This window comes from Corvus hawaiiensis, chromosome 7, assembly GCF_020740725.1.
Source record: "Corvus hawaiiensis isolate bCorHaw1 chromosome 7, bCorHaw1.pri.cur, whole genome shotgun sequence".
Taxonomy (NCBI): Eukaryota; Metazoa; Chordata; class Aves; order Passeriformes; family Corvidae; genus Corvus; species Corvus hawaiiensis.
The window spans coordinates 1395913-1465859 of NC_063219.1; the positions used below are offsets into that span (position 1 = coordinate 1395913).

The following is a 69947-nucleotide window of genomic DNA, read 5'->3' on the forward strand; positions in this document are numbered from 1 at the left end:
CCGAGTGGCTGCTGTTTTCTGTCTCGCTGCGTCTTTGCTCTCTCCTTCGGTCGCTCCCGTGTTGGAATTGTCGGGGCTGCTGGTGCCTGCGCGCTCTTCCCGGGGTCGCGTTCGGGGCTGCGCGGGCCGGGCCGGGCCACGCCGCTCAGTTCTCCGTGCGTCGCCTCCTCTGGTCGCAGCTTCGCTGCCGCTGCCGGGCGCTGTACCCACGTCTCGGCCGGGCCCCCGAGCGAGGACTCCCCCGCGCCCTGCTCCAGCGCGCGTCTCGGCCGGGCGCGGCTCCGTTCCACCGCCATCGCCGCCAGCCGCCGCCCGCGTGCCGCCCCTCTCGGTCGGGCGTTCCCGGGGCTCGCTCCACCACGCGCTGCACAGGACCGGGCAGGCACCGCCGGGTCCCGCCGCGCCTCGCTCCGCCACCGACACTGCGGCTCGCGTGGCTCCGCCCGCGCGCGGGAACTGCCTCGCTGCTGCTCGCAGAGCGCTCGGTGCACGTGGCCTGGGCCGCACGGTCCCTGCGCCACGCTTCCCTTCACCAGGACACAGCTGACATTGCTCAACAGTCTCAGTAACTAAATAATATTCACGAAAATATTCTTCCATCGGCATATATTTTGACTCCAATATTAACTGTGTCCAAACGGTTTTCCAAAAGCCCTTGGTAAGAATTAAATCCCAAGAAACATAGAAAAAGTTCTTAAACAACCATGCCAGGAAGTGTTTCAGTTCTTTTTGAGCTTGAATCAAGCTAAAATTTACAAATCGTTGTTCAAGAATCATTTTAAGTTTAAGATAAATGTCCATATGCGGCTCTGAGAGCCAAGAGTCTTCCCAAGGTTCCTCCATAGTTTAGATATGGAATAGCAAAGCAAAACCAAGAAGAGGAATCCAAAGTTTCCAGGGTTTACTCACACAAATCAGTCGCTTAGGGATCGGGGATCGTTCTGCTCTCAAATCTCCACCATTTGTTGCAGTGGGGATCCTGCAACACGCATATATCAAACCAGGAGTCCCGTGGAAAGGAAATATATACGGACAGACAGATTCTTGCTAGCTGTTTCAGAGAGATGTTTATTTCTCCAGCCGCATGGCCGGAGCTCTGCCCAGGAACTGTTCCAGTCACGGGACCAAGGGTCCTTCTCCCGCGCAGGGAACACAAACCAACCAATGGGAACGAGGCTGAGCAGGGACAGGGAACCCCGTGTCTGTGCCCTCAGGGCCCCTCTCCCAGGGCTACACGGCAGGGGAGGGACCCCAACAGTTTTCCACCAGCTTGAGGTGGTGGAAGAGGTGAGACTGATGGGGGCATCTCAGGAAGAGGGAGCTGCCCCAAATCCTGCCGTGGCTCCACGCCCCAGACCCAGCCAACCCTTTCCCGTGTTATCCCATAAATCCTGTGCAATCCCAATCTGCCCAGCAGGCAGGGAGTCCCTAAGATCACCGACTCCTTTGATGGGTGGCACATGAAAAGCTCTGAGAGGGTCCCAGGCGGGGCTTTGGTCACAAAACCTGAGGCAGATCCGTGTCTCCTTCAGAGGGAGGGCAGGGAAAGCAGCAGGGAGTGCAGGACGTCTCCGTATTATTTTCCTCCCCAGCCCAGGCTCGGTGCCAGCAGTGCTGCCGGTATAAATAACGGAGCGTGATGACAGGGACATTTTTAAAGGAGAACAAATCACCAGACTCCCTTTTCCCAGCTTCTTCGCTCCAGTCTCAAGCGATGTTAACGAGGGAGGTCAAGCCGTTTCCATCTCTCCCTGCTGCACGAGCTGCGACATTTATCTCTTCTGACAAACTAAAAAGAAAACCAAGCCCAAACTCCTGGAGCAGGCTTTGCATTTTTCAGTTTGCACGGCTGGCGTGTCCCTTTCCAGGGAGGAAAACTCCTCCAGGAGCCGGATTGACCCGGGGGGATGCCCCAATCTTCCCCCAGCCTGCAGGGGTCAGCTGGAATGTTGGATCCCGTGAGGTGCTGCCTCCGAGGTCACCTCGGGGGATGCTGGGGACATCCCCGAGCTGGTGACAGGCTTGGAGCTCAGCAGGACACGGAGGGGGAATGCTGGCAGTGCCTTCCTGTAGGGAAGGCTTGGAGTGACAGCACCTTTCCAGCCCTGACCTCACATCCCAAACATTCGTGATTTTCCCGTGATCCACACGGGAAGCGCTCCCGTTTCCAGAGCAGCAGATGCCAGACCACACACGCGCTGGGCTCTGCTGAGTGTTTGGGTAAAAAAAAAAAAAAATGTATATTCACGTCCCTGAAATTTGGGAGACAACCCAAATTCCTGGGAGAGCGCAGCCTTTCCTGCCTGCTGTGGTAGCTGGAGGTGGCTCAGGAGAGTTCCCAGCTTCACGGGAGCAGCCCTGGGCTCCCAGCTCCTGCTCTCCAGGCAATCGGGATGTGTCCAAAGGGCTGGGATTTGGGGTCTGTTCCTCAGGGGAAGGTGCTGCCTCCTCCAGACAGACTGGATGTTCTCAGGGAGGATTCCAGCAGAGCTGGCAGGGGCAAAGCATGGCTCAGGCAAGAGGAGGTGACTCCTCCAGGGTGCAGCTCCTCAGGGAAGGAGTTGGTGGATGTTGAGATGTTCCCTGGGCTCCAGGGGAGCTGAAAATGGTTGGAGAAGCAATTCTGGGGAGATCATAAGTCCCAGAATGGTTTGGGTGGGAAGGGACCTGAAAGAACATCTGGTTCCACCCCTGCCATGGGCAGGGACACCTTCCCATGGTTACAGCCATGACCCACACTGGAATTTTTGCCTTATTTAACAGGAGAGTGGTGATTTCGTTCCAGTCTAACAAAAAAAAAAATCCCCGTGGACTGGTTTATATTCTCCTCCAGCACAAATTCCTCACGAAACCACCCTGAAAATGCCATCCTCCACCCTCCTACAGGGCCAGCAACCTCAAATAACCCCAGACCCCAGCTCAGTTCCTTAAAAATCATGGAGGATTATTCCCTGTTCGTGCTTCTTACCTCTCAAATCTGCGAGTAGCTCTACCACCTTAATTTTTTTTTTTTTTTTTTACGAGGAAAGACAAAATGAACAATATAACCACCTCCCCCAGGGCTTCAACAGAATAATTTAAAATATCCCAAGGAACTCAGACAGAAATAGTGGTGGCACTGCCTGTCTCTCAGAAGACCTGGCTGCTCGCTTTATTCCTGCAGATTTCTGGCTGATAACAAACCTCTCAGAAATATTCATCTTTTCAAAGAGAGAGGCAGGAAAAAAAGCCTGAGACAAGTCTAAATTCCCCCGAGCCTTCCCATTTGGTGAATGGGCTCTGTGTGCTTGACACTAATTAATTAATTTCCTCAATTTAAATCGCTTCTGCTGCATCCCCAGTCTGCAGGAAAACTTCCACCAGAGCTGAATGCATAAGAGGGGAAGCAGAGTTTATTTAAGGTATCCTTTAATAGCAGGGATTTTTTTTTTTTCCCCATCTTTGGGGTTTTTTTCTGTGTTTTGTCTCCCAGGTTGGGTTTGGTGTCTGGGGATGCAGCAGCCTGGGGAATGGTTCAGCTATTTTTGACTCACCTGGAGTCAGGGATGTGCTGGGGAATGGGTCTGGAGCTGTGGGAAGAGCCTGGGACACGGGGGTGCTGCTCCCTCTGCTGAACCCACACTTGGGAATCCCCGAATTCCAGCCCGGCTGAGGTGGGAAAGCACCTTAAAATCCATCCAGTTCACGGGCAGGGACACCTTCCGCTATCCCAGGGTGTTCCAAACCCTGTCCAACCTGGCCTTGGACGCTTCCAGGGATCCAGGGACAGACAAATTCTGATATTTATACAGGTTTCGAAAGGGATCTGATCCAGCACTGACCCCTAAAACGAGCCTGGAAAGTGCATTTAGGGACTTTAGGGGCTGGCCATGCCCTGCGTGTCCCGGCCAGCCGGGGATGCCACCACCCGGGCGGGGACAGCGGGGACACTGCGGGCTCAGCTCCGTCCAACAGTGCAACGCTTCCCTCTAGCGACCACAGAACACGAGCCCGCCGAGGCCGAATTCCAGCAGATGTAGGGAATTCTGTGCTTGCACACGGCACGGGATTTTTTGCCCTCATCCTTTAAGGACCGGGCTCTGTAGATGGAAACACCCCCCCGCACCTTGTGTCTCCCACAGCTGTGGGACACCCCGGTGCACCCCTGCTCCACTTCCGAGGAGGATAATGTTGGGATTTCATGCCTTCCCCTTGCTGGGTTGATGTCTGCTCCCAGAGGGACAGCCAGCCCAAGGGACAGTGTCCTGCACATGGCACAGACCGCACGGAACGGGCTCAAAACCAGATTGCCCAGAGGAGCTGTGGCTGCTCCATCCCTGGAAGTGTCCAAGGCCAGGTTGGATGGGGCTCAGAGCAGCCTGGGACAGTGGAAGATGTCCCTCCCTGCCCGTGGAGTGGAACGGGATGGGCTTTAAGGTCCTTTCCATCCCAAACCATTCTGATTCCAGGAAATCCTTCCTGATTTACACCCTGGTTGTGGCTACCAGGGAGCCCCACTGGCTATCAGGGTGAGCAAGCTGCTGCCTTTCTCAGCAACCCAAAAAAAACTCCCCGTGGGTCGCCTCACCTCGCTCTCTGTTATTCATTCTATTTTTTCTGCACACCAGCTTTTTACTGACTAAAAATAGGAATAAAGGCATCCAGAACCCAAACTCCACATTAAATGGGAAGAGCACGGAAACACCCGGGAGTCCCATGCCATGATGTAAACTCGGATCAGGCTCAAATTCCAACAGGAAGAGAAGGGAACAGCGGGCAGTGCTCTGCCAGAGCTCAGAGCTGCCAGGTGTGAGGGGCTTCTCCGGGTGCCCGAAATCCCAAAGCAAGGCTTGTCCCTGGGCCATCACCAGGTGGCCCTAGAAAACAGCTTTTGCCTGCCTTGCTGAGCCTGCTGTAGCTGACTAAACCTGATTGCTCTCAGGTTTTTTGGCTCTGGTGTCCTGAAAAGCAGGAGCGAGTCCATCGTCGTCCGCCAACACCTCTGCGAGCAAATTTCAGCCCTGACCCTCCCCCCCTTTAGGCTGCCAAGCACAGGGGGAGGTTTCTGTGCCACGGGGAATTGGTTTGGTATCGAAGTTCCCGATTTGTGGGCACAGGAGACACCCCTGGATGGGACAGCAGAATGCCAGCACTGCGACTGTCACACACGTGGCCACCGCTGCTGTCTGCCTGGCACGTGGGGAGCATCCCAAGGGAGAATTCCTTCGGGGGAGACACGGATTGCAAGGAGGGCAGGGGTGTGTTTCAAGCCTTTCCCTTGCTGGGAAGCACAAGCAGGGCCTGTCCCCTCCTCGGGAACATCCCAAGGGATAAACAACCTGCAGCTGAGCCGCTGGAGGAGTTTGCCCCCTTCTGGGGTGGGTTATCCATGGATTTCAGCTGACCTCAGGAAGGGACGGGCAGATAACCAGTGCCAGCCCGGGGACAGCGGGGGTTTGGGGTGATCCTGGTTAATCCCTGCCCCAAACACCTCCTGGGTGATGCATTGCACCCGTGGAGCTCAGGGAGGGGCAGAGGGTTTCCTTGCCCACCCGAGGGCAGCTCCCGTGCCTGTCCCTCGCCTGGCACGCCGGGTGGTGCAAGGTGCTTTAAGGAATTCCCGCCCCTGCTCTTCATCCGCTTCTCCAGCCTGCCAGAGAAACTTCCTGAGAACACAAAAGGCCGAAAGAGGGCAGCTTGTAGCTCCGATTCCTTCCCCTAGGCATCTTTTAGCTCCGATTCCTTCCCCTGGCCAGCAGACAGGGATGTGCAGCCAGGAGCAGCACCGGGACAAGGACATCCACACTCCTGCCTTCCTCCCCTTTGGGAGCATCCCCTTTGGGATCGATAAGCATCCTTCGGGCTGTAATTCCAACCTGCTGAGGTGAACACGCGGCTCCAGCCCCGTTTCTGCACGTAATCCCGTCACCTGGACCCCACTTGACTGAGTTACAGCTTCCCTGCATCCAGCTCCCTCTGGGATTGGCAGGCAGGATGCCATCCCATGGGTGGGGTGTCGGTGTCCCCACGCTGCTGTGCCTGGAAGATGCAAAGCAGAGCAGTGATTCCACAGATCCCAGAGGCTTGGGCACATTTGCACAGAATAAAAACAATCCCAGAATGGTTTGGGGTGGAAGGGACCTTAAGACTCATCCCATCCCACCCCCTGCCACGGGCAGGGACACCTTCCACTGTCCCAGGCTGCTCCCAGCCCCAGTGTCCAGCCTGGCCTTGGGCACTGCCAGGGATCCAGGGGCAGCCCCAGCTGCTCTGGGCACCCTGTGCCAGGGCCTCACCTCCCTCACAGGGGAGAATTTCTTCCATTCCCCCTTACCCTCGCACTCCAGGCCCTTCTCACAAACCCAAGGTCCCTCTCCAGGTCTCCTGGAGCCTCTTTAGGCACTGGAATGTGCTCCAAGGTCTCTCCGTGCTGGAGCCAAAATTCGATGCTGCAGTCACAGCTCTGCCTCTCCGAGGAAAGCAGGGATCAAGCAGCGCTTCTCTCCCACCTGGATGAGCCAGGATACCACATTCCCTCCGCCTGGACGGGAATAACCCTTCCCGTCTCCAGCTGGGTAAATAACTGCTCTGAAGAGCTTGAAACCAGGCTGTCCCCTCCCCCTCACTGCCCACAGCCCCCGGGGGACAGCAGGGATTCTCCCTGTCCCCAGGCAGCCCTGGACCAGCCTCATCCTTCCAGCTTCGAGGCTGTTGCTGCAGAGAGAATTTGGGCATGCCTCGGGGGTCAGGTGTGGGTTAGGAGCTGAGATCCGACCTTCTCCTTGATCCTGGGGCTCTTTTTTTCCCTAAATCAGGCCCCAGCTGAGTAGGTGCAAACAGCCCTGCACCTGCTGAAGAGCACAGAGCCGGATTTCCCCCTCCTGGCCATGGAGCAGCTCCTTTAAGGCAGAAAAGAAAAAACCCCAACCCAGCAGCCAGGAAATAAAACAAAAAGGCCAGGCAGCAAATAAAGTGCTCTGACATTTTTGGGGGGCTAAGCAGAAATTTGTGATGCAAATCACCTGAGGAGGCAATTTGAGATGCTGGCGAGCCCCGGGTGATTCATGAGCCCTAAATCTCCCCCAGCCTCGCGCTTTCCCTCTCTCCACGGCGCTTGCAGCTCGCAAGGCTCCAAGATTTACTGCCCTGGGAATCGGTGCTGGGAAATGGAGGGTTTTTCTAAGCCTCCTCTGCTTATCACTGGCAGCAGGGCTAATCCACTTTTCTTTTTTCTTTGTTATTCTTTTTCCTTTTTTTTTTGGCTCGGGACAGAGTGTCACCGAAAAATTATAGGGTGAAATCTGCGTGGCTGACTCCTTCCCCAGGCAAGGCCACTTCTGTCAGGAATTTTGCCACAGGGGGAAGGGGCGATTATTATCCAGGATTATTCAGGACAGGAATGAAGGAAGTGAGATTGGACAGGACTTGGGAGCAACCTGGGACAGTGGAAGGTGTCCCTGCCCAGGGCAGGGGGTGGAACGAGATGATTTTAACAGGGACAGCTTCCACTGTCCCAGGTTGCTCCAAGACCCATCCAGCCTCAGCTTGGACACTTCCAGGGATGGAGCACCCCCAGCTTCTCTGGGCACCCTGTGCCAGGGCCTCCCCACCCTCCCAGGGAAGGATTTCAGCCTGCCGTGGTTGAACTCAATGATTTTACAAACCTTTTCCAGCCTAAATGACTCTGTGATTCCTTGGCACCCTGCTGAGGGCAGCAGGGAATTTGGGGCCGTGGAGTCCCAGATGCAGCAGATAAACCCTAAAAGCTGCTGAAACCTCAACTCCTAAACCGATCACAGGAGGAAATCCTCCTTCCCTCGCTCTCCACACGACAGGATTTCGTTCCAAGCATCCAAGAAGCCACTTAGGACATCCAGACCTGAGCACGGATGTTTAGGGGAGAAAGAGAAAAACAGAACTAGAAATGCTGTTCGGCTGGACCCGGAGCGTGAGGCAGCCCCGTGTCCCCTCCCGGTGCTCTCATCTCGGCAAATCCCGGGAACAAAGGCAGGGAGCTCGCCGCTTTTGTCCCTGCCTGCTCCAGTCACGCACATGGTTTGTTCCTCCTGCCCAATTCCATGGCTTGGCAGGGAAGAAGCGAGCAGAGTTCGGGCTGCAGTGAAAGCAAAGCACAAGAGGAGAGATTTTTGCTGAAAATCCTGGTGACAGTTTAACCGCGAGGCTGTGCTTGGGCTGCGGGAGTTTGCAGAGGACATTTCCAGGCAGTTTTCACACCTCTTTATCCAGCAAAAAAACCCAGTGAGCCACGGCATTCTGCCCCAGGATGCCGAGAAGGATAAAAGCTTGTGAAGCTTCATCATGGGTGTGAATTCATGGAGTTAAAAAAAAAAAAACAAAACAAATCCACAACACCAAAAATTCTAATACACACCTGCCCTGGTCCTGTGCTCCTCCAGCTGCCTCCGCTCCTGGAGGATTTGGGGCTGCCTTGGAAGGGCTTTTTTGGCACCAATTCTTTTGGAGGAAGAGTTTGTTCCTCCCCGGTGTGTGGCTGTTTCGGTGCTTCCTGGGGCCGGGGCTGTAAAAGTCAGCTTTAAGCTGGTCCTTGGAGGACTTTGCTTGGCCTGAGGAGGCATCTGAGGTCATGAAAAGGAGCTGAGCCGCTGCTGTGCTGCAGATGAACGGATTATTCCTCACTCCTGCATTAGGAGCTCTGTGGATTTAGTCATTTCTCCTCTATGCTGCCGCTTTTATCACCCCTCCAGCCCTGCCTCCGCACATCCTTCCACCCTCCTTTCACCCCTGGAGACACCTCTGAGCCACCAGAGCTTGGTGGTTGTCCCGGGAGCTCTGGGAAGGAGCGGGCAGGGATGGAGGGACCTGCTCCCAGAGCAGGGTTGAGGGCTGGAGGGTGAGACAAAGCCCAGGAAAACACCCACAGGAGGCCGGCTCCAGAAACCACTGGAGAAACTGCTGTGAATGGAGCATTCGGAGGGATAATCTGGTGTTAAATATGCCGTGTCCGTCTGTCGGTCTCTCCTGAGTCACCCCGTGCCCGGCTGCCAGCCAGCCCCGCGCAGCGCAGCGCTGCCTTTCCCGGCAGGAAGGAGTCCCGTTAAACCCGCGGTGCTCTCTTCCCTCGGAGTTACCATCCCAAAGGGACCCGCGGGCTCCTCGGCCCTTCATGATCCTGCAGCACCCGGCCTGGTTATCCAGCGAGTGGGCCGGGAAGCCCTTGGAAAGCAAGAGAGTGCATGAAGGGAAGAAGGAGAGGAAGCTGACCACGACAGGCGCTGACCCCCAAAAGCCTCCCCAAGGTCTTTCCCTCTCCGTCAGGGCTCACAAACTGGGATGAGAGTTCCCAGCGAGGTGTTAGACATTGCTGCCTATCCCGGGAAAGAGCTGCTTGGACAGAGCCCATCCCCAAAACGCTGGGAGAAGAGGGGAGCAGCCCCCCTAAACCAGCTGGAGCCCCCATTCCCGTGCCTTGTCCCACCACCGGCTGCTCCAGAGGTGCCGCCGCAGCTCAGCGCTGCTCACGGGCATGCCATGAATTATCCCCGCGATCTCCAGGAATGGGGAGAGCCCTAATTACAGCCCCGGCCCGTTCGCTTTGTTCGGGCTGCTGTCTGTGCCCTGAACGCAGAAACAAAAGGCGGCAGGTTGGGACATGAGCGATGCGACAAAGAAGGAAGGAGCAAGGCAGGGAGAGAGGATCCTGCGTGCTCCAACAGTTGGGATGCTCCCTGCAGACCGATTTCCCCCCCTCTGCGGGTCACGAGATTTGGCAGAGCTGCTGCTCCAAGGTTTCGTTTTGCCCGGGTGATGAAGGGCTAATTGGATGCGGATTAAAAGTCGCTATCAGGGATAATCCCTGCGCGGCCGCCGAAGCTCTGGATGTGTGTGGACTCCAGGGCCCTTTGTATTTGCCCCCCTAAAAAAAAAAAAAAAAACCGATAAAGAATGAAAAAAAAAACCAAAACCAAAACAGATAGTTGGAAGCGCAAGACGAGCTGGGGGAAGGGAGGTGGGATGGGGGAAAGCTGGGAAGAAATAATTGCCATGTCTGAAAACAGTTACTATGGCAGCAACAGTCTTGGCGCTGCCTGAGCGAAGTGTTGGGGACCAGCCGCGGTCCCTTTGTCACATCCTCAGACGCACATTTAGATGCTAATGCTGCCTTTAACCTTGGCTGCTTAACCTTGATGGGAGGGGAAGGGCGGGGATGGGGGAGGAAAAGCAGGGAGAGGCGGGGGGTTTGTGGAAAAGGTGGGTTTCCTCTCCCTAAATTTGCCACCGAATGGGCTTGGCAGACTCCTCTCGGCTGCGATTAACGCTGTTATTCCTGCGCTTAATATTCCGCGGAGCTCTTAGCAGCTTATTTATGGATAGCTGGCATTAGCTGCAGCAGAATTCACCGCTGCGACGCTCCCGTTTGTCTCCATCCCCTTGGGATTGTCTCACCTCAGGCCGGCTTGGAGAACATCCCCAGGTTTGATCAGCCCGGCTATCTAATCTCGCCTTTATTTAGAGCCGGCGTGAAAAAACGAGGGGTGCGCAGGAGGGAAGTCTCCCCTTTAGACTTTGGCTGGCGGGGAAAAGAATTTTGGTGGCCCGCGTGGCTTTTCTTGAGGCTCAAAGGTGTTTCCAGCAGCGGGATGAAGGAGGAGGGAGGGAAGGAGAGCGGCAATTCCCCGGGGAGCGCTACCTGGCACAACAGCGAGAGCTGAAACAGCGTCTCCTGCGCTCCCGGCCCCGAGCATGGGCTCCCAGCCCGAAGGTAAATTCCTAAATCCCAGCGCTACTGCACACAGATCAGCCACTAATTCTGGGAGCAGCCCGGGATGCCCTTGCTTTGGGATTATCCCCCGCAGCAGCCTTTAAGGAAGCTTTGGCTGGAGCGATTCAGGCAGAGGAGATGAGAGCGGTGCCAGTGGCGGATCTGCCGCTCACAGATATGACCCTATTCTTCTATTTCTGGCAATTTTTTTTATTCTCCTTTAATACTCCAAGTCCTGGAGTCAGGTGATCACTTACAGCTTTCTCCACGTGCTCTCGGAACCTCATTTCTTTGGCGTGGTGGCAGAGTAAAGCCTGAGCTCACCCCAGCTCAAGGATCAGCCTGGTGCACAAAATATTTCCATTTTCCAGCCCATCCAGTGCCTGTGCCTCGATTTTTGGATTGGCAATGCCGCCTCACACGTGCCAAGGAGTATTTAAGGAGTATTTAAGGAGCATTTAAGGAGTATTTAAGGAGTGTTTCTCCCACCTGCATGATGCCGGGCACGGAGTTCCCTGCGCTTTTCCCGCTGTCACCACATGGCGATTCCCACAAAACTGTGCCCGGCGTCACCTCGGAGGGCTGCAAAAGCAAGCTGCCTGTATTTTTAATGGTGGCACGTGTTAATAGGTAGCCTTTTCTCCACGCGAAGCCTCCACACGCATCCTCGGGATGAAATATGAATGTGAGAAGTGATCCCACTCCAGCCCAACAAATCCTCAGCGCACGCTGAGGGGTGAAAGCATCTTAAATTAAAAGCAGTATCTGTCTTCTGCAGTGCACTTCTTTCTCTGGGGCTTTCTGGCTCAGCTGTCACATAGAGTCGATATTTATTTTACAGACGCTGTGAAAGAGGGAATGGGTGATATTGTAGCAACCACCCTGGTTCGGGAGCAAGAGCAGAAATACAAGCAACAGCTCTGGCACAGGGTGCCCAGAGAAGCTGTGGCTGCCTGGAAGAGCCCAAGGTCAGGTTGGACGGGGCTTGCAGCAGAGCCTGGGACAGTGGAAGGTGTCCCTGCCCATGGCAGCAGGGTGAAATGGGATCTTTGGTTGGAAATGGGTCTTTAAGGTCCTTTCTATGAGTAACTGGGACAGAAGTTCCATGGCTCGGGGCCGTGGAGACCTCAGGAGCTTTAACAGGGGTCGAGGGCACTCCCAACCTTTACAAAACACGAGATGCAAAAGGCATTCAGAGCAGTGATGAACACCAGTGCCAGCCCAGCCCGGGATCCAGCACAGGGTGAGGTTTTCCCCTGGTGCCGTCTCTCCGCTTTGGGACACTGTGACAGCTGCAGGGGACGCAGATGCTCCGCATTGCTCCCTGCTTGCCGGCTCGAATCGTCGCTGGTGCCAGGTGTCCCTGGAGAGCTGTGCCTGAGCAGCTTCTGGTGCAGTGGGAAGTCCCTCCTGGTGTCTCACGTGCAATGAATAATCCCAGAATGGTTTGGGTTGGAAAGGGCTTTAAAGCTCATCTCATTCCACCCCCTCCATGGGCAGGGACACCTTCCACTAGCCCAGGCTGCTCCAAGCCCCGTCCAGTATGGCCTTGGGCGCTTCCAGGCACGGGCCAGCCACACCTTGGCTTGGTTACTATTTTTAAGGGGTTTTTTACTGCTTTCTTTGGTCGGTCACGATGACAAACGTGAGGATAACCAAGCTTCCAGCACGGGGGGACGGCGCTCCCGGGGGTCCCCGAGGAGCAGCAGCGCAGGCAGGGGCAGGTGAAGCTCAGAGCTCAGGCAGGGGCGGTGCAGGCACGGCCGATGCGGGCAGGACGCGGGGCGGAGCGGGAGGAAGGCGGCGGCGCGGCCCCTCCTCCTCCGCCGCCTCTCCTCCTCTTTCTCTTCCTCCTCCTCCTTTCCCTCCTCCTCCTCCTGCCGGGCGGGGCGGGGGTCGGCAGTCCCGCCGCGTGGAGCCGAGCTGCGTGTTCCCGATCCCTTATCCCCGCTCCCCGACCCCTGTTCCCGGCTCCCTCCGCCGCCCCGAGCCGTGCCCCCGCTGCGGGCCGGCGGCGCGGGGATGGGCGCGGGGCTGTGAGCGCGGCCGTGAGCCGTGGCCATGGGGAACATCTCGTCCAACATCTCCGCCTTCCAGTCCCTGCACATCGTCATGCTGGGCCTGGATTCGGCGGGCAAGACCACGGTGCTCTACCGCCTCAAGTTCAACGAGTTCGTCAACACCGTGCCCACCATCGGCTTCAACACGGAGAAGATCCGGCTCAGCAACGGGACGGCCAAGGGCATCAGCTGCCACTTCTGGGACGTGGGCGGCCAGGAGAAGCTGCGCCCGCTCTGGAAGTCCTACAGCCGCTGCACCGATGGCATCATCTACGTGGTGGACTCAGTGGACGTGGACCGACTGGAGGAAGCCAAAACGGAGCTGCACAAGGTGACCAAGTTCGCGGAGAACCAGGGCACCCCGCTGCTGGTCATCGCCAACAAGCAGGACCTGCCCAAATCGCTGCCGGTGGCCGAGATCGAGAAGCAGCTGGCCCTCCACGAGCTGACCCCTTCCACCACCTACCACATCCAGCCGGCCTGCGCCATCATCGGCGAGGGGCTGACGGAGGGCATGGACAAGCTCTACGAGATGATCCTCAAGCGCAGGAAGTCCCTCAAGCAGAAGAAGAAGCGGTAGAAGCCCCGCCGAGGCGGGGAGGGATGGGGGAGCAGACAAAGGAACCGAGGGGGAGACGGAACCAAAGCGATTCTTTTGGGTTTCATCGTTCTTTTTCTGTTTTGTTTTGTTTTGTTTTTCCCTCTTCATTTTTTCCCCCCTCCTTCCCCAAAGGACAGACAATAGTGGTGATAACAAAGCGGCTCCCGCCAGCCGAGCCCGGATCCCGGAGCTCCCCTCTCCCACCGCTCCTGAGGGTCTGATGCGGACTCCCTTGGGCTGGAAACATGGAAAAACGGGGTGAATCCCCCCCTCTGCATCCTCCGGGACCACCGAGCCTTTGTGTGCCGGGGAACCAACAGGGCAGGACCCTGTTGAAGCGCGTTCGAGCGGAGCCCAGCGTGCTTTTGGATCTCTAACGTGGGCATTTTGGGGCGGGGGGGTGTCGATGCCAGCCCCCCCCATGCATTTTGGGGCGGGGGGTTGATGCTGCCGGGGGGGTGCGGGTGCACCGTGGCTCGGCAAGGTCAGCGGGGAGGGGGCTCGCAGCCCGCATCCCTGGATCCCTCCCCCGCGGGTGGCGGTGGGAAGGGGCGTCGAAAGCTTGGAGGGGGGGTTGGACCAGCAGGAAACGTCTTTGGGGGGGCTGGGTGTGATGGGTAAGGGGACACCCACCCACCCTGGCTGGTGTTTTAGGGTGCGGAGCAAGGACGGGCAGCCTTTGGGGTGGGAGTGGGTGGGGGGGGATGCGACACCGGGGTGCTGAGCGGCTGCTGAATGGTGCAGAGATCGGAGCTCTTTGCTTCAAAAAAAGGGTGGAAAAAGGGAGAAAAAAACCCAACCACCCAAGGGTTTGGGGTGAACGCTGCTGGAAGCGCTGGGGGGGTTGTGCAGGACCCCCATCTCTCAAAGGAAGGCTCGCTGGTGTCACCTCCTGCAGCAAAGCCCCCCGCAGGTGAGCGTTGTCCCCGCGCACAGGCTGCTCCCAGGTGCGGCTTTGGAGGCCATCCAAACCAGGGCTTACTCAGTAAAAAAAACCCCCAAAAAAGCAGAGTTTGGGGTTCTGGCCACTGCGCTGCTCTGCAGTGGGGCAGGAGGCCAAGTCGGGGGGGGAGGGTCACGGCAGGGCAGGACGGACGGATGGATGGACGGACAGACAGAGATGGTGAGAGCCTGCAAAAAATCTCTGCTGGAAAGGGAAGCTGGCGGGGGTGAAGAGACAAGGGGGGGGGGGGGGGGCTGTGGTAGGTTTTTAATAAAGATTTAAACCCGATTAAAAGCCCCTCGCTTCGCCCAGTAGCCACATGGGCAAGCTCTGCCTGCAGAGCAGCCCGGGCAGGGTCAGGCCTGGCCGCCTCCTCCTGCGGGTGAACATTTTGGGACCTGCATGGGGCTGGGCGCCAAAATCCACTTGCTGTCTGTGCTTCAGCCTGGGATCCAGCTCTCCGGGGTCCTGGCTTCCCACAGGGCTGAAGCAGGCAGCCCTCAGGGGCCAAATATGTTGAATTTGGAGCCAGGCAGGATTTTCTGGTGATTTCACACCAGCAAACCCCTTCCCGGAGCAGCCAAGGGGAAAGCACCGAGCAAACAAAAGCAAAATGCCCTTGGGGTTTCGGGGAGTTGATCCTCCCCTTGCAGCGACGAGCACCTTCCAAACAGCGGGGTTTGGGGTTTTTTTTGGGGGGGGCGGGGGGTGGGGAGGGGTTTGTTAGGAAACAAACGCTGCAGCCGAGTTGTGTTTCTTCTCCTCCTCTTGCGGGGTTTGAGCTCCCGGCGCGAGTCCCGACTTGTGTGGGCTGGTCCCACCCGTTCAGGTGGCTCTCTTCCCGCCTCCTCGGGTTTCCCTGCTTTGTCTTCACCTCCAACACTTTGGTACTTGCTGTCAAGTGAGAGAGAGAGAGAGAGAGAGAGAAAAGAATTATTTATTTTTGATGCCACAGAAGCCACATGTATGAACCCTGTTTTGGGAGGGCGCTGTGTTGAGCTCCAGAGGGGCCAGCTTTTAGGAATGACACGTGCAGGCTGTTCCTGGTGGGTTTTACCTCCTGGCTGGCCTTGGTTTAGCGAATGCTGGCATGGAAAGGCTGCTTTGATGGAGCTGGGTCCTTCCTGGGAGTCTGTCCCATCCCCTTGGAGAGATGGCCGAGCCCTGGAAGGTTCGGCTGAGCCGGGTGGGACGCGCTGCCCGCGCCCTCGCCGGCCACTCTGCTTTCTGCAATAATTAAAGAGACTTTTCCAACGAGTAGCTCCCGGCTCCCGTGGTATTTCCGTGACGTTCCAGCACCCGCTTTCCCCCCGCCTCCCCCGTGTGAAGACGAGCGTCGCCCTCGGTGGGCTGCAAGAAGAGGGGCCTCAGCAGAGCAGCTCCTGCCTGGGCTCTTTGCAAGGTTGAGCATCTTCCCAAGTGATGAACGGCCTGGGGGTTTTTTGGCAGGTCTCATTCCCTCAGGTCCCTTTGCCGTGTCCCCATCCGCGATATCCCGCTGCCCGTGTCCTGCCCTCGCCGTTGTCCGTCGGTCTCTGTTCCTCCTGTCTTTCCTTTTTTCCTTTTCTTTTTCTTTCTTTCTTTCTTTTTTTTTTTAAGATGCAGACATAATGCTGTGAACTGAAATAAATTATTTATACAATGAAAGGGCCTGATAAAAAAAAAAAAAAGAAAAAAAAAAACCCAAACGAAAAACCAAACAAAAACCAAAACCCCAGTGTTCTGCTTATTTCTCAACATCAGTGCTGCGTTTTGGGTGGTTGGAAGGAGGTTCCTGCTGGAAGAGAGGAGCCAAGGGGACAGAGGAGTGACCTGCCGAGGATCCAGTGTCACGGCTCTGTCACGTAGCAGCCCGCTAGGACATGGGGGACATCCATAATTTGCTGCTTCATGAAATCGGAGCCCTTTTGCAGGTCACTTGACGTCTCAGCATCTCTGCTGCTGTCTGTGAGAGAGGAAGACGCTTTTTGGGGGGAGAGGGGGTTTGTTCCACCACCTCCTCTGATTTCCAATCCACGTTCCGGGAGCGATCACGCAGAGAGAAAGTTCCCATTTTTGCTCAGCGTGGCTTTTTTTTTTTTTTTAAACGGGCGGCCTCGGGCAAGCGGCAGCGGCGGCAGAGAGCCAGGTCTGCAGGGGTTAAAGCACCACCGCGGAACGGGATGCTGCAGACAGAGCTCGAGGCTGCCTCTGCTCCTGGGTGGCTGCTGACACAGGAAACCCAGGGTGACATTTCGCAGGGGAGCGGTGGAGCTGGGTGGTAAATGACTTTTTCTTTCTGGTTTGTTTTGTTTTTTTAATGATGACAAGGCAGCCAGAGGGGAAATGATGGGCCCGACTTGTGAAAGTGAGACTTGGAAGGGCTCGGGGAGTTCTCACCCTGCCCGAGGTTTGTGGGGTGTGCAGTGTCTGGGTGAGGGGATGTGGTGTGGGATCTGCCGTGTGGGATCAGGGTTTGGGGGCTCTGAAGGGTGACAGGACCCAGGGAACAGCTGGAGCTGTGCCAGGGCAGGGTTAGGTTGGATCTCAGGGAAAGGTTCTGCCCCCAGAGGCTGCTGGGCACTGCCCAGGCTCCCCAGGGAATGGGCACGGCCCCGAGGCTGCCAGAGCTCCAGGAGCGTTTGGGCAGCGCTGCCAGGGACGCCCAGGCTGGGAGTGGTGGGGGGGTCTGTGCAGGGCCAGGGGCTGGACTGGATCCTTGTGGATCCTTCCAGCTCAGGAGATTCCATGATTCTCTGAACCTCAAGGCTTACCCAGCGCTGCAGCTGCTGCGCTGCTGTCAAGGCTCACAACTCCCTGGACCGCGGCATTCCGGGATGGAGTTGTGGGTTGCTCAGCTGTCCCCTGGCCCTGCGGGGAGCCTCTGGAAGGTGCAGCTCCTTCCTCACACAGAGCATCACCGACGGGCTCCTGTCCCTCTGCCACACGCTCCGGTGCTCCTGAAGATGCTCCTGACCATGCTCTGGCCCCATTTTCCATGGGACACCGTGTGCTCCTCCTGCTTCCATGGATCTGAAAGCCCAGCAGTGGATGCTGCAGTGCCCGCACCTTCCTCAGCCCGAAGGGACTTGTCCTCACCGACCCCACCGGGCAGCAGCTGATTTTTGGGGATTTTCCAGCTGGCATGGAGGTGTGCACGCTGACATCGTGTCCCTGGGCTTATCTGGGCGCCAGGGCAGCTGGACTTTGGGCACCACATGGAGCTGGGGGGGGTTTCCTCCTGGTTGAAAGGGGGAACCATCCCTTTCCCCGCGGTGGGGGAACAGAAGCAGCTGCCAGGGTTTGGGCTGCGCGTTTGAGAGGCTGCGAGCAGGTGTGTGTGACCCTGCAGCTGGATCTACCCGCTCCCACAGAGCCGTGGAGCTGGGATTTCTCCCGAAGTGCGGGGGAAGGGGCGGGAAGGGCCGTGCCCTGTGGCCAGCGAAGCTCCCAGCGGCAAGGACGGGCATCCTCCTGGGAGCAGCCTGTGCTGCTGGCCGGAGAGCGCTTCTGTCAGCGGGGAGGAGGCGGCGTTTGGGCCGGTTGTCATGAGAACGTAGCGCAAGGGGCTGCTGCTGACCTTGCGGCGCCCCGAGGCAGCGCTGGCCCTGATGGATGGGGCTGTGCCACCTCCCCGGGCGGGCAGAGAGGCCAAACAGTCCCCAGCAAGAGGTTTGGGGACCACGGTGGCACCTGGGGCCGCCGGGCAGTGCCCAGGGATGCTGCCCCTGCACGGGAGGAAGAGCAGTGAGGGAGCAGCTGGGGGGCTGCATCGGCTGAGAAGGAGCTGGAACATTCCAAAGGGCAGGAGAGGATGGATCAGGGCTGGGAGCAGCGGGAGACGGGGTCAGGACAGGAATAAGCAGAGATGAGCCACCAGTGTGTGTGTGTGTGCCCTGCTGCTCCTCTGCTGGTCCCTGGCAGACCCCCCCTCTCCGAAGGCCACCAAGGAGGGCTGCTGAGTGATCTCCCAGTGATCCCATGGACAAGGCAGCCTCGCCAGCTTGGTGTACCCCACTTTTCCATGCACGCAGCTTCCCGACGTCTCCTCCAGGCCGGGAGCCGCTCAGCTGCAGGTTCTGCCTCGCCTCGTGCTGCGTCAGCCGCACAGCTCCTTCTCCCTCTCTTCCCTGGCTTTGCCTCGTTAAGCTAAATCCCTCTGCTTTATTTCAAACGGGATTTGCTTCCCGAGCAAGGACCTTTAAAAGGATCATCCTGGTTAATGCAATCCGCGGGGTGCTGCTTCCTTGGAGCGTGGCGGCTCCTGCACGGCGCCAGGTGCTTCTGGCCCAATTTTGGGTGGCCTGAGGATGACCATCACCAAGAAACAGCCTAGAAACCACTGCCAGAAGAAGGAAAAAAACCACCTCCACAGTGGTTCAAACATTGTTTGCTTTGCTTCAGGCAGCTCCATCCTGGAGCTTCTTCTTGGGGGGAATTACCCCAAGTCATTTGTGTGAGCAGCACAAGACCACTGCTGCGAGGCACTTTTGGCACTTTGCACACACTCCGTGCCAAAAAAAACCAAAAAAGGCTTGTGCTGGACTGGCAGAGCAAAATTGAGACATTTCAGCACGAGGATGGTGGGATATGGAGAGCTCAGCCTGGGAATATTTGCTCGAATAAACCATACTGTTTATTTCAGCTTAGCCTGTGTTTGCTTCCCTCAGACACTGGTGTGAGATTCCAGGGAGGAAAGCTCACCAAGCCCATCAGACTCTCCAGCAGTGACATTAAACCACTGCTGGAAGGCGAGCTCTGGAGCCTGGACACCCCCTGGGTGACCAGAATGACCCCCTGTCCTCCCTCCCTGACTGATGGCATCCCACAGCTTCCCGAAATGCTGGAAGCATGGCAGGAATTTGTGAGGAGGGCAGAGAGTGTCTCAGCCAGCTCTTCATCGGCCCTCAGATTAGATTCCTCTCATTTATTATTAGTCATCCTTATTTATTATTGGGAATAATACAATAGATGGGAATTTGGATTAGTATTCATATTAACAATCTTATAATACGTGTCTTTATTAATAAATAGTGATAAAATCTGTAAATAAATAATAAAAGCATGGGGAGGCACAGGGTGCCCAGAGAAGCTGTGGCTGCCCCCGGATCCCTGGAAATGTTCCTGGCCAGGTTGGATGGGGCTTGGAGCAACCTGGGACAGTGGGAGGTGTCCCTGCCCATGGCAGGGGTGGGATGGGATGGGCTTTAAGGTCTTTTCCAACCCAAACCTTTCTGGGATTCTGGGATTATTTTTATTGCTCAGCCCATCGGTACCCAGATTTTGCAGCTGCTCGCAGCTGACAGAGGTTCTCATGATCCCATGGTGCTGGAGCATTCCCAAAAGATGGGGACTGGGGAAACAGGCACTCCCAAAGCTCCTGATCCCACCTGGCCTTGCATCCAAATCTGTATTCTGCTGCCAGGAAGAGAGCAGGATGCAAAGCTGGGCCTAAATGCAGGATTTTTAGACTCCTGCCTAACCTTGGTCACATCACCCAACTTGCCCCAGACTTCTTTTCCACAGGGATATCAGGAAATTGCCAGCATTCTTCTTACTCCCTCAGCTTCAAAAATCCCTTGGGACTGGTGTGATTCTCAGATCCCCTTGGTAAAGATGCTAAACCTGCAGGATTGTCCCTGAAAAAAAAAAAGGGGGTTGGGGAAAGGTGGGGAAAAGGGGTTGAAGGTTGAGGGTTGAGGGGGAGATTCCTGCAGATCCAGGTCCTCCTGCTGTGCCATGGCTGCATCAGGGCTGCCTGAGCGCCTCGCTTCAGCTCCCAGCAGCTCCAGGCTTCATTTCTGAGCTCTCTGAACCCCTCCATCCATGTCCTCCGAGTTATGGCTGCAAGAGGGAAGTTAACAACCCGTCCCAACGCCCTGACCCCACACCTGCGGGCTGCCTGCGGGCAGAGGGGCGGCACAGAGGCTCCTGTCGCCACCAGAACGCTGTGCCAGGCCACGTCTCCAGGGCTGGGAGCAGCTCAGGACTCTGCAATGCCCACACACACAGAGGTGGGGGCCCAGCGTGGCAGTGGGAACTGGGAACACAGGGCGAGTGTTGTGCTGGTTAATGGTTAAATAGCCCCTAACAAAGGCCCTCCCTAACAAAGGGGGCCCTCTCAGCTCCTTGGCAGCTTCCCCACCCTTCTGCTGCCCGCTGGAAATGTCCAGAGGCTGGGGAGGGAATGGCAGTGCTGCAGGTTTCCATCCTCTTCCCAGTAATCCTTGGAAAACACCTGGTCGCTTAGGAAGAGGACAATGGGTGCTGGGGAGAAATAATCCCCAAAAGTAACAACCCACGACCCACACACCATTCCTCACAGAATTCCAAAATAGTTTGGGTTAGAAGGGCCTTAAAGCTCATCCCATTCCACCCCCTGCCATGGGCAGGGACACCTCCCACTATCCCAGGCTGCTCCAACCTGGCCTTGGGCACTGCCAGGGATCCAGGGGCAGCCCCAGCTGCTCTGGGCACCCTGTGCCGGGGCCTGCCCACCCTCACAGCCAAGAGTTTCTTCCTAAATTCCTCCTTGGAGCCTGTGCTTGGCTGTTCCCCATCCACAGCCACATTTCCAGAAGAAATGGCCTTCGTCCTTCCTTGTGTGTCTGGACAGGCCCTTCTCTCCCAGGAATGGCCTCTCTGGCAGTCCCAGAGAGGTGGGGAGACTTCTGCTGCCTCTGCCCAGCCCTGGGACCTGCTGTGGTCCTTCTGGCACTTCCAGCAGCTCCAGAGTGGCTCAGACTGGGAATGAGGTGGCAAGCACGGCTTAAAATCATCCCCTGCCAGTTTTCCCTGCAGATCCTGGCACCAAACATCTTCCCAGCCAGCCCAGCCTCTCGGGAGGTGCTGCCCGTTCTTCATCACGGGGCTGTGATGCAAAGAGTCCAAAGAGCTGAGAATTTGTCCCTCATCAGCCGCAGAACCTCCTGCAGGAACAAATAACCCCGTCCTTCTTCCCCCTGTGAGAGCAGAGCAGGTGTGGAGGCCTCAAACTATTTCTTACACCTGAGCATCAGCATTTTCCATGTCCCAGGGAGCTGCTGGGGGGCAGTGGGGGAAATCCAAGCATTACTGCTGGCGAGGAAGTCCTGCTGTGAGCATGGGGAGAATTTGGGGGCCATAAACCCATCGGGAGGTCGGGGGGCAGGGGGAAGAAATGAGTCCTGCTGGAGTTTTCTCACTGTGGCCTGAGGGTTTTGAACCTCTGAGGACTGGCTTAGCTCTGGACAAGGGGAAGCCCGGCAGAGGAGGATTTGGGGTCCGTAAGCAACGCCCTCATCCCGTGGATGCCTCTGGATGCAGAGGGACACAGGCTGGTGCTCCCAGCCCTGGGGATGGGTCACTGACACCAAGGCTTGATATTTATCATCCAGTGGCCCACGGGAGACTGGGGTGCCCAAGGCTCCTTTATTTTTAGCTGGATAAGGGAGAGGGTGAGGAGGGAAGAGGGGAGGGAGAAGGTGGGGCTGTGTCTGCTGAGACCACGGAGATGTTTGGGTTCTTTATCTGGAATTACTCCCAAAGGAGTTGTGGATGTGTGGGGGTTTTAGAAAGATATATATATTTTTTTATATATGTATAAAAATTATAATTGTATTATATTTATATATAATAAATATAATACATAATATATTATATTTAATATATAATCTATAATATAATATATATAGTTATAATGTTATGTTACTATTATATAGTATATAGTATATATTATATATTATATAAAATATAATATATATCATATATTATATATTATATATTATATATTATGTATTATATATCATATATCATATATTATATATTATGTATTATATATTATATATCATATATTATATAATATATATTATAGATTATATGGTATATATTATATATTATTTATTAATATATTATATATTAATATACGTTGTACATTCATTATATATTAATTATATATTAAGTATCTATTAATTATATATTAATATATAATTAACATCTTATATAACATATATAATATTTAATATATAATATATATAATATATAAAATAGATCTATTTCTGTATATTTATATATGTGTGCTTACATGCCATCCATGTTCTGGTTTATAGATATAAAATACGTATAAACCAGACATAAATTATCATTAGAAAATAGAATTATAAACGATGTTTTATCATTTCTATAATGATAATCCTAAAATGATACCATTTTACAATTATAAAATGTTACCACATCATCCTAGAATGATAACATTTATATAATTATATTTATCTATCGTTTTATGCAGGCATAAAATTGCAGACAGGGAAGGATATATTGAAATATTCCCTTTGCTCCTCCTGCCCCTCTTGAAGAGGAGCTTTAAGGTGTGGATGTGGCACTTGGGGACACGGTTTAGCGGTGACCTGGGCAGTTCTGGGGGGGGCATTTGGACTCTGTGATTTCAGAGGCCTTTTCCAACTCTACAGTTCTGTATTTCTCCTGGTGTGATTGGCATTTCCAGCCCACAGCTTTCCCCATCCTGGGTTATCCATTAACTCCAGCAGCCTTCCCCCCCTCCCCATGGATGTGTTCATGGAGGCAATCACAGATCTCTGTGACTTATCCATGTTCCCCTTAAATTATCCCGTTTCTGCTCTGGGATAAGAAACTCAGGGTCTCAGCTGGAGGTGGCAGGGATGCTTTTTTTGGGGGGGTTAGAATGAGGTGTTTTGAGGGGTCTGTTTGCCCCAAAATTCCCAGCAAGCCCTGAAGTGGGAACGTTGCCCCTGGAGTGGTTTTTTATCCAGCCCCTGTTCCCGGCAGACTCAGCCAGGTCATGTCTTGGTGATCCATTAACCAGGGCATGGGGGGAGAGAGGCCCCTGTGCAAACCTTGCAGCTGCTTGGAAAGCAGCCAGTGCTGCTCTTCCCTGGCCATCCAAAAAAACAAAAAACCACCCGAGGATTCATCGAAAAAGGAGCCATTCCATGGGAATGCTGGTGGCAAAGTGCCACGGCGAGGGGGGGAAAGAAGGAGCTGCAGTGGTCTTGAGTGTTTGGGTAATGCTGAGGCAACGTTGCTGGAATGGAGCACGTTCCCTCTTTACTGGGAATTTTTAGAGGAATTCTGCATTATTAAAGGTGTGTCGTGAAATCTGCCTCGAAATGTGGCCAAGGCACAGGGCGTATTCTCCGTGCTGGGGCTGTTGTCTCAGAAATTCCAGCAGTGACAGCCCAGGAATCCCAGGAAACTCTCAGAAAGGGCAGCAGGAGATACCCTATCCCGTTCCCCCCCCTGCTCCCAACCTCCTGCCCGCTTGGAGCTTCTTTGGTCAGGAAACGTGAAGGAAAACTGTTGTATTTCTGATGATCTGAGCTCCTTGAGTCGAGGCAAGACCCGGCTTGCAAAGAATGTGAGTGATTTCTGTGTGGATAATAAGGAGAGGGAGAGCAGCAGGCAAAAGGAGTTTGTCTTTCATTCCCCTCAGCCCTGCTCCTGAGGCTTTGCCCTACCCAGCAGAGCTATTCCTGATTATCCCAGGTGGATTAATCCACGTGGGGACCTTCCCGAGTCCTCCCTTGTGCTTTATGGATGCAACTGCTGAACAGGGAAAAAAAAACCCAACCAAAATTTACTTTTCCCCCCAAATCCCCCCTAAACATGGATTCCTTTGCAGATTCTAGCCCGGCTTTTCCCTGCAGGCTGGTCCTTGGGAGCACAGCAGAAATCCAGCTCCAACTTCCAGTAGTGACTCCTCTCCAAAACCCTCCTGGTGCTGGCACAAACCAGAAGCCCTGACACATTTATTTGGGTTTTTTTTTTCCACAGAAAAACCCTAGCAAGGGCAAACACAGAACTTGTGAGAGGTGTCATGGCAGAAGAAAAGCTCCAATAAACAGATTTATTACCTGAAACACCAGGGGATCTCTGACTGCAGGAAAAGGCCTGGGAGCTTTGTGCCGTTTGGCACAACTCTGAAAAGAAAATCCTTAAAATTTGCCTTTTTGGCTGAGAGGAACCTTGGCAGCTTCAGGTGTGGTTGGGGAAATATCTCAGGGGAATTTCTACAAGGCTCAGATATTTTCTTTCCCCCCCTCTCTCCATCTCAAAAGGGACTGATCTGTGTCTTTTCACAGCAGGGAGAGCTTAAGCCTAGCCCTGAATTCCTCACTCCATCCCCAACAACACATCCACGGATAACGTGCCTTTAATTACCATTAATTACTCTGCCAAAGACACTGCCTTAATTGCTCCCAAACAAGCTCTGGACATGCACAAGCTGTAGTGGAGACAGCAAGTCCCTCAAATCCCATTCCCTGCAGGTTTGGCCCCTCCTTTCCCAGAAAATCTAATTCCCAGTGGTTTGCTTCAGGCTTTCCATGTCAGTTTTCCAGGTGATTTTCAGGCTGCCCTGATGACACAAGGCCTTGCTTCAGGGTGCTCTCGCCTCCCTGGGGATTAGCAAGGCGTGGGAGATCTTTTCCAGCAGCTCCAGGGGGACATCCCAAGCAGGAGGGATGGGAGAGTCCCTTTCCCTGCAGCAGGAGAAACGGGAAGCAAGAAGAGGGAATGAACCCTCAGTCCTGGCCAGGCTGGATGCAGCGAGTTCTGTGAGACAAGGACAGCGTGAAAAATTCAGTTTTAAGCCCAGAGTGCTCAGGCCAGGCCTAATGTCTTAGAGGGAAAGCTCTTGCTCACTGTGGAAGAATTACAAGGAGATCGACTTCTAAAACAAAACAGTGGCAGAATCTCCAACCAGCAGCGGCTGCAGGCAACAAAATCAATCCCAATCCCATTTTCCCAGCCAGGCTGCTCGTCAGACACGATCTTAGTGCAGCCTGGGAGGAGGAGGGAGAAACACAAACTCGAATTCCTGCGGGCAGGACTGAGGAAATCCATGGATACAGCAACAAGCACCACATCAGCCAAAACACAGGGAAGCCCCATGGCAACCATTCCCAGGAGGAGAATATCAGAATCACAAAATCATGGAAAGATTTGGGTTGGAAGGACCTTAGAGCTTATCCCATCCCAGCCATGGGCAGGGACACCTCCCACTGTCCCAGGCTGCTCCAAGCCCCAATGTCCAACCTGGCCTTGGGCACTGCCAGGGATCCAGGGGCAGCCCCAGCTGCTCTGGGCACCCTGTGCCAGGGCCTGCCCACCCTCCCAGGGAACAATTCCTGCCCAAGATCCCATCCAGCCCTGCCCTCTGGCAGTGGGAAGCCACTCCCTGTGTCCTGTCCCTCCGTGCCTTGTCCCCAGTCCCTCTGCAGCTCTCCTGGAGCCCCTTTAGGCCCTGCAAGGGGCTCTGAGCTCTCCCTGGAGCCTTCTCTTCCCCAGGTGAGCACCCCCAGCTCTCCCAGCCCGGCTCCAGAGGGGCTCCAGCCCTTGGAGCATCATTTCCCCAGACACCTGTACCCCCCTGCTGCAAGTGTGGTTACACCCCCTCAGCTCCTCTCCCTGCTGCTGGAGGCTGTGCCAGGACCTGTTGTCCATCTTGGGGTCCATCTTAGCAGTAGCCTCTGGCCCCCAGGGGGTACCTTTGAAGGCCTTTCAAATAAATACCTCTTTTATTCCCTTACTCCTGTCCAGTCTCTGTTTCTAGGAGGCCTCTTAAGGCATCACAGGTTGCTATCAATCATCACCACGAACCACTCACGTAGGCCAGGGCACCTCCTAGCCTGGCCATGGTTCCAAATGCTCGTGTTCCAGGTGAAATCCAGACCCTCCGAGCTCGGCTCCAGCATTCCCAGTGTTCCAGGTCACATTCCTGTGCCAAACACCTCCGCCAAGATCCCCTCCTGCCCAGCTGCACAGGGGATTAATGCAGGGACAATCATGAGGGCTCTGCCTCTTGCCTTCCCTTAAGTGCCAGCTCCTCCATGTGATGCCAGCTGCCAGGAATTTTATCCAAAGTTTGGTGGTATTTCGTGGTTTAGCACGAGTTCCATGTCCTGGGGGGTGACTTTTCATGCCCACCTTCCTTCTCAGATGTCGGAAGGGGAACTTTGCAGCCTCCTGGGTGATGCAGCAGATTGGAAAGAAGCCAGGACTTAGCATTTTAAAAAAACAAAACCAAAAAACGAGCAGACTAAAAATGAACTCCTGAGTTTTATTCCTGTTTTGGGGTTTTGCAACAGCTTGCTGGAAGTGGTTCTGCCCCTTCTAACAGCAGAAGTTGCATCAAACGTTGTCCTAAGAAGTAATGCAGGGCAGTCAGGGGAAACAGAGGGTGACTGCAGTGACCGAGCCCCAGCAGGCTGAGGTTTCCCACCCACGAGGCCCCATCAGAGCTGGAGACAAAACCCCGTTCTCCCAGAGGTTTCAGCCTGTCCCTGTCCTGAAGCTCCCCACTTGGGAAGCTGCACCCCACCACTGTGTCTATAATAAGTAACTCTAATCACTGTCCTGAGAACCTCGAAATTCCTGAAGTGCCGAGTGAAAAATCACACGTTCTCCTGCTCCTTTCCCGAGGAAAAATGGAGCCTTTTAGCACCAGCAAGTGTGGGAAACCCCTGTTGGCAGACGGTCTGGTGAGACCCATCCTAAATAACCCAAACACTGCCCGCTCTCATTCTTGGCACCAGAGACATCCAGTGCAGATCTGGCCCTAAACCTTTGTCCTGGTGCGGTGACAAAGCCGAGGTGCATTTCCCAGATGGAAAAAGCCTCGGATCCCTGCACCCTCATGTCACGTCCCTGGTTGCAGTGGGGGTGTTCTTGCCACTGTTTGCAGACTCAATAAATTAAACTCCATTTCGCTCTCTCCTGGGAGACTTTAACCCCCGGGGAAGCGCGATTCCCACAGACCCCACTCTTGCTCACCCTCGGGCTCGTTGGAGGGAAGGGCAACCAGGGATGGAGGGTGATGATTAATTAATTAATCTGTGTCCCAGCCTCAGCCTGAGCCCTGGCTGATCCATCCCCAGGAGCCGGACAGAGAGGCGCCAGGGAGGGACAATCCCGGCTGCTGCCCAAGTCCCCAGGGAAGAGGAGCATTCCCCAAGGGAGCTGCAGCTGCTGCACCTCCAAAATGGTTCTTTTTGGGTGGGGTGGCAGATGGATCCGGCCCACGGGAAAGCTGCCAGCACGGACAAGCAGGAGCACCCTCAGGAATTTGGGATATTCTCCAGCCCTCATTGTCTGAGTAGCCCTGGCTCTACCAGGTGAGTCCCCATGTACCTGAGAGATCCTGCACAGGGGCTGGGAAGGGAAAAGGAAGAACTGGAAAACCAAGATCCCTGTCCCGGTGCCACTGACCTCTCCCTGACCCCATCACACCCTATGCCAGGGCAAGTCCAGCACATCTCCCCAGCTCCAGGAAGGGAGACAGATGAGATTTTGGGGTGGGCTGGGGGGAGCAGCACATTCCCAGGGAAGGGGAAGACCCCGTTGTTGCTTTCTCTGCCATGAGCTCAAGGACAGGGAGACCCCCCCTCATTCCCCAGCCACCTGGGCAGAGGATGGAGGTGGCTGAAGGGACCCCTTGGTGGCATCCGGGGTGACCCAGGGAAGGAGAAAGCCCTTCCCGGTGGCCCACACCCCTCCCTGAGGAATCCAAGCTATGCAGGGAGCAGAGGTCACGGCAATCAGGTGCGGTGTAAAAGGGGAAGATAAACCCCATAAATCAGGCTGTGGGAAGAGGAGGAGGGCACAAGTGCACAGAGCTGCAGGAGGATGGTACCAGGAACAACCCCCCCCACCCCGGGCAGAGGGAGGGGGGAGCTGAGGGATAACCTGGGCTCTGGAGCAGCCTGGAGAGGGAGGATGGCCAGGGAAAGGGGAGCTGAAAGTATCCTCAGTGGGGGGAGTCACTTGCTTTTCCTCTGTGTAAAAAAAACCCAACAAAACAACAACAAAAAAGGAAAATGTGGGGGGAAAAACCAGAAGCAGTGGGTTAGGTATAGAAAAAAAGCCCTCAAAATACCATTTTGCTCCAGTTTTAGTCTATTTTGTTTTAATATTGTTCCTTCGTGGAAGATGGAGGAGATGCAAAACTCTCCTTGCAAAGGAAGGATTTTAAAACCTGTCATCATTTTTCTGCTTCGACAGGAGACCCCCTCCCTAAGGCTGGAAGCTCTGTTGTGCAAGCGTTCATCCCTGTGGCTCCAGCTTTCCACATGACCCTGCATGTCCACCCGTCCTGCTCCTGGCTTAGGGAGATGATGGATGGATGGACGGATGGATGAAAGGATGGACATCTTGGCGACGGAGCTGGTGACCTGCTCCTCTTTCCTGAGCCCTCCAGGTGAAAACAAGTATCCAGACACATTTTTTGGGACACGGGAGTAGGAATAAGCTCCTGGTGAAAATCCATATTAATCCACATCATGTGGGACCATGAGGGTGGTGACAAACCCACACCAGACGCTCTGGATCTCATCCCACCTGGTCTGGTCAGAGCTGGTGCACCCTGGGAGAGATGATCCCAATAGAGGTGATCCCAATCGAGGTGATCCCAATAGAATCCCAGTGAATCCACAGCAGGATACCGAGAGCCAGCTCCCGTGCAAAGTGAGGAGGAAAACGTGAGCCTGCCCCGTCTGGGGAGGAGCAGGTGGGAAACACGACCCTTGGAGCCACGGAAAATAAAGAGGGAACTGCATGGTCTCGTGGCTTTCAGCTTGATTTCACACACAGTGGGATCTTAAAATGCACCTTCCCAGTCCTGAGAAGCTCGGGAGCCTCTGGCCAGTCTCACCCAGCCTTGGTGAGGAGCGGGAGCCTCGCTGACACGGAACGCCCACGAGCCGTGCGAAAATAGGTGACTCGCTGGAGGAGCAAGAGAAAAAGCTATAAATATCCTGAGTGAGGGAAGAATTCATCACTCACTCAGCGCTTATTTTACATCCCAGAGAGCTGTTACACAAACCCCTGCCACGGAGAAAGGCCCGGGCATGAATCACTCCCCGTGAGATATCCAAGAATCCAGCCACAGAGGCAAAACCCAAAGGGACCCGGGCAGCCTTGGAGCCTCTGTTCCGACCACGTGCTCCTGTTCATATTCATCCAGGAGACACCCTTGTCCTTTTGGGAAAGATATCCGGGGGTAGAGAGGAAAGAACATCTCCCTTTGAAGGGCTTCTAATTCAAAAAGACTGAAGGGGAGCAGTGACCAGAGCCCAGGTACCATCCCCAGCCTAAAGGATCAGGGGAAAGGTTTTTTTAAGAGAAAATAGAAGAGAGGGATCAGCATCACAAGCCCATCTCCCTTCCTCCATGGGCTCCCACTGTGCCTTGCCTGAGTTTTCCAGCCTGCAGGGATAACTGCAACTCCCTGTTCAAAGCCCAATTCATGGATTCAGGGAATCACAGAATGGTTTGGGGTGGAAGGGACCTTAGAGATCATCTTGTTCCATCCCCCCTGCCACGGACAGGGACATCTTACTTCCCCCTCTTACCTCCTTGACAGAGAGGAGAAAAGGAGCAGCTAAAAGTTAAAGTGTGAAGGCTGTGGGGATGAAACCTGTTCTCCCCAATCCAGGATCCCAGATAAGGTAGATGCCTGGAATAACCCAAATAGCTGAGATAACCTCTGGGCTGGGGCCTGGCATGTCCATCCATCACTGACCCGGGGCCAGGAGCCTGCTCTGACCTGACCCAAGCCTCCACACACCGCAGCCACTCCTCCACCTTGCAGATCCCAGCGTTGCTCCAGGCAGGGTCAAGGTCTCGGAATCCTGAATCCGTGTAGGGGAGGGTCATGGGGGCTGAGCCTGGTGACTCTGAGCTGTGCTGGAGAGCTCTGCTGGAGCAGCCAAGCCCACCCTGAAGGCAGTGGGATGGGGTGAAATGGGTTCTGACCAGCCTGGCACACAGGGGAAGGGTTGGCAGTGCCCAAGGTGGGTCACCAGCTGTGCTGTGGAGATTCTCCAGTGTCTTTGCTTATGGGACACCCCTGAGCTGGTGGGATGCTGCTCTCCAAAAGGTCAGGAATGGGCTGTGGAGGGGGCTCTGGATGAATTTATTCCCCCTGGTGAGCTCATGTCTTGGCAGGACAAAGCTGCAGATGAAGCTGAGCGGTTTCTCATCGGTCTCATCCGTGCCTCAAGCAATGCTGCCTGCTCCTTTGCTCCAGGTGGAGATAGTGAGGGTCTGTTTTCCAGCTCCTCCTCATTTTCTTATCTCTTTTCCCACTTCCCCAAAGCCTGCGAGGGCTGCAGCCAAGTCACCTCTGAAGTATGAGCCCGTGTTCACCACCAGGTCAAACTATTCCCCAGAACAATCGTGGTTAAAGCCGAAGCTGAAGCCCCACAGCTTCCCTCCCCTGGAATTCCAAGGGTGGAGAGCCCTGGGAAGGGAGGGCAGCTCTGCTGACAACACGGAGGGGGTGGGTGGGATGGGAAAAATGGATCAGAGGTGTATTTGCTCATTGTGGGCTCCTTGGTGCCTCTTGCAAGGAGAGGCTCAGAGCGCAGGGCAGGCGCCCACAGGAGGCTGCAGGAGCCAGCAAGCTCTGCTCCTGTCATCATTCCTCCCGGGAAAAACAGCTTCCAGCAGCCTTAATTGGGCTTCCCTCATAAATCACCTTGATGTCACCCAGGTGCAAGCACTTCCCAGGTTGGCATGTAAAGGCATTCCCTGTTTTCATCCCACTCCATTCTTCACCTGACCTCTCAGAGGCCCTGTCCCCAAAGCCCCAGGGAGATCCCAGGAGCCCTGCTCTTCCAGGAATGTCGGCTATCCTGGGATGTTGTGCCCTGCTCTACACACACATTGATGCTTTGAGAGCATCAATGCTAGCAGCCAGCCACAGCACCTAGTTTCCTCTCCTAGCTTAGTCATTCTTCCCAAATTTCCTTCTTTTGTGTAGGGATTCCCTCTGTTTCCTGCTACAGGCTTCATTTTCCCTGTGCTAGAAGCACTCGGCATTATTTGTGCTGCCAGGGAGGCCGGTTCGTGTGTTCAGCTATTTTTATTCCTCCTGCCGTAGCATCTAAAGAATTGTTTTTCCAGAATAATCTCTGCGGGTCAGGAAGGGAAAGAAATCATCTTGGATACAGCTGAATGGATTGAAAGCGGTTTCCTACACAACAGGACCCCATCATCCTGCTGAGGTCTTTAATATTGATGCTCCATGACTCGATGATCCTTGTGGGTCCCCTTCCAGCTGAGGATATTCCATGGGTTCACTGGCAGAAATTCAAAGCACAGCCATGTTCTTTAAGACTTCAGGTCCAGGTGTCAGAGGTGCCAATCCTGGGGGAATTGTGGGGGATCCACTGCACCTCTGAGGACTGAAGGGTTTTGGTTTCTTTCCAGACCTATTAAACCTCAACTGAGCATCCCACAAAATTGCTCTCGCTTTCAGCATGTCCAGGCCTGGCACCAGGAAACAAGCCCTGCCCCTGGCAGGGAAGTTGGAATGAGGCGATCTCTAAAATCCCTCCCAGCCCAAACCATCCTGCGATTCTGTGATCAAGCCTCTGCAAACATGGATTCCTTTCGGAAAGGATAATCAAAATATTTCTGGGCTCAGCTCATTCTCCATGGCTGCATCAGCGTTTGGGGAGTCAGGCTCCCTTTTGCTGCTCCTTGGAGGCAGCGTGGCCGTGCTGCAGCAAACCCAGCCTTGCCCACCAGCGTGGGATGTGTGGAGCATCCCTCATGCTCTGCCTGCAGGGACACGCCTGGAATTCCTGCTCCAAGCCAGGGACTGGCTGCTTCTGGCAAAGCTGTGCCAAGGAGACGAAGCTTTGCCAGCTCCTGTTCCCTGGTTCCTTCCTCTGGGGTCATTCTGGTCCCAGCGAGCCCCTGTGCCAGCCATCCCTGCTCCAGGAGGGATCCCTACCCAGCTCCACAGGGATCAGCCTCCAGCTGGTGGGTAATGACACAGGGGGCGAGTCCAAACTGCAGCACCCTCCTCAGTTGCCTCTGTGGGTGCTCGTAAGTCCAGGCTGTGCTGAGCCCAAGTGCCAAAACGTGTTCTCCTCATTGCATTCAACCAAAAAATCCCCACGGTTGCTCCTGAGGGAGGACATCCCCCTGCTTGAAGTGCACATCTGGATCAGGAGGAGAAGCAGCAAATGTGTGGAGATTTTCTGGAGAAGAACAGCCTTTTCTGGGTATTGATGCTGTCTCTCATTTGTGGGACACGCCTGAAGGTCTGAGTGTGCCTTAAACACTCCAAGCTTTCAAAACGCTGTCTTTTTCCTCATAGTAGCTTTCAAAAGGCTGTCTTTTTCATCCTAGTTGGTGTTTGGAAGATGGCACATTCCAGAGCTTCTTTCAGCACCAGTCAGGTTTAAAACTGAGCCTTTTGCCCTCAAGAGTGTGAGCAGCCTGGAGCTGTTGGTTGAGAGGAATCCCTCCAGCAGTCCCTGGTCAGTGACCCTTGGTGTTCCCCTCAGTCTGCCAGAGCTGGAGAAGTGCTGTTTTCCAGCTGCAGCTCCTTCTTGGATCGCATCCTCACTCCCCAGCTGCTCCCTGGCCAAGGGTCTGGTCAGCTTTGAGGGCGACCCTGACTCTCCCTCCTCATGCCCACAGCACATCCCAGTCGGATCTAGCCTTGGACCAGCCTCAGTTTTGCCCTTTCCCTCCTGTTGTCACCATGAGGGCTCCCTGCTGGACATCTTATTCCCATCAGGACTCATCCCAAACCTTCTGGGCCCATGGCCCAGCTCAGCTCTGGGCTCAGGGTGTGTGGCAAACCCAAACGAGCCGTCTGGCCACAGTTCTCTCTCTTAATCCTCCTCTGGCCTCTTCTTCCCTGTCCAGGCATCATCTAAACCCTGACCCAGCCCTGCTTTGATCATTTATTCACAGGCTGGACAGATTCTCTCTGTTACGAGCTACAGGCCTCTAATTGGATTGAGGGCCAGGCCTGCACCTTCCCCTGTAATTTAGCTTTAATTAATGCCCATTTATTATTAACTGTTTTCAGCTGGGCTTAGGCTTAATATCAGCTGGTTATTACCCAGAGGCCAGCACGGATTGTTTTCATCTCCTTTATTACCCATTTCAGTAATTTTCCCCCCTCCCCTGCTGACAGATGCCCACAGAATGTGCATGATCAGCATAAAGGATCCCTGTGAAGGAACAACGGGGCTTTCAAAGCCACCAGAGCCCGAGGAAATCCTCCCCACATCCCCAGGTCAGTGCCCAAGGCACGTGGACAAAGGAAAATCCCCCTGTGTTCCGCAGGAGATACACAGTTTATATTTTTTTTACTGATGCACCAAATCTGTAGATGAGGGTGGAAATTACCCGGGAGCAATCTTGAAAGAATTGGGGCATTTTTGTGTTCTTTTATATTTTCCCTTTTCTCATTTCTGGCTTTAAGAAAAAAAAAATTAAAAAAAAAAAAAGGAAGAACAGAAAAAGAAACCTTTCCTTCTACTTCCTTTTATCACATTTCCCTCCCCACCCCCCCCCCCCCCAAAAAAACAAACCAGCAGTAGTGAAAGTATTGTACCACAAATCCAAAAAAGCAGCAATATTTAGGAGAGGCCTTCAGAGCATGGATTAAAAAATAGGGAGCTGAAGAAGGGAGAGGAAAGGTTGAAAAAGCCCTCTAGCTCCAGCCATGAACCTAAACACTGCCAGCTCCACCAAAGCCATGTCCCCACGTGCCACAAGCCACACTCCGAACACTTCCAGGGATGGGCATTCCGCCATTGCCCTGGCCACGCTATCCAGGAGGCAATTTTTCCTGATATCCCATCTAAACTGTCCCTCCTCCAGCTTGGCCAAGAGCATCGAGTGTGCAGGGCACTGATAAAACTCCTCAGAGCTCGCGGTGGGCTCTGGTGCCAACACCAGGCACCAGATCAAGCAGAAGTCTCTACCACAAACGGTGACAGCGACAATTTTTGAGGGAAAGCAGCAGTGGTGAAGGTGAGACGAAGAACTGAGGCATGGGGAGGCCCCTTGCTCCCCTGTTGGGGGTGGGAGGACATTTTGAGAAAGGTCAGGAAGCGTTAGAGGAGCAAAAACATCCCCAAGGAGGGATGCAATGTGTGGCTTGCAGGTAAAAAACCAGTGACAACTGCTTGGGCTTGACATTTCCCCCACCCTCAGGGGATATTTCAGTTCAAGGGGATGTTTCAGTTCACTGTTTCTCGGCAATTGTTGTGAAATTGGCAGTTCTTGCCCCATTTAGTGTTCTCTTCTCCCTGCTTTGCACTGAGGTTGCAAAATTGGCCTCTGGTTCTTGGTGGGGAAAGAAATCGACACTCCAGAGTTTCCAGGACTCCAAATCCCACCTTGCTCCCAACCTCCCTTTGCCCCAGGGGCCTGGGGGACACCGAATCTCCTTAAAACCTTGGCAGCAGGTGGGTGAGAGCAGGCAGAAGTCACTTCAAGCGGGTCAGGATGCCAGGGGACACCCCAGGCACGTGGCCTCGTGGAAATGGGAAAACGGGAAGGAGGGAGAAGTCTGTGGAGTGTTAAACCATCCCATCCCCACCGCAGCGTGAGAGCTGCCCTGGGACAATTACCTTGAGCCGAGAGCATCATCCAGCCGGGAGCTCTCTTCCCTGCGAAGGCCTCATTTGCTTTAATTACTCTCATTTGGAAGTCAATGCAGAGCGGCTTTCCTGGAGACGCCTGCCTGGAGCAGCCCTGGAGGAACTGGAAAACAACGGGAAATGTTTTCAGTTGCTTATCAGCCCCCTCAGGCTCGACGAAAAAACTGGGGAAATGCATCAACAAAACACTCGAAAGATGTTTTCTAAAGATGTTTTGCTCTTACCCAGGCTTTCAGCACAGTCAATTTCCCAGCCCTCAAGGCTGGAAAAAATCAGAGACCCATCGTCATCATCATCGTCATCATCAAAGGATTTGGGTTGGGAGGCACCTTCAGAACCACCCAGTCCCTCCCCCTGCCATGGCCAGGGACACCTTCCACTATCCCAGGCTGCTCCAAGCCCCATCCAACCTGGCCTTGGGCACTGCCAGGGATCCAGGAGCAGCCACAGCTGCTCTGGGCACCCTGTGCCAGGGCCTGCCCACCCTCCCAGGGAACAATTCTTTCCCAAAATCCCATCCATCCCTGCCCTCTGGCAGTGGGAAGCCATTCCCTGTGTCCCATCACTCCAGGAGAGGACAGAAACCATAAATACTGGACGCTGCCAGTCCCAAGGGCTTTTTGGTAGCCAGGAGCAGCCTGGGTGAAGGTCCAGCGTGTTTTCATCCACAGCAGCTTGGGCTACCAAAGCAGTGGCTGCCTGTGGCCACAGCAGTTTATTTTGGGAGATCTGGAAGGCATGAGATTTGGAAAGGAACAGACCACTGGCAAGGAAGGATTTCTGAAATATTTTCTAGCCCTCTAAAAACAAATTAAAATTATTAAAACAAGAAGCTGATGTTGCAGCAAAATATCACTACACGGGGAAAGAAAAATCAAGAGCAAGCCAGGCCTGTCCCCTCTCTGTTGTCCCCCTCCTCCCTGAATTCCTTCAGAGCTGGAGCAGCGACTGCCACGATGATCTCTGGCTCTCCTGGGTATGAATTCACCAGGTTTCAGCCACTTCCAAGCCAGACTCTGAAAATAAGCTCTGCGTGGCCTTGCAGGTGACCCAGAACAAGCAGCAGAGCAGGGTTTGGATCACAGCTTTTAAATCCTGTCTCTGCAGCTGCCAGCGGCCCTTGTCACCAGCTGATAACCAGAAGGGCTCGATGTGGCACTGTTTGCCAGTGCCCTGGAACGATGCCCTGTCCTGCGGGGAGCAGATGGCCAGCGCGGATCTGGGCATCCCCTCGGCTTGTTCGAAGCACTCTGCATCCAAGGCCTCTCCTGGCATGACCCGACACATCCCGACGGTCCTCCTGCACGGCAGGAGCTCTGCAGCAGCTTTCTGTGGCCCCTTTTCCCCGTTTAGGCAAAACCTGGGAGCGGTGGAGCTGCGGTTTGCGTTTCCTGACGCCTCGTGCCGCAGGCGCACGCGGTCCCTGCGACGGCAAGGATGGAGCCTGGAGAGCGGCGTCGCTGGGAAGCGGATTTTGGGGAGCTGGAAACGCGCCTGGGGGCACAGCCTTGCTGTCTGCAAGCCTTCTCCCACGCTGCTCCTCCTCGGGGAAACAGCCTGCCCGAGGCGCATTTCTCACCTCGCCAGCCCTGGGAGGGGAGAGGCACAGACGGCAGCCAGGGATGGAGGAGAGGAGCTCCGAGGTTGCTGCGGTGCCCGCTCCGTGCTGGGCCAGCGGCTCCATCCCGTTCCCTGCCAGGACCTGCTGCTCCTGGCAGCCAGGAGGCTCTGGCGCCTGGCACCGCGCCCGTCTCGGAGCAGAGAAATGGTCCAGTGGCTCCTCCTCACTCCAGTCTCTGCCAGGGTTAACAAGGAAAGCTGAAGCTGCTTGGAAAACTGGGCATGCTGGCATCTTGCAGGGCTGCAGGGCGGCAGGGCGGCCCAGGCACCTGATAAAGCCAGTGCCGGTCCTCCAGTGCTGGGAGCATCCTCCCGTGAGGCTGGAATTCCTGCTGGCCTTTTGTCCCCGCTCCATTTGCCATTAATTGCTCCTGGCGACCAGCAGGAAGATTTTCAAAGCCTTGGCACGTGGCTGGGAGAGCCTGGAGTGGGCACAGGCAGCTTGGAACCCACCCTCGATCTGCAAACAGAGGTGTTTCCCTTTCTCAGAGCTCCCAGCCTTTCCCAGAGTAATTTCCAGGGTCAGAGTGGCTGGGTTTGGGATCTGGGGACAGCACACTGTCCCTGCATCAGAGACAGGGCAAAAAAAGCAAGAAAAGCAACAAATGAAAAGGGTGGTGAGCCCTGGCACAGGGTGCCCAGAGCAGCTGTGGCTGCCCCTGGACCCCTGGCAGTGCCCAAGGCCAGGCTGGACATTGGGGCTTGGAGCAGCCTGGGACACAGGAAGGGGGTGGAACACGATGGGCTTTAAGGTCCATTCCAAGCCAAGCCATTGTGGGATTCCATGGAAAACGAAGCCTGGTCATTCTGACACAAAGGCAAGCAGGCATGGAAACGTGCCCTCCAACCTTCTGGATCACTTCTCCTCTCCAAGGCGGGTGTCGTTCTGTATTCCGCTCCCTCCACCTCCCCGCTCCTGCCCCAGCACAGGGAGAGCTCCCGAAATAGCTGCTCCTGAGCAGCTTTAGTTTGGATGCCAATCATTGGTATTCTACAAGAAGAGCTCTGGCTTGGAGAGCTATCCTGCCAGACCTGTTCCAGCTGATTTCCTCACAGAGCTGAAGTCCTTCCCACAAAAACCTCCGGCTGCAAACCAGGGTTCGCCTCCTTTCTTTCTCCATCGCTCCAAACCCGTGCCCCTCCTCATTTGCCTCCTTTTATTTCCCTTCCCTCACATCAGCACTTACTGAGGAGCGCTGTTAATAAGATTTATGGCTGAATATCCTCTGGCATCCAGGTCATTCCAAAGGCACTTGCTGGTCCGGTTTGAAAAGCAAACAGCTCCCCTCACCATTCCCCTTCCGGCCCTGCTACCTGAATTCCCTAAGACAAACCCTGTGGAAGGTAAATATTTGGTCCTGGCTCCAAAGCTTTCAGGCTCCCTTCTCCGTGGGGGGGATCTGGGCACGGTTAGGGATGCCTTTTCCCATGCCAGGGGTTCACTGGGGCACTGCTGAGGACCAACAGAGCAGGGCAAGAGGGAGAAATGGGAGCACCGTGGCTCTGCAGGAGCCTGGAATCACCAAACCAGAGTAATTCTGTCTGAAAGGATCCCTCCTCTAAACTCCTACCCAAAGGTAAGGCCAGCTGGATCCAGTTGCTGCGTCCAGCTGCACTCGGACCATCTCCAGGGAGAAACTGGATTTGTAGGAAGATATTGCTTCTCGGGGAGGATTTTCTCAGGTTCTCAAACTCTGCACGAGCAGGAAACATTGAGAGCTTGTCCAGGAGTAAATTAAAATAAGACAACCTCTGCCTGCAGCCAGGAAAGCAGAAAATGGGGGGGAAATAGCTTCTCCAAGAGTAATTAAGCAGCAAAGTGACGGAATGGGGGAGACAGGCGAGGTTAAATCCATGCCAGGGATCCTGTGGCAGCAGCGCCGCCAGGTAAAACCTTCATGGGCTTTCACACTGAACAGCAAGTAGGGGAAATCCAAGTTTCATCTGCTCCAGTGACTGGGGAGTGGGAATTTGCAGATAACAGAGCAGGGGTGTTTCAAAGAGCCGTGTTTGTGGAATGGTGTGGGTCGGGAGGGACCTTAAATCTCAGCCAGTGCCACCCCTTGCCATGGGCAGGGACACCTTCCACTAGCCCAGGTTGCTCCAAGCCCCATCTCCAGCCTGGCCTTGGACACTGCCAGGGATCCAGGGGCAGCCCCAGCTTCTCTGGGAACCTGTGCCAGGGCCTGCCCACCCTCACAGGGAAGGATTCCTTCCCTATATCCCATCCAACCTTCATCCTTCTCTGGCAGTGGGAAGCCCTTCCCCCTCGTCCTGTCATTCCAGGCCCTTATCCAAAGTTCCTCCGCAGCTCTCTCACGGTGTTTTTCTGCACATGGGCCACGTCAAAGGGACCTTTTATCACCAAACCAGGGTGCCCAGCTCCCCAAAGCGTGGTGATAACTCACAGGACCACGATGGAAGGACGGGGGCCTTTCCCTCAGCTCCAGGTCTTCCTGGAAACTTCTCTGTGAAGCAACAGAAGGAAAACCAGTGCCAAAATGTAAGCTGAGAAAGCACCCAAATCTCTCTCTAATCCATGGGCACAGCCCAGGGCACAGCCATGGGATGGGAAATTTGTATCATCTGCCAGCAAAAAGCAAATTGAAGGGAACTCCATTTTGCACCTTGCAGAATGTCCTGCTGCCTGCTGGGATATATTTTTGTTTTAAGGTTTGTTAAAGTGTTTCCTAGAGGGTGAAGCCTTGTTCCCTGCTCCCCCGTCCAGGGATTCCTGTGCGCTTTTCCCCCTCCTTTTCTATCAGTGGCAGGCTTTGCGACACTTTCAGGGCACCTTGGGGACACGGTTTAGTGGTTGGACTCGAGCTTCGAGGGCTTTTCCAGCCTTAGTGGTGATTCCATGGTCTTGGCCCTCTTAGGAAATCCTGTGGATTTTATGCTCTGCCCCTTTGCAGGGCTCGCCCAGAGCAGCAAGCAGGGGGATCCTCTATCCTGGAATTGTCCTGCCAGGCCTGCGGGGCCGGGGATCAGAGGCAGGCAGAGGAGGCCAGCAGGAATGGCACGCTCCAGACGGCCCATCTGCAATGCAGAGCCATCAGGGAGTGACTCCGTGGCTCTGCTGATGAGCACTCCACGGGCAGTTTTCCCTTTCACCGAGGGCACTCCCTTGGAACGAGCACTTGGCAGTGGATGAGGGAGGAATGAGATGGCTCTAATCCCGTAATTTAATTAGAGCTGTGTGGAACTGCCTAACGAAAAGCCCATTTCCTGAGCAGGCTGCAGTGCTGGCAGCCGGGACCCTCCTGCTCCTGCTCTTCCACCCTGCAGTGCTTTCTCACCCCTGCCCTATCTCCTGCTTTCCCTTCCCATGGGTTTTAGCGTGGGCTGGGACCCTCTCAGCTGTTCACCCTCACTGGACTAACTGGAGCGGTCTGGTGGGCAGGGGAAGGGCAGGAGCTCTGGTTTCATCCCACAGAGGCAGGAGGTGGCAGTGGAAATCTAAGCTCCAGGTCTCCTTCTATTTTGCAACCGAGCAAAAAATGTTGGCCAAGACAAGACAAGGATCTGCTGAAGGAGGGTGCTGGAGGGGGTCAGATCCCATCCTTCTCTGACTGAGGGGTCCTGGCAACCCCTCTCAAACCACCCCAGGAGCAGGAATCTCCTACAGGATCTCTGAATAGCCCTCCCTGATGATCACAGGGAGTAGCTCCCATATAAACCACAGAACAAGCTGGGATGGCACGGCCTGGGCATCACTTTGGAGCACAGTCAGACCTTCTTCCAGCTGGCCTCAGTGCCCAGCTTCACCTTCGTGGCCTGTGCATGTCCGTGAGGGTGGGCAGGCCCTGGAAAAGGTTGCCCAAAGAAGTTGCCCCATCCCTAGAAGTGTCCAAGGCCAAGTTAGAAGGAGCTTGGAGCAACCTGGGATAGTGGGAGGTGTCCCTGCACATGGCAGGGGGTGGAACATGATGAGCTTTAAGGTTCCTTCCGACCCAAACGATGACGGAGCCAAAGGATCTGGGAATGAGGGACCAGCAGCCTGAGGGACCATTTGGTAAGGGCAGGAATGCATAATCCCATCCCTCCAAAGATGGGAGCAGCCTGTTGATTCCTCCTCCCTGTCTCAGGGAAAAGCTCATCCTGACCCAAAATCCGCAGTTCAGCAGGAGGTTTTGGTTGGATTTTGGCTTGACCCTGCCCCACGCATTCCTGGGCCAAGGCTCCCAGCAGCCTCCCAGGGGCTCAGCCAGACACAAAGCCCCCCTGGTGCAAACAAATTCCTGCACAGCAGCAAAATCCCAGCAGCAAAATGCCTGATTAACAATCACTGGCTCCTCTCCACCCATCCACCAGGCCTGAGCTTGCAGCGGTAATTGCTGCCCCATTATGTTTTCCGGATGCTCCAAGGTGAAAGGGAGCTTTGTCCCGGAGCCCTGGGCTAGCCAGGGATGCCTCAAACTGGCAAGCAGCTCCTCCTGCACAAAGTCCTGATGCTGGGACAAAGGCAGGGCTGGGTATCCCATCCTGCTCCTCAAAGCCTTGGCAAGAGCTCCCAGCTCCAAGGGGAAGGGGGGAATTCTGGTGTCTCGCTAAATGTCCTGAGCAGCATCCCTGGAGATGCACTGGAGACACCCTCTGGAAACACACCCAGGGGATAACGTTATCCCAGTGCCACAGAAACGCCCCTGGGAGATGTCACCATCCCAGTGCCACAGAAACACTCCTGGGAGATGTCACCGTCCCAGTGCCACAGAAACACTCCTGGGAGATGTCACCATCCCAGTGCCACAGAAACGCCCCTGGGAGATGTCACCATCCCAGTGCCACAGAAACACTCCTGGGAGATGTCACCGTCCCAGTGCCACAGAAACGCCCCTGGGAGATGTCACCGTCCCAGTGCCACAGAAACACTCCTGGGAGATGTCACCATCCCAGTGCCACAGAAACATTCCTGGGAGATGTCACCGTCCCAGTGCCACAGAAGCATCCCAGGAAATGTCACCATCCCAGTGCCACAGAAACGCCCCTGGGAGATGTCACCGTCCCAGTGCCACAGAAATGCCCCTGGGAGATGTCACCGTCCCAGTGCCACAGAAGCACTCCTGGGAGATGTCACCGTCCCAGTGCCACAGAAACACCCCTGGGAGATGTCACCGTCCCAGTGCCACAGAAGCACTCCTGGGAGATGTCACCGTCCCAGTGCCACAGAAACACTCCTGGGAGATGTCACCGTCCCAGTGCCACAGAAACGCCCCTGGGAGATGTCACCATCCCAGTGCCACAGAAACGCCCCTGGGAGATGTCACCGTCCCAGTGCCACAGAAGCACTCCTGGGAGATGTCACCGTCCCAGTGCCACAGAAGCATCCCAGGAAATGTCACCATCCCAGTGCCACAGAAGCACTCCTGGGAGATGTCACCGTCCCAGTGCCACAGAAACACTCCTGGGAGATGTCACCGTCCCAGTGCCACAGAAGCACTCCTGGGAGATGTCACCGTCCCAGTGCCACAGAAGCATCCCAGGAAATGTCACCATCCCAGTGCCACAGAAACACTCCTGGGAGATGTCACCGTCCCAGTGCCACAGAAGCATCCCAGGAAATGTCACCAATCCCAGTCCCACGGAAGCGTCCTCAGGCAACGTCTCTCTCCCAGTCCTACAGAAACACCCCTGCAAGATGTCACTCTCCCAGTGTCCCAGAAGTATCTTCAGGAGATGTCACCATCCCAGTGCCACAGAAATGCCCCCAGGAGGTGTCACTATGCCAGTGACACCAACAAATGCAGCTGCAACCCCCCTCCCCTGGCCGGGGAAGAGCCCCAGGACAGCAGCAAAGGCATTCCACAGCTGTGGCTCGGGGCCAGGCTGCTGGAGGTCCCCCAGCTGGTTGTCACCCCAGCTCTGGGGAAGGTCCTCTGCAGGCAGCTTCCGACAGAAGCCAAAGGAAATCCCCAGCCCTACCTCTCCTTCCAAGCTGAAGGCTGCTGGGAAGCTGCACCAAGACCAAAGATTTTGCTGCTGGACTCCCAAGCTTTTCCTGATGCTGTTGCCTGGTGAGATCTGTGGCCCCAGCCTGGAGGGAGCGTCTCTCTGTGGCTCCCTGAGGAATCCCACACACAGCGCTGCCTGGATGTGGTCGAACAGGGATTCCCCTGCTGCAGAGCCCACCTTTGGCTCACCTGCAGCTGCGGGAGGGATCGGAGCCACTGCAGCATCTGAGATCTTCAGAGGAAGCAGAACAGGCAGGAAAAGACGCTGAAGGCCAGAGGGAGTTGGGAAAACTTGGCTGTGAGAACTGCTCCTGGTTTGCAACCAAAACCAGGAATGAAGGCCCATGAATCCTTTGGCTCAGGTGGGGTGATGCTCTTGGGCTGTACATGAACCACCCCGTCTCCCACAGCCCAGCCCTGCCCCAGCCTGTCCCCACCGCTCCAGGCAGGGGAAAATCAGCACCAGGCACAGCCAGGCCCCGCTATTCCGGGGAAAAACCTGGGAAAGAGCTGCTCTTATGCCATCTCCCTGAATTTCTGGGTCCTCCTGAAGGACCATTATTGCTTGTAATGCATTTTCCCGAAGGATTGCCTTCCTTCCTTCCTCAAATTATTGAGGAAAAGAGTAAAGCATGGTTTGCTAACCCAGGCAGGAGGAAATTGCTCTTCTTTAGCTGAGGCTCTGAACCTCAGTGAATTCAGTGTTGTGATCTCAGCCAGTGCAGCTGTAGGAAACCACCTCGACATATTCTGATCCCACTGCTGGTTCCCAAGGGACTCCTGGGTGAGGAGAGGCTCTACGGATGTACCAGCTGCTCCAGCCAAACCCAAACCTCACCCAGCTGCTCTGCAAACACCAGGCAGGGCTCTTCCCACCAGCTTCCTCTTCTGCAGAGAACTTGAGTGTGCAGCTACGCCCAGCAGACACAGAGCAGCTCCGAGTTCCCTGTTCCAAAATCCCCCCCCAATTTGCTCTGCAAGCAAGTTTCAGTCCCATAAAATCACAGAATGGTGTGGGTTGGAAAGGACCTTAAAGATCATCCAGTGCCACCCCTGCCATGGGCAGGGACACCTCCCACTGTCCCAGGCTGCTCCCAGCCCCAATGTCCAGCCTGGCCTTGGGCACTGCCAGGGATCCAGGGACAGCCCCAGCTGCTCTGGGCACCCTGTGCCAGGGCCTGCCCACCCTCCCAGGGAACAATTCCCAATTCCCAATATCCCATCCAGCCCTGCTCTCTGGCAGTGGGAAGCCATTCCCTGTGTCCTGTCCCTCCATGCCTTGTCCCCAGTCCCTCTCCAGCTCTCCTGGAGCCCCTTTAGGCCCTGCAAGGGGCTCTGAGCTCTCCCTGGATTGTTCTCTTCTCTTTTCCAGGTGAATACCCCCAGCTCTCCCAGTCTGGCTCCAGAGGGGCTCCAGCCCTTGGAGCATCTCTGTGGCCTCCTCTGGACTCTCTCCAGCCGCTCCACATCCTTCTGCTTTGACCTCAGGGCTGGACACAGCTCTGCAGCTGGGGTCCCACCTGAGCAGGGCAGAGGGGTAGAATTCCCCCCTTTCCCTGCTGCCCATGCTGTGGGATCAGCCCAGCACACGGGGGTTTTCTGGGCTGCCAATGCCTGTGGCTGGGTCCTGCTGAGCTTCTCACCAAGTCCTTCTCCTCAGGGCTGCTCTCCATCCATTCCCAGCCCAGCCTGTATTTCTGCTTCTCACTGAGCCGTGCAGCACCAGGCTGTAAATTCCTTCTTCCTGCCACGAAACAAGCAGCAGGAGTGAGGGATGCAGGATTCCAATCCTGCATTGGATTTCCTACAGGATCCCAGCCAAATCCCCTGCATTCTGTCCCTTCTTTTCAGTCAAAATGCCAGCCAGAAGCACTGGTGGTGTTGGGATGGCCCTTTCCTGGAGACATCTCAGTCTGGAGCATTCCTCCAGGTGCATTCCTCTCTCCAGGGAATGCAAGGTGAGGAGGGGGTTCAGGAGAGGTCACAGCACCAGCTGGGGATGGAGAAAATGAGATTTATTCCCCTGCTCTGCTTCAGGCTTCGGATGAATCACGAGTGACTCAGCTGCTTTGAAACCGAGGGCAGTTGGGTCTCCGAACTGCTGAGGTGACTTTGGCACTTTGTGGCCCTCAGTGTTCCTTCCTGAGTGTTGTCCTCTGATGGTAACGGGGATGGAGCTGGGGTGGGAATTCAGGTGCATTCCCCAAGGGAAGAAATCCCTCTGGGAACCCACAGCAGCCATGAGATGGGCTTGAGCTCATGGTCATCCCAGAATCCATGCCTGGGAAAGGCAATCCTGTGAGCAAGCGGTGCCTTTGGAGCCTGCAGCACCTAATTAGAAGGGAAGCTGAGGAGAACGAGAGGGGAAAAAAAAAAAAAACCCCACCAGAAAAACAAAGGACATTTCTGAGCAATGATTGGTTTACCACAACTGCATTGCCATCCAGCCTCTGAAAATCCCAGAACAATCCCACTCCTGTGTCATCTTGTGTAGTTTCTGGAGCTAAAAGCTGCTTTTGGGAGGGATACTGCACTGTCCTGCTCCAGCAGGAAACCAAAACAGTGGATTTATCCCATCCTCTCCTGCAGGAGGAACAGTCCAGTGGGCTCTGGCAGCAACAAGGGGGTGTTTACACACATCTGCAAAGCCCTTGCAGGCCCAGGGAGCAGGCAAAGCCGCAGGCTGGCAGGGAGGCCGGCCAGGAAAGGAACTCACAGTCCTCTGGGATGCAGTAGAGGGTTGAAAAGGGAAAATGGGAGATCCAAGGAAGGAGAGATGCAGCTGTGGATGGACTAGAAAAACATGGAGAAGGAGGAGGAAGGGAGCATGTCAGAAGGAAGTAAATGAGGCAGTGGTAATTAGCCTGTCCTTCCCAATGGAAAGGTGTTTCCATCAGGAGGGTTTCCTTCAGGGACAGGACAACGTGTCCATCCAGGCCCAGTACTCCTAACCGGTGCTCCCAGTACAAGATGGGCCACTGAGGAAGGTGCTTGGGCAACTGAGCTCCAGCTCTCTGCCCTGCCAGAGCTTTCCTGCAGGAAGCTTTGTGCCCCCGAGGGAGGGGACAAGGGCGGGCAGCCAGCCCACCTCCTCAGGTGCCAGGGGGAGAAACAACAATCCTGCTGGAACAGGAACCATCCGAGGCCTTCCAAGCTCGCCTGAAAGATTTGGGAGGGCGTGCAGGGATGTTATCACATTCCAGACTGCAGCAGCATGGCTAACCCGATATCCATCTTCCTCCTGCACCGGCTCTGACCTCAGGAGAGGCTGTGCTACTCACTTGGGATGACTAAAGCAAGCTTTGATCCAGCTTTTTCCAGCCCAGGATTGTACACACGCCACGCTCCTTCTCCAAGGAAAGGCTGGGGGGGTTGGATTTTGCCGGCTCCTCTTTCCCCAAATCAAGGGCAGTGATACCCATGCAAAAAATCACCTTGTTTTATAGCTATACAGAGAGGCTGATGTTTCCATCCAGAGTTTGGCCATCCCATGGCAGGAAATTACACCACAGGCCTTCAAAAAGAGACTGGGAAGATGAAACTGCATCAACATTTAATGGGGTGGAGAGGGACAGGGATAGCCCGAAATTGGGTGCAAGGAAAGAGAGCCCTTGATTTTCAATGTTCCTCTCATCTAAAAGTCCCTCCTTGAGCAGCTGAAAATGCTCTTTTTATGGGATAACACCAGAAAGTCACTTCCTGCAGCTATGGGATGCTCAGAAGATGGGAAAGGTTTTTGAGCACTGGGTTTTCACAGCTGCCACCTTCACAAGTCACATCTGAAATACAAACCAGCCAAGACTGGGGAGCGCTGCGCTGCTGGGTGACCTCCAGTACCTCTGAGTTGGACTGGTCCCTGTGGGGAACTGCTGGAGATGACTAAGGGAGGAAAAGGGTACATCTGGTCTGGGCAGTGTGGTAACAGGCAGCAAATTCCCACTCCAGAGCCCGCTTGGGAAAAGGAACTCGGGATGAGCTTACATCAGACTGGGCCAGAAGAGTCTCCGTGCTGACCGAAGGAAGAGCTCCTGGCTTGTGACAGGAGGCAGAGTGACTCAGCTGTGGTGGGTGGGGGCAAGGAGAGAAGGGGATGTGGTCAGGGAGCAGGGCGTGAGTCACCAAGGAAGGGCATCTGCTGATAAGGAGCTGGATAAACGCCGGCAGAGACATCAGGTCTGCTTAGAAGAACATCCGAGCTGGAAGCCAAAAGCTGGAAAGAGGCAATCCTCACAGCCAGGCCAACAGAGAGCTGTGAGAGCCTGGCACAGGCTTTTCCTGCCTGGCAGCTCAGCAAAGGTTCAGGATGAACATTTTCCAACAGGTGACACCACGGCCTCGTGCCTCACGTTCCATAATTTCACCATTCCTCTGGGCTAGGAGGCAGCCTTGTTCCCTGTTATATTCCTGCAGCCTCCCATCACCACGAGGGACAGACAATTCCCTCCCTTCCCACAGGGCCCAGCCCTGCAGACTCCTCTTTGGAGCAGTTTCCTACAGGAATGCTCTTGGGCAAGAGGCAGGAGCACAGCTGAGACGTGGGACAGCACAAATCAGTTTTGCACCCTGCTACTGCCTCCTCTCCTCCATCACCCCCAAAACCTCAGCTTTGAGATCCCACCAGAGAAAATGAGGGAAAAGGGAAGGCACAAAGGAACCACCTTCACCTGGTGTGAATGGCACAGAGGGTGCAACCTACAGGGCTCAAAAACTCCCGTGGCCTCCATCCTGCAGCAGGTGAGGAACCTCAGGCCAACGTGTCCACCAAAGCACCGCGGATGAGAATTCCTTGCCAAGGCCCTGGGACATCAAGGGCATTGTGGTGCTTTGTGGTGCCCACAAGCCTGGCAGGCCATGGAGAAGCACACACTGGGGGCAGGATTCCTGCTGGATCCTTAGTCAGCACCGTGGAGAACACATGGGATCACATCTCCAGCTCCTAATCCCTGCTTCCCACTGGCATCCAGCTCCCAGCTGCCCCTGCCCATGGCTAAAATCCTCCTGCAAACCTATCCTCCCCTCCCTGGGAGCTGACTAACAAGATGTGTCATGGTCACAAGGCTCCTCTGCATCGTCACTGCTGTGGCACTTCCCCTTCGGCTGGGAAATTGGAGAAGCAGTGTCCACGTGCCACAGCAGCAGGGGGGGAAGAGGTGCCTGACTCAGACAGCAGCTCTGTCCCTCCGTGTCCTTGGGGACTCATCCAGATGATCCTGGTGCTGTCCCACAGCTCTGCCACATGCTGGACCCATCGCTGAGAGGGCAGCTTATCCAAGGGAGGTGCTCTCTGTTGCTCACAGTGCCAGGGAGAGGGATCCTCACGGGAAAGGCTGAGGATGAGGCCGTGGAGACCATCTTTGGCACAGGAATTGAGGGAGACCAAAATTCCTGAGTGTGGGGAAGTCACAAACCCCCCCAGCTCAGGCAGCAATGCACGAGGACATGGGTCAGCTTCCCTGCAGGGAAATGTTATCTCCCCACAAGGAGAAAGGTATCCATTGCCAGGAGATAGGCTTAAGAGCAAACACAGTCTAGGAAGACCTCAGGAAACTCAGCTTTCCCCTAATTCCCGTGCCTTGGCGTGCAGTCTGACCATGTCTGTGCAGCTGTGTCATCCCAAGCACAGAACCCAGACACTTCCTTTGCCAGGAGGTTTCTCTCCCCTCCTGTGTCTCTGGAGGCTGGGACCTGAAGGGATAAGCATGAGAGCTCCTAAAACTCATGACCTGCTGACTGTACAGGTGCTTTATCAATCCAGGGCACATTCCAACTCTTTTTTTCTACCTGGATGTGTCCACTGGCCACACAGCTACATCCTCATCCTTCCATCTCCAACTGAATCGTGGAATCACAGCATGGTTTGGGTTGGAAGGAACCTTAAAAATCACCCACTTCCACCCCTTGCCAGGGGCAGGGACACCTTCCACTATCCCAGGCTACTCCAAGCCCTGTCCAGCCTGGCCTTGGGCACTGCCAGGGATCCAGGGGCAGCCACACCAATCAGGGCAAAGGAGGCTCAGTTACTCGGAAGAATAATCCCATTAAACGCTACACGCCAGGGGTGAATTCCTTTATGTCAAGCCTGTATTTGCCAGCACGAGCTGTAAATAAATATTTGATTAAGGTAATAACCCCGGTGCGAAGAAAAAAAAAAAGAACTTTACATTACCACCTTTGAGCTGCACACAATATCTGGTGCCTGCACGGTGCAAAAATGAGACCCTCCCTCCAACCACTCGGAAGCAACAGGAATCACAATCGTGCTTTGTGGGAAAGCCCACGGGGCAGAGGGAACTGCCAAGCACGGGTACACCATTCCCAAGCACTGCTGAGGGTGCACTTCTCACCCCAAAGGCAAAGGGTGAGCGGTCCTGATCCTAAACCTCCTGCAGAGAGCAATCCCACCAGTGCAGGGGTGCTCCAGCATTACTCCTGGCACTGGGAGCACTGAGTTACACAAATTAATTACTCCAGTACCACCCCAACCCCACAAAAACCAGTAGGACAGCATCAATGATGCTCCTGTGTGGCAGGCTGGGAAGGGAGCACGAAGGGAGATTCCAGGTTTGGAGAGGCTGGAGACGGAGCCAGCTGAGATGGTTGGAGGGGATGCCCGTGCACGCAGTTACAGGTGTCAGGCTGGCAAAGTGAAACCAGCAGGGCGCAATCACCTCCTCCTTGCCAGCCTCCAGCCTGCCCCAGGCATGCCCTTACACCGAGGCAGTGGTTTTCCTGGCTGGGAATGGCAGTGCTTCCACGGCATCGCCGATGGAATGATGCTCCACGCCCAGCCTACGTTCCCATCCTGTGGCACACGCTGACCTCTGCAAGGCGGGGCACAGCTGTACCCACAGGCAGCTTTCTAACCCTGCATCCACTGTTTGGCACCTCTCTGTGCTCCTCCACACCTCTTCCACTGGCAGCTCGCTCTCCCTGAGCTATTTGCTGGACGAGCTCTAACCAAACCCTTGGAGGGAGGCAGCAGAACTGCCCTCTCTGCTAGATCCATCTCCCAGGACTGCACTAGCAACATCGTCCCGTGCCTACGGCCATCCTGCGATTCGTTTCTACCCCACTTCCCCTTCCTGTGGCAGTTCACGTGGATAAGAGTCCAAGAGAACGGGCCAAGTTTGATTAAAGAGATGTTGTTAACAGATAAAAGACACAGATGCGCTACCTGCATTCCATCATCTCACACTGCCTCTTCCAACGGGCCCCAAGGTCGCTCCATCCTCCCTGGGGGATGTCCAGGTCCTCTCCCCCATGCTCTCCACTGTCTCAGCTGCAGCAGTGATCCATACGCTCCTCCATGTGAGCCCAGCTGGTTAGGAAAGGTATTAATGGAGTCAGTTCCATGAGTGAAGTCAGTCCCAAACTGAATCCCTGAGCAGCTCTGTTCACCTCTGGACACATCCTGTTGTTCATCCTGTTTCCCACCCACCCGAAATTTCGGTAGCAACGCTCAGGTTTGCTCCCTTCCTCAGAAACAAAAAAAAAAAAAAAATCCCTTACCAATAAAAGGCATTTTGGCTGCACCTATTCAAGCTTGTGATATCAATTAGATGTTTCTCGAGCTTTTCACTCGCTCAGAACAGTGTCATAACTCACCCTGACTAAAATTGTGTCTAAGGAAGAGGTCAGAGGAGCTAAATCTGAGGGGTAGAGGCTCAAACTGGACATCAGGCCATGGTTTAGGCTGTGGGTGGCAGCATCTCTGTGTAGGAGTCAGCATTGCTGCTGCTGCATTTGGGCAAGAAAATTCCCTGTTAATGAGCTTTTTGCTTTTTAAAGATGAGCATGAAGCTGGGTCTGTAAATGGAAAATAAATTAACGGGCCCCATTCAGGCACAAGGGCCTGAAGATGCATTCTTGTGTGAAGATCATCTCTGGCAGAGCCAACGTCACCCCGTCCAAACTAGAACAGGTCCAAAACTCAGCCAAAAGTCAAACCAAACCTGCCTCGGGCTGCTGGTGATGAGCAATAACATGGATTTCTGTTCCCAAGACAAAACTAGCCCTGTCCTGCAGGGAGAGGAGAATCACATGTTTCAGGGAGCAAAAAGCAGGATCTTGAACTGACTGGAAGTCTGCAGCTTTGCCGATTGGGGTCCAAAAAGTGTGTGGGTGTGGCACTTGGGGACATGGTTGAGTGGTGGGTTGGGCAGTGCTGGGCTAAGGGTGGGACTTCATGGTCTTAGAGGGCTTTTCCAACCTTAATGATTCCCACAGAACAAGAATTCCTCACCCCAAACCCTCCAAGACCAAACAGCGGCATTGAATCGAGTGTATTTAACCACGGGTATATTGATTAAAGCCCACAGGCATCATCCAGAGCACGGCCAAGGAAGCTGCCAGGGACAAATCCGTGTGAGCCCACTGCAGCCATCCCTCGGGAAAGGGCAGGGATAGAAGCATGGCTGGGCATCGCAGGGCTGGAGGTTTCACTCAAGAGCAAGCAGATACAGGATGTCCTGTGAGAGAATTTCCCAGGAATGCATGGCGGGAAAGGGACGCTGCCACCCCAACAGCGTCTCAGAGGGGTCACGGCCGGGTCCTTCCTCAGGCACCGCTTCCTGACCGCCCACAGCTCTCAGCAGGAACCCCCACTGGATGGAGGGACGCTAACTCAGCACCTCAGAGGCAAAAGAGCTGATGACCCTTTAAAAAATGCCTTGCAGGAGCTCCCCGGGGTGCGAGCGGCTGCCGTGCTCCTCGTGAGGCGCCGCAGATGAAGGACCAGGAGCACTCGGTGCCTCGCACATCCCACGGACAAACAGCACATCCCACTGCTGTGATTCACTCACACTCGCCAACCTGGGGAGGTGCGAGCACTTGGGTGGCTTCCAACTCTGCCTATCTGCGCCTCGGCATCAGACCAGACGGGAAATAATTCCTGCAGACGGGGAAGGAGTTGCTCCGGGCAAGTTCTGGTGCATTAAATGGCTGGTGAAGCCTCGTGAGAGACAGAAGCCAAATCAATTAGAAGTCGAGGCTCGATGCCCTTCTTTAGCTTTGTGGGAATTTCCACCAACCTGCACTAGGAAAAGACCCCGTATTCTTAGGAGGTGATACAAGAGTCGGGATGGAGGAGAGAGGCCCCGAATATTTGAGGTGCCTCAGCGAGGAAGCAGCTTATCCTGCTTTGTTTGGTGGTTTTGAAGATGAGCAGAGATCACTCCAGCCTAAAGCAACGCCCAGAGCAGGAGACACCATGTTGGGATTTTCAAACCAAGACACACCATCCCGTAATGATAAGAGCCAGGAGGGCAATTCCAGCAGCACAATGCCAACCTTGGCAGCCTTTCCCTGGGGTTTGATCCAGAGGCCATTTGAGTTCAGCACACAGAGACTGCAGGGCTGATGTATTACAAAGCACCCATCTCGTTTGGGTAAGTGTTGAAACACTCATTCCTTTGAAACACTGATCCCTTCTAGCACAAAATTCCAGCACGGAAGGGAACCCACAGGCTCGGCCTCTTTGACTGCCAAAGGCCAACATCCGAAAAGCACAACCCAACTTTCCCTACGTATTTCCATGAGAACAGTCTCCACAGACTGCTTGGGATTGATCCAGCGATCTCAACCATCTGCCAGCTGCAGGCTCTGGAAGCAGGTGAGGCTTGCAGCAGGTCTGCTGCCAGCACTTTGCTGCCTTCCTGCTTGACTCTGCAGCTTCAGGAGGTTGGACAGGTTCCCCCTGCCACGATGGGAATGCTGAACAAGAGAACTGCAGTGTCTCATCCCCAGCACAGCGTGGAGGGTGCTGTGGGAATCCCTTCACCAGCACTCTGCCCCTGCATGCAGAGAACTGGAAACTGGGGGATCTGGTCCCTGCAAGCGACCAAGGGACAGGTGACAGCAGCGAGGATGCAGCCCCCACACTCCGTGCTTTCACAGGGCAGCCACGAGAAAATTCGGTCTTGGTTGCCCATCTGGAGAGCTCCTTTGGCTGCAGATTGGGCCAACATGAAACCCCAGCTCGGGACTGCAGGAGCCTGAGGGATCTCGGAGTTCCAGAATAGTTTGGGTTGAGAGGGACCTTAAAGCCTCATTCCAGCCCCTGCCATGGGCAGGGACACCTTCCACTAGGCCAGGCTGCTCAGAGCCAGCGAGAAATATCCCAAGCTGCTCCCCTTGGGAATCACTGAGGCCTGGCAGCGGGATTCCAGCAGCCAGGGACATGGAGCAGGTGGCTGTGAGCTGTTCTCCTGCCACCAGCTGATACCTTAGGTTTTAACTTTTCTATTTTTCAAATCCTGCACTGCCTGGTGTGTAACTCTGAAGTTCCTTGTAGCCTGTTCACTTCTGCTCTCTCATGCCAGGCAGACATAACAAAGCCTCTCCAGGCCTGCTCTCCAAGGACACCCAGACTGTCCTAGGCCAAAAGTATAAACCAAAAGCTTCTAAAGGGGGGGGAAAGTGGAGGGGAAAACTGAAGCTTTAATTGGAGAATTAACCCTGCTATGCAAATGAACCAAACTTACACAAAAGTGTGAAGAACTCATGACCTGTTGTCCATCTTGGGGTCCCTCTCAGCAGTAGCCTCTGGCCCCCAGGGGGTACCTTTGAAGGCCTTTCAAATAAATACCTCTTTTATTCCCTTACTCCTGTCTAGTCTCTGTGTCTAGGAGGCCTCTTAAGGCATCCCAGCACCCACCACCTCTCAGAAAGAACATCTCTGACCTCCCAGGAGCCACATTTTATCCCCATTTCCAGAAGAGCAGTTGCTACGGCAACAAAAAATGGTTTGCATTTTTAAATGCTCAAGGACATCCATTAAGGAGGCCGAGGATTGGGAGAGAGGAGGGATGGACTCAGCACGTGGCCCCAGCCTTGGATGAGCAGGTTTGGAGCAAGCCCAGGTTTCCATCCATGTAATAATGCATGGCTATTCTGGAATGCAAGAGCCTCCTCTTCACACTCCCCCCTGCATCATGGAAGAGAAGATCCAGGCAGGAAAACTCTGCTACTGGCAGCTGGACACAAACAGGGAAAAACAAAAACCTCACAAAAAAAAAGGAGGGGGAAAAAAAAAAAAGAAAAAAAGACATTTTCTCCAGAAGGTACTAAAATTGACTCCACTGTTCTCATTGAAATGGACAAGGACGTTCGGGCAGCACTCGCCAAGTTTCCTTCTCGAAAAAGACTTATAGAGAAAGTCCTCTGAGGGATAATTAGCTGGCTGACAGACAAGAAACGAGGATAAAAATAAGCGGAATATTTCCGCCGTGGAAGGAGATTATCTGCGGGATCTCCTCCCGCGATGGCACAGCGGCTCGCAGATCCCAGAGCTGCTCCCAGCCGGCCACTGGAGCACGGCTTTGGATGCCACCACTGCTGAAGGGAGAGCTCCCAAGTCATGGAATCATCACAGAATGCTTGGGTTGGAAGGCACCTTAAAGCCCATCCAGTTCCACCCCCTGAAACCTTCCACTTTCCCAGGTTGCTCCAAGCCCTGTCCAGCCTCCAAGGTGGAGCATTCCTTCTTGGAGCAGAGGCCGGGAGCAGGAGAGCACTTTGGGAAGGAGCTGTGGGATGGGATGAGGGGAAGCACTGGCTGCCAGCAGCCAGGCAGAGAGCAGGGAGCCAGCCTGGGGGTGACAAGGACCACGATTAATGTGTGGGCAGAGCCCTTGCGAGATCCCAGCTTCAGGCCAGGATGAAAGACTTTTAAAAAATTACTAAGGGGACCCTGTGATGGATGGGGGGAGAAAAAAAAAGTAACAAGCAGCAGGTTTAAACCCAACATTTATGCTGCTGGTTGCTTTTAAGTTCCCACAGCATCCTGAGCATGTTTTGCTCGGGAGAGAATCACTTCCCCCAAACAGTGCAGATTTGTCCGTGTGCCCATCCACGTAAATTCCAGCCGGAATTCCGGCCTGCATCGCACCTGCCTGCCTCTCTCCAGTGTTCACGGGTGCTTCCTGCCCTGGCAGCTTTGGAATTTTCTCCCGGCTCTCAAACCAAGCTGAGCTGGTGCAAAGTGGAACCACGCCCTGCCCATGTGGAGACCATGCAGTCCTGCCAAGGGCTCGGTGGCTTTCTGTGCTGCTGGCTGAGCCAGTGGTGGCTACCGTAATTACAGGGGAGCCCGGGAACCTCAGGGGAGGCAGAGGGAAAAGACAGACTCGGTGGAAGAGGAGCTACGTGGTTTGGGAACTAATAATGCAAGGAAAGGCGCGTCGGACAGCTGGACATACAGCAGCAAAAGCACAGCTCAGGCACCAGGATTTGCTTGGAGGGAGCACAAGTCCAACATAGGAAGGACATGGAGAGAGTCCAGAGGGAGCCATGGAGATGCTCCAAGGGCTGGAGCCCCTCTGGAGCCAGGCTGGGAGAGCTGGGGGTGCTCACCTGGAAAAGAGAATCTCCAGGGAGAGCTCAGAGCCCTTTGCAGGGACTAAAGGGGCTCCAGGAGAGCTGCAGAGGGACTGGGGACAAGGGGTGGGGAGACAGGACACAGGGAATGGCTTCCCACTGCCAGAGGGCAGGGCTGGATGGGATATGGGGAAGGAGTTGTTCCCTGGGAGGGTGGGCAGGCCCTGGCACAGAGTGCCCAGAGCAGCTGGGGCTGCCCCTGGATCCCTGGCAGTGCCCAAGGCCAGGCTGGACACTGGGGCTTGGAGCAGCCTGGGACAGTGGAAGGTGTCCCTGCCCATGGCAGGGGTGGGATGGAATGGGCTTTAAGGTCCCTTCTGACCCCAAACCATTCTGGGATTCTGTGATCCCTGAGCCCGACTGTGGAAGAGGCCGTGGTGGGAGCTGTGGTTGGGAGTTTCGATCCTGCCAGCCACGTGCATTGAAGCATTGGGAATGTCCCCAAAAGACTGGTGGCTTGCTGGAGATGTTTTAATTGTTCACAGTTATTTGTTTCCTTCTGTTTTCTGGGCTTCCATGGTTTGAAAGCTTCCTGCTCGACCAGCAGCCCTGGTGACAAACCTTTTCGAGAAAAGACCCTTTTGAAAGGGCTAAAGCAGATATTCTCTGCACCAATGTGATTTCAGAGCTGAGATTTAAAAGCCAGGCAAACAATGAGCTCTTGCTATGGACTGGGAGTTCTGGGCTTCGGTTCTGGAATGGGGGAGAAGAAATCTTCCTCTACCAGTGAAACCTTGGGTGCTGCAAGTAAGCAAATCCCATCCCCAAGATCCCCAGCCCCCAAACACACGTGTTCCTTGCTGCCCTGCTGCAAAGCTCCACATCTTCCCTCCTCCCACCCACCGGCTGTCTCTGCTACAGCTCCCAGCCTTTCCCCAGAGCCTGCTCAGCAAAGGATGCTCTTCCCCAAAAGAGCTTCCCACAAACGCTCTCCTCTCTGCTGAGGAATGCTCTGACACCAAAGCTGCTGTTTTCCCAACCTCTTCGAATCACAAAAGTTGGAAAAGCCCTCTAAGATCATCGAGTCCAGCCTTGCACTGCCAAATCCATGACTAAGCCTTGCTACCCAGGCTCTGATTTTTGCCCATTTTTTGCTTTTCACTCTCCATCTGCAGAGAGAGAAGCACTGAAGCAAAAATTCTGCCAGCAGATCAGTTTTCCACCTGTGCCAGTAACCCCACACCAGAGATGCTAGTGGAGGTGAAAGGGTTAAGGCAGGCTGGGGATAAAAGCAGTGGATTTATTAAATGAAGCAGAAAATCCTACTGTTTTCTTGCTGGAAAACATTTGCCTACTCCCCTCCCAACTTCTATCAAGAGCCCTGCAGGAAATCAAACTGTTCAAATCTGCTTTTCTGGTTCCAGTGGTTCCTAACAGGTCAAGGCACTCTTTGGCCAGCAGCAACCTCTTCTTGTCCCTCCCTCCTTCCCTCCCCATCTGGCACGGCAGGGGTTTACCACCCATCCTTGATAAAGATCTTTTCCTCCCGGTGCCTGATTGGGGCAGAGCAAAGGAGCAGAGAACATCCGCGAGGAATTCCCGCATTCCCCACGGCGCCCTGAAATCGCCGACTCCTTCGACCACCGCGTTTTTCCAGCGCTGGCAGGAGAAGGGGGAAGCTCATTTTCGAGGAGAAGCAGTGGGATGCCTCGCTCCCTGCGCGCTTCCTCCTCTGCAGAAGGAGCCGTATGGCAGCGCTGAACTGTACTCACTGTGCTGGAATGACTCGGCCTTCTGGCTCTCTCCTCCAAGGCTGCCCAACTGTGCAATTGCCACCAAGCTGCCACCTGCCTGCCTGGCACACGCTGTTCCCCTCCCCGGGGCTCCAAACTTCTGCAGGCAGTCCTTTCCAACCTCGGATTTAGGGTGGTCTAGCTTGGTGTGGCCACCCAGAGCACTGTGGTGTAGGCAGGGGTGTTCCTGCTGGTTCTCTCCAGGCCACAGCCCCCCCACCACGCTCTGTAAACCAGCATTTGGAGCCAGCTCATCCTCTTCTTCCTCCTTTCCAGGCCCCATCATGTGAATTCTTGTTGTCTCCTTTGGGTCAGGAGGCTCGGGAATGATTTTCCTCCTGTGTGGCACCTACCCCCTCCAAACTGAGTGAAATCCCAGGCAGGAAAATCCAAAAAAAACTGATAATGAGTTTAGGGGAACGTCAACATCCGGCGGGTCCGTGTCACATTGTGTCACACCTGATCCCACATCCCAGCTCAAACCATGGGATGCACACCCTGCTCTCCTCTGCACATCAAAGTGGCCCCAGGGTTCCTGGCAGCCCTGGGTAGCAGCTGATGAATCAGAAGCTGCTCTTCTCCTTTGGGTCACCTCCTGGAGTCGGGTGTGTCGAGAGGAGAGTGGTGGAGGACCAGCTTTGGCACCTCTCACAATGGGATCCTTGGGGTGTCCTGTGCAGGATCAGGAACTGGACTTGATGGTCCTTGTGGGTCCCTTCCAGCTCTGGATATTCTGTGATCCTATTCCCACCAGCAGAGCCACGTGTGGAGCAGATAGATCCAACAGGGATGGTCATAGACCTCAGTAGCTGGAAACAGAGGGAAAAGGGAGCCTGAAGTGCTCTGAAAATAAATTCAACCCCAGGAAACACTCTAAGGGAAGCCAGGCAGGTGTTAAATCAGAGCAGCAGGTATCTGCCTTAAGATCTTGTACACAACAGTGTTAACGATAAAATCCAGGTTTCTGCTTTCCTATGAAAGAAAATAAATATTGGAGCCACTCACGGTTACAACCCAAGCAGGACCTGGGTGGGCTGCCAGGTGAAAGCTAAGATTTTACATGGGTGAGTTAAAAACCAGTAAGATCTCATATTAAAGAAAAAACCCTGTTTGGTGTTAAACTCGGTGCGGTTGGACAGCGAGGCTCGCTTCACTCTCCAGAAAGCAGATCCCCAGCGGGTTTATCTGCAGCTTAAGCAGATCCCTTTACAAATTAATCCAGTTCCACTCTCCTGGGGTACCTGGGATTGCTGCTCAGCAGCTGTGGCAGTCCAGGCTCTGCCTTGGTGTCTGGCACATCCTCCCTGACTCAGGGGAGCTCGGATCGATCCAGCTCCACGCAGGGACCAGAAACGTGCCCTAGGCAGCTCCAGCACAACCAACCCCCTTTTCCCTGGGCTCAGCTTGCCCAGCTGCAGCATCAGAGCTCATCGCTCCTGCCCCAAACCCGCAGAGTTTGCGGGCACACGATCGGACCACCCAAAGGGAACGGAGGAACCTCTCCCACGCGGGTGAGAGCCACGCTCGTCCCTCTGGAGAGGTGGTGGCTCAGCAGAGCTCTGCAGGATCCCTGCCAAGCACCGAGTGTGCCACAGGATCAGGGGCTGCTGCACAGACAATGCAAGGAGAGCGCCCATTAATTCGGCTCGCTTTGCACAAAGTCTTATTTTTAGTGCTCGCGAGCGGTGCCAGATTGGCAGCGTTATAAATAGAAGGCTTCTATTTATCCTACAGTCTCGGCACCGCCGTGCTAAGTCAGTCTGACGACCTCAATAAATCCAGATTAGGTGCTCTCGAGGCTGTGCCACCACAGAAAGAACATCTCTGTGCTCAGGCACGGCTGGGCGGGCTGCTGCCCCTGTGCACCAGCCCGGGGCCTTCTGGTGTGTCTCGATGTGACATGAGCTGCCGTTCAAGGGAGACAGGGGATCCCCCCTCAGTCCTATTGAAAAGGTGATTAGGTACCTTATATTTCGGGGGGTTGAGGTTTTGGTTTGCCTCCCGGGACAGGGAGCATCCCACTCCACACCCTGTCCCTGAATGATGGCCAAGTGCAGCTCCGGGCAGGGTTCAGCCAGCTGAGGAAACCGTGGTGTCCTTGATCACATCAGCTGCACCCATGAGGACAAAACACCAGGGCTGGGAGAGAGAGCAGCTTGCTGTTCTGGAAAGGTGGGGGGAAAAAGGGGTAGAGCAGGAAAAACAGTGTTGTTTGAATTAATAACTCCCAGCCAATAGTAAGATGTTGTTTTTCTAACAAGCTGACTGTCAGTAACAATTAAAACACCAAATCAGAATCCCAGAATGGTTTGGGGTCAGAAGGGACCGTAAAGATCATCTCATTCCACTTGCCCAGGCTGCTCCAAGCCCCAATGTCCAGCCTGGCCTTGGGCACTGCCAGGGATCCAGGGGCAGCCCCAGCTGCTCTGGGCACCCTGTGCCAGGGCCTGCCCACCCTCCCAGGGAACAATTCCTGCCCAGTATCCCATCCGGCCCTGCCCTCTGGCACTGGGAAGCCATTCCCCGTGTCCTGTCACTCCAGAACCTTGTCCAAAGTCCCTTTTCAGCTCTCTTAGAATCTCTTTAGGCACTGGAGAGGGCTCTAAGGTCCCCCTGGACTCCTAACAATTCTTCCCCTCTTAAAAAAAACCCCACCCTCTCCAATTCCCTTCCACTTGTTTTCTTTCCTTTCAGGGAGTGGTTGGTTCATTCAATCTGTGGCATCATGACAATTCCCAGCACGACAAGCATCTCCTAGTGGTCACACACCTCCTTTTGAACTGGTCGTGCTGGTCCCAGAGACAGGGAGTGCTCCTCCTGCAAAGCCCGGCCTTTCAGGATGCCTGCTCCCAAAAATGCCACCTAATTCCTTATGCATCCACCCAAGCCCGTGCCCTCCTCCAAACCCCAGGCACGCTGCATGCCTGGAGACTGACTGGTCTTCCTCTAGGTTCTCAGCCAGGGAAGGGCAAGGGGAAAAGGTTTGGAAGCTCCAGTTACCTCCCCCTATCCCAGGCTGCTCCAAGCCCCAATGTCCAGCCTGGCCTTGGGCACTGCCAGGGATCCAGGGGCAGCCCCAGCTGCTCTGGGCACCCTGTGCCAGGGCCTGCCCACCCTCACAGGGAACAATTCCTTCCCAATATCCCACCTAAACCTACCCTCTGTCAATTGGAAGCCATTCCCCCCTCAAAGCCTGGATCTGGAACGGCTGCTGGAGAGTCTGGAGGTTTGGACTGTGTTTTATGGGCAGGGGAACAGAAGCAAAATGCAAAGTGAGACAGGTTAGTAAGGAGAAAGAAATAAAAATAAATAAAAAAATAAAAAGTAAGGTGTAATAAAATAAGTAAAATCTGTAATAAAAGAAATAAAATCTATAATAAAATTTGAAATAAATAAATAAATAAAAAGTAAGAAAATGAGAAAAAGCGAGCCAGGCCTTGTGGGTTATTTGCCAGGCATTGCTGCCTGGGCTTAGAGTCACAACCCTGAGCACTGAAAACCATCACAGAGCTGCCTGTGCTGCTAAACAGGGATTTCAGCCAACTTCCCAGTGTTCAGGCGTGGCCCTGCATCATCATCACGTGCCAGGATGGGATAAGGATCTGGGATTCTGGGATGAGGGCTGCTGGAAGGCACACGGGCGCCGGAGCTCCCCGGCGGGCGACGCTCCCATTTCACGGCAGCTCCGGAGGTTTCGGGATGAGTTCCCTGTGCCTGAAATGAAAGCAGCAGCTCTCAAAGGCTTTCAAAAAATTTAAAAAAAAAATTAAAAAAAAAAAAGTAATTTTGTTGAAATGTCTATTTTGGGATTAAAATCTCCAGTCTCTTCAGGACAGAGGCGATATTGTGCTGCATAGGGCAGGGGCTGGGAGGGTGAGGCTCCCATCCAAGCCACCCCAGCTCTCATCCTCCCCTTCCCGGAGGCATGGAAGCACTTTGGTACCCCAGCCACCGAGCCAGAGAGACAGCACAGGCTGGGACCCGCAGCTCCTCCGCGCTTCCCGCTTGGAACGGGGAAGAGGAATAAAGAGCTGAAGGCACCCAAACGAAGCTGTTAATGGCTTGGCAGGAGGGTGGGGTGTCCTGTGGCTTGTTAGCACCCCCACCTGGTCTGTCAGCACCCGCTGCCCTTCCAACACACATCCAGCTCCCGGGCCACGCTGGCTCCTGCCAGGACAGCAGCTTGTGCCTTGGACATGGCAGCCCTGGCACGCTCTGCCTGCAGCCAGGTCTCCTCCTGTTTGCTCCCCATGTGAGGAACCTCTCACCAGAGCACGCGGAGGTGACACTTTAGCTCGTTTTCCACTCATTCCGCCTGACTGGAAGCGACCTGAGCCTGGAGAGAGCTCCTGGCTCCCAGCTCCTGCTGGCACACCCCACTCTGCGGGGGTCTGGTCCATATTGTGCCCATCCAAGGCCAAGCAGGGCACTCGGCAGCAGTGCCTGTCCCTCTGGTTCCTGCCACAGAGCCGAGCTCCCAGACGCACTCCAGGGTGCTCCAGAGGAAGAGCAAAGAGGCTGGAAAACTGACAGCTAGGTTGGCTTCCCTTGGATCCGTTCCTGAGCTGCCAGCTCAGCCAGACAGAAGGCTGCTTCCTTCTTTATTTCATAATTAAAGTGAAAAGCATCTTCTGGGAAGCCCATTCTCCTCATTTACCATACGATTATTTACAATAATCACTGGTTTGCCCAAAGATTTATGCCTTCGGGACCCTTGAGAGGGTTTTCTGCTCCACCAGTCCTTCATCACTGGGGCTGAGGATGGCAATCCCGAGGGATGGAGCACACAAGCCCTGGCAGCAGCTGGAAAATGCTCTTTTTCTCTGCTGGAACTCATTTCCAGCCCAGCTGTCCCACTGCAGTGACCATAAACAAGCTGCAAAGCAATTCCTCCTGCTCTGAGTTGTCATACTCCAAAAAAAAAAAAAAAAAAAAAAAAATCCACAGAGCAAATCCTACTCTCAACCAGAGCCAAAGGAGACCTGCTCCAGCACCAGCCCAGCTGGGGTAAGTCAGTGTTCCATCAATATGAAGCAGTTTAATCCATTTATGCCTTGTTCAGCAGGAAGACAATCCCCTCCCAGACCTCTGTTTCCTGCATGACCACCAGGCACGGGCAGAAAAGACTGGAAGAGGATCTTGTCCCACCTCATCCCACAGAGCCCTGATGGCAATCCCAAGACTGTCCCCCACTCCAGAGCTGAGGCAAGTCCTGCCAACCATGAGGTGCAACACGACAATGCTGAGTTCAGTGCAGAAGGAACACGGGATCCATCTTGGCTTTCTCGTTTCAAATCCTTGGAGATGGGCTCAAGCGATCCCTCAAGCTGAGCACAGGGTATTTTCTTCCTCGTGCCTCAGCTTCCTGCCACAATTAGGGGAAGAAATGCTTCCCTGGGAGGGTGGGCAGGCCCTGGCACAGGGTGCCCAGAGCAGCTGGGGCTGCCCCTGGATCCCTGGCAGTGCCCAAGGCTAGGCTGGACATTGGGGCTTGAAGCAGCCTGGGATATGGGAAGGTGTTTCATGGCACGGGGGGGGGGGGGGGGGGGGGGGGGGTGAATGGGATGAGCTTCAAGGTCCCTTCCAGCCCAAACAATTCCAGGATTCCATCCTGACTGTGCCCAGAGGAAAGCATTATCTGGATGGGCTGCCTTTGACCCCCCAGCTCCATTCTGGTCTCTGGCAGGAGCAACAATTTGGTGTCACTGAATCAAAGCGGCCCCTGAGTGTGCAGTTTATGTATTTCTAGATCATTAAGCCTTCTCCTAGCGACAGTGTTTAAAAGCCATGATGACGTTTCATTCCTTTCACCCCCCCCCCCCCCCCCCCCCGCCGCTGTTTGGCTCTTGAAAATTAAAAGATGAGCTTTGTAAATCTCACCAAGAAGAGGGAACTGTCACTTCAGCTTTAGGAGAAAAGCCAGCGAAGAAACAAAATTCCTCTTTTGGCAGAGGAGGAAAAAAAATTCCATTATTAAAGGCTTAGAGACAAAGGCTCTCAACACAATTAAAGGCAAACCTAAGCCTTTGAAAGCAGAGGGCATGACACTGGAATACACACAAGAGGTGGAGATGAAAGCCTCCATTGTGGGGCTGCTGCAAAAGTTAAAAAAAAAAGGAGAGGAGAGTTTCAATGGATGCATTTGCCTAAACCAAACTGGATGAGAAGCTTCCTAGAGAAGGGCTGGAGCCTTCCCATGTGTTTACACAATGCCAAGAGCCGCTGGGCTCGGTCTTAATTAGGATCCTGGGGCATTACTGGAATAACTTGGGGAGCGAGGGTCACAAGGTTCATTAAGCGGAAAGAAAACAGGGCTCCAATGTTTTCTGTGGGAAATTTTCCACCTGGGAAACCTAATCTTCCTTTCCAGCCTGCTAAGCTGAAGCAGAGAATGGTTTTGGTTTGGCGTTGTCGAGGCGTTTGTCACTCAGGAGAGCCGGCTGGGGACGCGGTGCTGCTCTCCGGGCACACGGGTGACTCTCAGCCCAGCAGCATTGGGAAGATGTGGCCACCTCTGGAAAACACTGAGTTTTCCTGGCCTCTTGCAGCCTCTAAATTAAGAGCACCAGATCCAAGGAAAACCCATGTCCAGGGTGACAATGTTGTTGCTTTGCTCCAAAACCCGCCCCTTGCTCTCGACCCCTCTACGTCCAACCAGCAGCACCACGAGCCAAACGCTCACCGTGAGATGCTCCCAACCACCATGGGAAGGTCCAAGACCCCTCACTGCCATTTGTCAAACCCTGTGCTGTAAGAGACCACCAGCAGCACCCCATAAAATCACGGATTTGCCATCCACCCTCTGCTGGCGCTGCCCGAAGCCAGGCGTGGCCTGGCCCTACGTGGCTGCACCACGCTGGGGAGAGGACGATCCTGCTGTCCTAAACTCTGACTCCTCCCTGAGAGGCTCGGATGGCTTTAAAGGAGAGCAGCTGCCTCTTTGCGTGGATCACGTGGGCTACAGCAGCTCGTGTGTCTCTGGAAGGGGATTCTCCAGTGGTGGCTGGTTTTCCCCACCTTTGTGTTAATACAGGCAGTTTAACTTTTGTTAGTGCTGGGTTTAATCCAGGCCTCTGCAGGAAGGGCAGGAGTTACGTTATACCCAAGCTCAGCACCATTACTGGGAGGCTGGAGGGGGAGATTGTGTGGTAAGGACAGTGCACAGGGCCCCTAGGAAGGTCTGTCATTACAGATACCTGGCTTTTTAATCCTAATTCTCCTCTCCACAGAAGCTCCTGCATAGCTGAGCCTGTTTTGGGATGGCTTGGGTGAAGGCCAGAGCCATGCCAGGCACGCTCACATCCTGCTCGTAGCCACAGGACAGGCTAATTCGCTCTCCTCCACTCTGAAAATAAAAGCAAGGCCCAAGGATGGGTTTAGATTCCTCTTTTTTGTGTGTTTTCCATTGGTTGGTTTCGTCACCAAGGAGACCAAATTCCTACACTTGCTGTTTTAGACATTTCCCCGGAACATAAATCCCGGCTCCTGTGCCAATGGCCGTCACAGCACCATTACGTAAGGAACGTGGTGTGTGCTGAGCTGCAGCTTTGCTCGCTCTACCTGTGATCTGCTGGGTTTTTATGGCCAGCCAAAGGGGAAAATGACATCCTCTGGGTCTGCTCCCAGCCCAGCGTCGCCTTGAATCACTCGCCTCATATCCACGTAGAAAACCCTGCAGAAAACACAACAGGGCAAGGAAAATAATTCCTGGTGTGCTCCTGCAACAGCAGCTGAGGCACAAATTCAGAAAATACCACAGTTACCAGGCCCCTTCCTGACCCCAGTGAGCAGCAATGCCTCTCTCTGTGCCCTAATCCTGGCTGGTTTTTGTCTCTCCCCCCTATCAACCCCACTCCTAAGTGGGAGATCAGTTTTCAAAGCACCACACAGCAGCACCATGGGATGGTGTTAATGGGAATTCTGTGCCCGGGATGCCTTTCAGAGCACAGGCCTTGCCAAGTTTATCCCAGAGTCCCGCAGGACACAGACTGTCTCATGTTGTTTGCCTGATGCCTGTCACACTGGCCTCCATCTCCATGGCAATCCTGAAAATCGAGCATGTGACCAAAAAACGGGAGGCAGAGCTCCTGCGAGGAGGGCAAGGCGATGCCCGCTGCAGGATGTCGGACCAGGAGATAAGCGGGATGTTTGCCACGGGTCAGGGATGCCATCAGGGCTCTCAGAGCTGTGAAACCTCAGCAGGAGCCCACGGTGGGTCACTTATATAAATGGTTACCTAATGCCGTGTCTTCCCGGATCTGCATCCCAGGGAACTGATCCGCCGGAGAGGCCGCTCTGGGAACGCATCGGGGAAGATGTGCCGGAGGTTTCAGAGGTGAAGGGCGCTGCCTCTCTGAGCCCCACAAAGCACCCCAAAAGAGAAAGCCAGCGAGCTGTCGTGCTGTGCAGCAGAGAGATGCCCCCCTACACTGCTCAGTGTCTCTGCATTTGACCTCCTAAGCTCCCAAAATGCAGCCCAACCACACCTCAGGGCTGGCTTTTTACATCAGCCCCTCTTCCTCCCTTTTCTAGAATCAGCAACAGAACCCTTTCTCGAAGCAACAGCTGGTTTCCATGATCTTATTTTCAAGCCAGCTCCTTAACAGATATTCCCTCCCCCTCCTCCCCCCACCCAGTTTTAGCTGTGTTTCTCCCCCATCTGGTCCCTCTGTGCTTGGAGGAATGCCAGTACCTCCTAGGACAGAAAAAAAAACTCCTCTCCAGTTTGGGATTGCTGGGAAAACGTGAGCAGGCGGCTGCAGTGTCTGTGGCCATTCTCAGCTCCAACCTTGGACCATGCCAGGAGGCTTCCAGCAGCTCTGAGCCTGTGCCTGCTGCTGGGTGAAGGTGATCTCCAGCCCCCTGGGCATCTCCATGTACCCCTTGGGCCAGTCTGAGGTACAGAGAGAGAAGCTGAGTAGGTGACACTGCATGGAAAACCATCCCAGGGGCGGTTTAACCTGTTTGCTGACCTCAGGCATTACTTTCCTTCTTCTCTTCTCCCCCCCAAAAATGAAACACAGCAACTTCTAAAGATGCTGGTGAGGGTAGAGGGAAGTCCTGAAAGATTTCTCCATAATCCATGAGGTTGTGGCACCATTTCTCACCTGTTGAACACTGCACCAGCTCTGCTTGCCTGCTCCATCCTGCTCCTGAGCCAAGCAGCAGCACCACTTTTTTTAGGATTGGCGAGAGGGAATACGTAGTTTGCCGTTTCTGGCTGAACCAGACCAGACAAGCATCCTGGAAAACATCAGGAAATCCAGTCCAGGATGAAGTAAAGGCTCTGGGGCACTTCCCATTGTTGCTGGTGCATGTGAGGAAAAGTTCCTTTGTTTTTAGGACAATAGCTTCCTTGCCTCCAGGGATCCTGGTTAGATCGCCCCTTTCTTGCCTGTGTTACAGCTCAGGAATGAAAAACAAAGAAGGAATTGAGGAAGGCCAGTCCAAGCAACCCCAGGAAAGGGTGGGTTTGTGCTCCCCTGAGCACGGGCTTTGTTAGGGCAGCCAGGGAGGTGTGAGATTATGGCAAAGGGGATTTTCCCTGTTGGTCGCAGCCACCTCTTCCCCTGTCAGGCAGGAAGCCCGTGGCGAACCCCTCTGGGTCCCTTACGGTGGCCACGGCTGGGTTTGTCACAGGCTCTAGGCTAACGAGACCCACAAGGGACAGCGACATAAAATCTCCAGGGCTCAGGGCCATCCCGGGAAGCTGCAGGCTCAAAAAGCAGGGTGAGCCAGCTCAGGCTGCCTCTCTGCCAGCAGGCTATCTGCATCCAGCTCCTGTCCTCGGCTGCCTCATCCGAGGAGACAGCAAAGACACTCACACCGACAGGCACACACCCTCCTGGGAGCGTGGCCGTGCCTGCCAGGGAAGTGTCTCCACAGCGGCTGAGCATTCCGAGCTGGGAAGGGGGGGGATGCCCAGGCAGGTGAGGAGGCAGCTGGCTCATGCCACACTGACTTGGCAGGACAGCGAGTTGCCCATTGAAATCAGCACAGCCCAGAGAGGCCTCAAGTGGAGAAGAGAGCCCAGGTTACTTCCCAGGAGCAGCAGAAAGGATTATCCTGTCCTTAGAAACACGTTGTGACACGAGTTACGCTCTTCTTTCAAACAAAGAAAGAACCACGGAATTGTTAAGGTTGGAGAAGGCCTCCAAGACCAAATCCAACCATTCCCCCAGCACTGCCAAGGCCACCACAAAACCATGTCCCCATGGGAACTTTTAAACCCCTCCAGGGATGGAGACTCCACTACCTCAGGCAGTCCCTCACAAGGCCTGACCACCCTTTCCATGGAGAAATTCTTCCTGCTGCCCAACCTAAACTTCCCCTGGCACAACTTGAGGCTGTTTCCTCTCAACCTGTCCCTTGTTCCCTGGGAGCAGAGCCCTACCACCCCACTCCTGTCAGGGACTTGTGCAGAGCCACAAGGTTCCCCCTGAGCCTCCTTTGCTCCAGGCTGAGCCCCTTTCCCAGCTCCCTCAGCTGCTCCACAACCTCCTAACCCTGTCCCATAACACACACAGGCACATTTTTAGACCCAGTTTAAAGGGATTCTGGATCAATCTCAGCCACCAGTAGGGCCTCACACCCCTAGTGCCTCCCCACCCTGGCAGTGAGGAGATTCCCAGAACTCCAGGTCTGGCTTTGCTCTTTCAGCCTCTGGACACAAAACCAGGTTTTAGAGGGCGATTCAAAACCTTTCTCCTATTAGGAAAGATTAACAGCCCAGAAAAAGCTTTTTTAGGGTGACATCTATCCCAGTTTTGTAACGTGAGGGGAACAAATCCTTAAACAAAGCCAACAGTAAGGAAGCCATGGCTTGGAAAGGACCTAGCAGGCTCCTTGGATCCACTCTGCACTTCAAACTGCCCCCAGACCCCCAGCCTTTGCTCATCTCCCGTGTGTCCACACAAACAGGAGAGTGAAAGATGCCTCTCTGCTCCCCCATGCATACCCAGCATCCCAAGGAACAGGATTTACTTGGATTTTCAGGAGCTGGACAAAAACCCCTCAATTTTCTGAAAAAAACCCACCCTCAACAATAAAGCGAGGTTTTTGCCTCACTGTCTGAAGCTGGGCTGCAGGGAAGGTTTTAGTGCAGGGACATAAGAGAAGGATTTCAGACCTGCAGTGAGTCTCGCTACAAGGGGCAGATGAAAGCAAACTCCCAGCATGGAGGGATAAAAGTCCTGATGCAACCAAACAGCAGGATAATCTAGCCCCTTTTGAAGCACCTCTGGAAGCAGGAATGGGGAGAGCAGCAGGGTGAACCACAACAGAGTGAGGTGAATGGGTGTATTTTGAAAACCGAGTTGTGTAGTGAGGAGATCCATGGCTCCAGATGCTAAATCCATGCTCCACTCCTGATGTCCTGCTGAAGGGAGCAGAGAGGCTCCTACTCATTGCTTATTCCCTGCTCCAAGGCTTAACAGCCCTCTGCACCACCAATAATTAATTGTGGGGAAGCAGTGATAATTAATTAGATGTTAGGAAGCTTCAGTTAGGCTGCTTTTCTCCAAGGAAGAGGAAAAATTTAGGACTCCCACCTCCTTCAGTGCCACCAGCCCAGCTTAGCTGAGCTGAAGACAGAAGTTAAGCCTGACCAACCACAGCAATCCTGACCTGAAAGGGACCAACAAGGATCGAGACCAGCCCAACAATCCCACCCTGTGCATCCCTGAAAGCATTGTCCAAATGCCCCTGGAGCTCTGGCAGCCTCGGGACTGGGACCATTCCCCGGGGAGCCTGCTCTAGGTGCAGAAAAGCAGACCCAGGCCTTGCTTTCAAGACTTCCAAGCAGCAACCTCAGCCAGGGAAAGCCTTGCTGTGCCTTCTGCTGCTCAGCTGTGCAAGGCAGAGCCTCCCTTCCCCTCTGAACCACCTCTGAGCATCCCTCTGCTCCACAGATGGATGGATTGGCCTGGATGTGTCACAGAGCAAGGCAAGAGACAGACTCCAGCACGTGGAGCAGGGAAGGAATCCTTCCTCTCCAGAGGAGCTGCACCTGGATTTCATTGAACTCATAGCAGGCCATTCCCAGAAAGGCTGAAATCTGGAGCGAGCTCCAAGCTGATTAACAACCAGGGTCTTGAGGAATTGATTTATGTGGGGGAATTCATGGGATTCAACCAGCCTTGCTCAGCCAAGTCATGATTAAAGGAGATAACAGCCTGGAAATACCTGGGGGCTAAAAAAATCCGATGGCACATCGCTGTGGGGCTGCCCAGAGGCCAACCTGCAAGTCTGGAGATGAGGCAATGGAGACAACGAGCAGGAGGCTTGGCCTCACTGAGGGTGTTGCAGCAGCAGAGGGTGACACAGGGGGATGGCCAAGAAGGAAGACTCACTGTATGGTCCCAGAGGGGCTGCGTAGCTCCATAAAGCCATCAGGAAGGCATGGAAAGGTTGCCTTTCCCACAGGAGAGCAAGAAAGGGCTGTCCATCCAGCTGTGGGTCAGACCCCAGGCCGGGGGCTTTTCTCCCAGCATGGTGGGCCCAGAACAGCTGGCCAGCTGCAGATGGGCATGGCCTGCTGCAGCATCCAGAGACCCCAGCAGCTGTGGGGGGCTGCCTCTGCCCGGCAGCCGATGCCATCTGCGGGGTGAGGCAGCAGGACATCGATTCAACTCTCACCAGACAAACAACCTCTCTCTGGGCTCTTCAGCGCAGGGCTTCAGTCTTCTGCGTTAATATTTTAACAGATTTACAGTGGAGTCGCTCAGCAGGGAGGTGAGGGCAGGGATGCAGAGAAGCAGGAGGGGAAGCACAGGCTGGGAGGTTTGGGGTTTCTGCAAGCAGGCTGTGAAATGAAGGTTTTCAATCTAAAGAGGCTCCCACTGTTCTTAGTTCCCGTTAGCACTGCACCAAGAGCAACACGCTAGGCTGGAGTCTCCAGCCTGCAGCTCGAAGGAGGATGAGGGATCAATCATGGCATCATTTAGGTTGGAAAAGCCCTCCAAAGTCATCGAGTCCAACCATTCCCCCAGCACTGCCAAGCCCACCACTAGCCCACATCCCCAAGTGCCACATCCACATGGCTTTTAAATCCCACCAGTGATGGGGACTCCACCACTGCCCTGGACAGCTGTGCCAGGGCCAGATAACTTCTTTCTATGAAGAAATTCTTCCTAAAATCCAATCTAAACCTAAACCAAGATGAGCTGGGCTGTGTGGGAGGCACAGCCACCAGTATCCTATGGCTTGGGTGAGGCATGCACCTCACCCAAAAGTCCTCTGCTCCCATTCAGCAGCACAAAAACTCCTGGCACAGAGGTTTCTCCATGGTTGCAGAGCACATTCTCCCTCCAAAATATTTCTTTCCCATTTTTCCCTCTACAAAGCAAGCAGCACACAAACCACAAGCCAGGAGCTAAGCTGTTCTCAGCCATCACGGCCTTGGAGGAATCCAGGCTGATTTACCCCAGCTGGGAGGAGGCATCTCCAAACTGGAGACATTTCATCACCACGTGGCTGCTGTGACAGCTTGAAATGGAATCCTGCAGCACGAGGGATCATCTGTATCCCAAATCC

At 54.5% G+C, this 69947-nt stretch overlaps 1 protein-coding gene and 1 long non-coding RNA gene across 2 annotated transcripts; one reads left to right on the plus strand and one right to left on the minus strand.

Annotated features, from left to right (window-relative positions):
- Nucleotides 1–12581: 12581 nt before the first annotated feature.
- ARL4C (ADP ribosylation factor like GTPase 4C) lies at nt 12582–15584 on the plus strand. The gene is made up of 2 exons (XM_048309975.1): nt 12582–13356; nt 13514–15584. Exons 1-2 carry the CDS (start codon nt 12782–12784, stop codon nt 13641–13643), a joined length of 705 nt encoding a protein of 234 aa, XP_048165932.1. The 5' UTR covers nt 12582–12781; the 3' UTR covers nt 13644–15584.
- A 12512-nt stretch (nt 15585–28096) lies between these two features.
- Nucleotides 28097–56763, minus strand: LOC125328996. Its single transcript, XR_007205002.1, has 4 exons — nt 56394–56763; nt 49481–49624; nt 34706–34838; nt 28097–29039 (listed from the first exon to the last, which is right to left on the minus strand). It is a non-coding gene; the product is annotated as an uncharacterized LOC125328996 (long non-coding RNA).
- Between the last annotated feature and the right edge of the window lie 13184 nt (nt 56764–69947).

Coding starts and splice junctions, on each gene's coding strand:
- ARL4C (XM_048309975.1), top strand. CDS start 12,782: ATGGGGAACATCTCGTCCAACATCTCCGCCTTCCAGTCCCTGCACATC. Junction 13,357..13,513: donor CTCAAGCAGAAGAAGAAGCG/GTAGAAGCCCCG, acceptor CCTTCCCCAAAG/GACAGACAATAGTGGTGATA.